Below are 72,089 nucleotides of genomic sequence, written 5' to 3'. Positions count from 1 at the left end.
TACATATGTCACTGTGACTCCCTCCCAACCCTCCAGCCCCACTCTCATAAGAATTAAAACAAAACATGCCTAGAGCCCCCAAAATATAAAGGGCTACAATAGATATTCAATATTTTCTTTATAAACAAACAAACAAAGAAAAAACAAGTTTATTTAGTGCATGGAAGAAGAGCAATGGGCATTACTGTAACTGCCTGCCAGGCATCTATTCATAATAAAATTAATAGATGTTCTTTACACTTACATGGAACAACATTAATAATTGTCATTTTTCTCACCATATCTCCTTATTGCCATAAATGCTGGAATCCATTCCTCAAAATTTCCAGCCTACAGAAACAAACAAAAAACCCAAACAACAAAAACAGCCTTTCTTATAACATCAGTAATTTTTTTTTTTGAGACAGAGTTTCTCTGTGTTGTTTTGGTGCATGTCCTGGATCTCACTCTGTATACCAGGTTGGCCTTGAACTCATAGAGATCCGCCTGGCTCTGCTTCCCAAGTGCTGGGACTAAAGGCGTGCACTACCAACCGCCTGGCACATCAATAATATGTTACTTATAACACCTTAGTGTTTTCCTGGTGTCATCAAAATGGGCTCTGATATTCTCAATATAATTAAATTAAACCATGAATGTAGGGGCTGGAGAGATGGTGTAGTAGTTAAAAGTACTTGCTGTTCTTTCAGAGGGCCCAACTTTGGTTTCCAGCACACATATCAAGTAGTTTACAACTGCCTGTAACTCTAGCTCCAGGGTGTCCAATGTCCTTTTTGGGCCTCAGTGAGCACCCCCTCATACACAGTTGGCATTGCATGAACACAAATACACAAACATACACAGATATTGGTGAAATTATTAAGGCCACTCTATGTAGTTAAAAGGGAGGTTTATTTTGTGGGGTAACTTACAAATGAAGGGATAGGTTGCAGGGTCTGGGAAAGGTATGGCACAGTCCAGCAGTGTTCTCTGGAGAACTCTGCTCAGTCTACCTCCAGCGTCCAGGGTCCAGGAACCAAGAACAGCCTCTCTTCTCCATCCTGGGTCTTCCGCTTCCTCCCTCAGCCCCACCTTGTGGGCATGACCATTACTGAAGCCTCAATGGATTGAAGAAAAAGAAATACAAACCCAACATTTATAATACTAAGGACCAAAAACAAACCCCATAGAAATCACAAATTTAAACAGTACTGTGATGCAGGGAAGAAAGATGAGCCAGCCTCCTCCAATCCTTCCTGGTCCTACCAGTTCTATTAGAACATGCCTATGCATTCATGAGAAGAAAGGCAGGGCAGAAAGGTGCCAAGAATAAAACTCTAGATAAAGAAACCACGGAAAATGCATTGTGGTTAAATTTAAATAGTCCCAGCCATTAAAAAAAAATAGGCCAATCGTATTCAAAGAAGCACAGCAGTAAGCAACCGGATAAATGTTTTCCATTCTCTGGGGAAGCTCTCACAGTTTTGCAAAAGTACTCAACAGGATTAAAAGATTGGAGAAAAGTCAGTTTAAAGGATCAGTATGCTGTGACAACATTAATATTTTCAAAACTCCCTACATGACTTTATAGAAGCTATACTACATAGTTCAATGGTTTCACCCCTCCGAGCAAGTTGACCCATTTCTTCTTTTAGCCTATTTGTGACATTCTTTGTATTATTGGTATAGTCAACAAATAACATTTTATTTGTTGTAGAGAACAAAGTGAGAAATTTTACATCTCCTAAATGTTTGCATGTGAATGTAGTTGATTTTTAAAAATGGACCAATTTGGTGTCCTCTTGTGCCTCCTTGTTTTGAGTTTCCATGTGTTATCAACAGACAGTAAGTACCTTATTAGGGTTTACTAAATCTTTTCCACATCCCAAGAGTCATCTTACAGTCAGTTGTTTTCATTAAAAGGGCACACACGATCTTTTCAGCAAACTTCCACTTCTTAAGATCTGGTCATTTTCCATTTAACTCAACTTTCTCCCTCATTTGATTGTAGATTATATAACTGCTGCCAAATTAGACACAGTTTAAAAAAAATACCGCCACTGCTCCTCAGGATGTTGAATTAGTATTTCAGTTTAACATCCACTAGAAATGTCAATAGCTATTCATTCAAGTGACGAAATTAAATTTATTTTTTCTCCTGACCATGGCATGGGAAGAATAGCTGATTTCACCACTCATTGGCCTGACCTTATATTGATTTTCTAGTTCCATGATAAAGATTCCCAAATCACAGAATATCCATTGAGTTTCTACAATGCAGAAAGCAGAACTCTGCCAGGTTCTGAGCATGGGATCAATTAGAGATGGTGCTGGATGCCCACCCAGCAATCAGCCCACATGTTCCTTCATACACACATGCTTCCTCCTAGTGAACAGCCTCTGCAAGCTAACCGAGACAGAAATATCCAGTGAACCCTTTGCCAGACTCACTTGCACTTAGAACATGGGTATGTGTTCCAGCTATTTTACCAAATAAAGGGAAATCAGCTGAGACTGGGGTGAGAAGTGGAGAAACTGAGGAAATAGTGAAACAGTTCTTCTGTTTGGTAGAGAGAATTTTGAGAAAGCTGCTCCTCTTTTGGGTGTGTGTGTAGAACTGTATAAAAATACTATGCTGACTTCATAATTTGACTTTTCTTAACAGCTGGGTAAAATTCCATTGTGTATCCATGCCACATGCAGGGAAGAGGATGGGAGAGTGTGAGGGAAAGAAGGGAACTGGGGAAGATGTGTGGAGAGAAACAACAAAAACAAAATTTGTTGGAAAATTTCATGACATCATGATGAAACCCAGTTCTTTGTAAACTAATAATAAATAAATAATAATTGAAAAATAGCCACATCAAGAGATTTGGCAGTCATCAAAAAGGAAAAGGCTTCAGAAGAAACACCAACAATGGGTAGCTAGAAAGAGCATGATTCTCAATGACATTTTGAGCCAGTAGAATCTCATTTGAGTTTGGAATGTCCCTGCCTTAGTGGAAATACAGTTGCACCTACAGAGTTCGCCTTTGCTTAAGAAGTTTGCACCTCTGCTGTGGAAGGCATCCCATGGGATGGAACTTGCTAGTCATCCCTTTCCTTTGCAGTGCAGTTGAGATGCCAATGCCTCACTGTGTCTCTTTCCTAGACCTTTTAATGTATTCCACATCAATCCCATCCCATCAGAACTCAAGCAGAACCAGCTATTCTTTTCTTTCAAGTTTCCATGGCCCTGTGACTTATAAATGTCCTGTGATCTTCAAAAAGCAAAACCAACCAAATCCTTGGGTTTTCAGACTTCTATCTTGTATCCCTAAAATTCAATGGAAGATCATCTACTTGATATGACTGCTTGTGCCACATGTTGGTAGCTAATGGATTTGTGTGTCTTTTGTAAGGATAGGTGAGTGAAGGGCCTGGTTCTTATATAGAAAGATAATGATAGTAGTTGAAGCAGGGAAGATTTTTACTTCATATTTCACTGAAGTCATCAAATGTTACTCCTTTTTTCAACATCTTAAAGTATGTAACTGGATGAAATATGTTTTTTTTTTTTCTTTATTAAGTTCTTCTACAACCTGCAGACAGTTTAGTGACCTATTACAGCTCTACACTAACTGTCCGTTAAAGAATTGGTAAGCCTTGTACTTAAGTGTTAAAGCTCAGTACCATCATTGACATCTATAATAGGCTATCCCAATGAAATGGGTAAGTGTGCTAAAGACTAGGGAAATTATGTAGCTATCAGAATTTATACAATAGGAACAAAGCCGGTTGCATCACTCTGGCCTGCCGTCTCCTAATCTATTGTTCTTTTTACTTTACTGAAAGCAATCTGTGTATTGCAATCTAGTCAATATAAAGGATCCCTGAAAGTAAACCAGTAGACTCTTAATGACATATTGCTATACTTACAGAGCAGAACATTGCTTAACCCCCATTGGTAGAGAGTGAGAAACTGTGAAGCAGGCATCTCTAAATGGGATGTCTTTATGAAAAACCTCCCCTCAAGACTCAGGGATCCACGTGGAAGATGATGTAGAAAAATATAAGGGCCCAGAAGTGATGGATGACCCCAAGGAAACAGCTTCTTCCACACACTGTAGGACTGATACATATAAGAACTTATAGAGACTATGACAGTATACACAAGACCTGCACAAGTTCAAACTAGACAAAAATCTCATCACTGAAAAGGTGAATGTACACAGAACTCTACCCTAAACCAGGAAACTATTTGCAATTGATTCTTGCTGGGAAAAAGAAATCAGTTTTCTCCAATGGAGTGTCATTGGGTATATCAACCACACCACAAGGTGGACCCAGGAGTAATTGACAATGCAAAATGGACTCCATATTTCTTTCATGTGTATTTTCTGTTTTGTTTTGGTATTTTTCCTCATATTGATTTCCCTTTTTATTATTTTTAGTTTGTTTTTATTTTTTCTATTTTCTTCCTGAGAGACATGAAGTTAGATGGGTAGAGAGGTGGGGAGCATCTGGTAGGAATTGAGGGAGGCAAAATAATTTCATAATTTGATCATAATATGATCAAAATATATTGTATGAAAAAATTAAATAAATATTAAATATAATTAAATATAAATATTATAATTGTATGAGTATATACAGTTACCAGTGTCCTTCTTTGATAAGAGAGACAAAGTTTTAGATTATGATAGTCAGGATTGCCTAGGGTGTGTGCCATGCAGCCTATGGCCAAGATACCTAGATTTATTATCTTTATTTATCTGATGTCAGCTTTGTTATCCCCTTAGAGAGTTCCTCCCTGACTTTTAAATTCAAATTTGGAAAGCACTCCAGTTCCATTTATTTTTCTCCACATCACTTTCAATATTTTCACTCCTCTCAACTCCCCACAGAAAATTACACATTTGTTGGCTGGAAATGTACTCCAGGGGTAGAACATTGACCCTTTGATTCCAATACCACAAAACAAAATTACATGTTTGCTTTGTGTGTTTCCCTGTTTGCTTGCATCTCTTCCCAAAGGGCAAAGCCATGCCTATTCTGTTCCTCTAAATCCAGCCCTTCACAATACTTTTTACACACAGTAGGCATATAATATCTATTCAGCCACCAGTTAGTTACACAATATGTCAAATGACAGTAGATGGAAAGGTGAAAAAAATCAAGCAAAAATAATGCCCTTTGGGGGCATTCATGAATGAGTTATATATAGTAGTAAGTCATCAGAAAAAACAGACATATTGACCAGGAACCAACCCTTTATTCATGTGGCACATTATGATTTTAGTGGCAGATACAGCCTAACCCCAGCTATGGTAATCTTTATTCTGTGGATTTGAAAATTTTTTTGAGGCTTTGTTTGCTAATTTGAAAACCAATAATATTTACCAAAGTCACTGAATTTAAGAGAAATTCTGTATATAGATTTTTTAATTATTTCCATGATTTTATTACATAACTTCAGAACTAAACTTCATTTAAATTCTTTAAAAATTAAGAAAATAATTAAAACATAAATATAATATTTCTTCCTTTCTTTTCTTTCCTTTCCTTTCCTTCTTTATCTTCCTTCAATCCCTTCCATGTTTTCCCTCCTCTGTCTCAAACAGATGACTTACTTCTCTTTGATTATTGTTATAGACACATACTCTATATGTATATATGTGTGTGTAAGCACACACATATAACCTGTTAAGTCTCCTTAATGTTGTTGTGTGTATATGATTTTAGGGCTGACTACTTGATAGTGAATACAAATTAGTGGGCACACACCTATGAAAAACTAATTTTTACTCTCTTACTTGTCATTAGTAGCCTATAGTTCTTTGTCTAGAGGAAGGGTTTCATGCCAGCATGTGTTTTCAGGTCTTGCTTAGGCAGCCATATTGATGAAGTACCATGGACATATATTCCCTGCTATCTCTAAGAGATCTCACAAGAGGATTTGAGGTCCTCTCACTTTTACATTCTTTCAGCCCCTTATTCTGAAATGTTCCCAGAGACTTAGGTGTGAGAATTGTGTTGTAGATGTATCCATAGGGCTGGGCACACCACAATCAGTTGTCCTCTGCATTTTGACCAGTTGTTTTCTGTAATGGTTTCTGTCTGCTTCAAAGAAATACTTCTTTGATAAAGGGTGAGAGGTACAATTATTGATGTGTATAAGGATAAGTTTTAGAATACAGTCAAGAATTATGTTCATCTAGTAAAGTGGTTTTAGTGGATTCTTCTCTAAGATTTATGACCTCAGTACCAGGAGTACTTGGCTAGGTTTCTGGTACCAACCATGTTTTCCCTTCTACTGAATAGACCTTAAATCCAGTTAAATAGATGCTGGCTACCACCAACATATGAATGACACTGTGGAACCTTTAGGAACAGCTTGCCATGCTATTCATTGTTGTGGTTCATAAGCATCACATGGGTGAGAATATCAACTGCTTACTCTCCCTTGGCAGCTTTTGGGGGCACCTTATGACACCATGAAAACTGACCTCAGGGGAGAGGCTTTCAGGTCAAATCTAGTCTAGCTTTCCAAGTGCTGTGACTGAAGTATGTGCTGTCTTCCACCATAGTGACATAATTTAACCCCAGGGAAGTAACCTAGGGCAACAGCAATGACTTATATTATTTTGGGAATCTCTTAATCTACCTTGACCAACAACTTGAAGTTTCTTGTGCCTAGTTTGGTGGTTCAGACTTTAACCCTAGCACTTCAGAAGCAGAGACAGGTAGATCTCTATTAGTTGCATATTACCTTGGCCTACATAGTGAGTTCCAGGCCAGTCAAGGCTATATAGTGAGACCCTGCCTTAAACAACAACAACAGCAGCAACAATAGCAACAGCAACAACAACAAAGCCCTCTTCGTGTCAGGTTGGGATGTCCTCCCCACTACATGCACCCCATAGCACTCTTCTCTTTTGTGTTTCTCTTTTATATCTCCTACTTACGTTTGTAAGGAATCTTTCTCCCACTAAATAAAGCGTATGAACCTTGGCTTATTCATAGCCAATGCCTGGCAGCTAGGAAGTCCCTATAATATTTGTTGATTGAGCAAAAGAATCAATTTGAGTAAGCTAGTCACAGAACACAACTGGTAACCATTGCAGTCCAACTCACAACCAGAGGACATGACAGTGTTTTCCAGAGGCCAAAGGGTAAGAGAGTAAAGTTTTTCAATTGGTGTTCATTTATATGTGTCAAGTAAGTTCTAGTGTATGGCGACAAAGCATAGTCCTTATAATTAATTAGCAGCACTATAATTTGGAGTAAGTTCAAGATCTGTTAAGTAGCGAGTTTTTCCCCACTATAAAAACAATCTCAGAGGAGTTCTTGAGAGGTGTTGGGTATGTCTATTCCCTTGACTGTACAAACTTCTCAAATGGCATACAACAAGGATTTTCAATTTTTGTGTATTAATCATGCCTCAACAAAGATGCTTTATCAATCTAAATTGTTGGATTTGTTCCTAGTAAATTGAACATTTTCACTACTGCCTTTGAAATGCGTGGAGGTATCCATCCATTCACTCAACTGAAGCCTCACTTGAGACCTAAATGGCAATAGATTTAAAGGAGACCGGTGTTGTTTTCTGGAATTCACAGGAAAATCCTATGGAATACATAGACACAGACTCATCTTGGGCTTTCCCTAGCTTTACCACAGGGAGTGCCCCTTCCCAGGGGGATTTGCATCTGCTATCTGTCTCAGCAATCCACAATCTATTGCTAACCTTACAAGGTTCTAAAGAGACTGAGATGATTCTTCACACTCTTGTGAGAGTGCCAGAATTCACATCCTCTACCCTACTCCAGTGTCTAGTTCTTAGGTAATGCAAAACAACATGGGGATGACTAGTTTGCGAGCCTTATTTAGACGAACATGGCTTGTAGAGCATGAGCTCAGCCTTCAGCCCACTAATGACATGCCAATTTGCTCAGTGCTCCTCTAAAAATGACTTAGCTATTTTTCTATCTTAGGAACTGAGTAGGACATTAAAAAAAATCCCAAACTCAAATTCTTGTTGAAATCTTGATGTCTCTCTAAGCAAAAATAACTTTTTTTTTTCTGGATTCAAAGATCAAAAACACTATTAGAAAAAGAATAACAACTTTTCAAGGAGGATTCAAATTCAGCCAACCAAGTGCCAAAATCAACACCACTTGGATGCAGATGTGGTGCTGCACCCCTCCCCGCCAAGTAGAGCTCCAGCAGAAGACAACCCTTTTCTTCTATCCTGAGTGTGAAGAGTAGAAGATGGGAAGAAAAAGAAACAGGTCAAGAAGTCAACAAAGTGCAGCGTGTCTCACAGCCAAGTCACTCTTTCCTAGCCTTCAGTGCTGTTGACCAATTTCTCTTGAATCAACAAGACATTTGTAGTCTTTCACCCATAGGCTCCAAGCACATTAAGCTTTTAAGCACAGACAAAACTACTCTTTAGCCTACAAATTTCCAAGAGCTTACTTACAAATGATAGAAAATGGTTTTAATGAAGTTTTGTGAAAATAATTGTTAAATTTAACAGGCCACAGAAGTTTTGAAAAAAATCTAGAGTTAACACTGTCTTTAATTTGGGTCCATCTTTTTCTAACTGTGTCATCTTGGACTAGTCATTCATCCTCTGTGTATTTATTTGGTCTTTATTTTTATCCCCATTTTGTCCTTATTATATAACACATTGATATAGTATGATATAGTATTTGCCAGATTGGGACCTGTCAACTTCTTATTTTATTGAGAAGGTCAGGTGCTTAGGTAATCATATGATATTTATCAATCTATAGGAGCTGTGGAAATGTTATCTTTTACCTTGCAATTTAGATGACAAACTGATACCATGCATGTAAAGATATGATTATAAAATAATACTTTATAAATAGTATATCACTTCATTTTATCTTTGTGTGATTATGAATGTGTGTGTGTGTGTGTGTGTGTGTGTGTGTGTGTTTGCAGGTACACATGTGCCACAGCATGCCTAGAAGTTATGGACCACTCCAGTGTTAATATTCACCTTCCACCTTGTTTGAGAGTCTTTTGTTTGCATCTATAGATACCAGGCTAGGATGTCTGCAAGTGTCTGCTGATTCTCCCATCTTGTTTTAGGAATGCAGGGATTAGGTACATGCCTGATGCCATGCCCAGCTTCTACCCGATTCTGGGGATCTTACCTCACTTCTTGATATTTGCATGGCAAATATTTTACGCACTGAGTCATTTCTCTAGCTGGGAGATCATTTCTCCCATTCAAGTGCTAACTAGGTCTGACCCTCCTTAGCTCCCTAGATCAGAAGAGACCCAGCATCTTCAGAGTGTATGGCTACAGACTAGAAACAGAAGCCCAGTGTAATTGCAAACAAGTAGTTTTGCAGAATGGAAGAAATCTTGTCCACAGTTGACCCATTTTGTCTGGTGTCATCCATCCCAGGCCTTCCTCTTGAAGGCCACAACCTCTTATCTTTATATTCTAAGAGGGTATGACATAAGTGGGTAAAATGAGGTGCATTTCTGCTTCTTTAAATATCACACGGCCTTGATACCAGGAAAAACCAATATGTGACTTGACTTTCAGGCTCCTGGAATGAATTGTGTTCTATGAATCTAGTTTTCTCTGTTAAGCAAGTGGGAATTGTAGGATGGCTAATCTTTACAGTCATACAATTTTCCTGGGCAACGACCTTGTCAGTTGTGTTGACATGGCACCAAGTACAACCACTCTCTAATAACTCAGCAGTACATTTTATTGAAGACAGGGGACCTAAGGTTTTTCAGACATTATTTTAAGTGCTTCGTGTATTATTATTATTATTATTATTATTATTATTATTATTATTATTATTTGCAGAGAAGTTACAAAAGGTGAGCACTGAAATTATCTTCTCCATTTTCAAGATAGAAAAATGGAAGAACAAAGAAATAGGATGGAGCTATTGAACGAGTGAGCCAGGATGCAAGAATAAGCAGTCTAGCTTCATAGCCTGGACTCATGAGCCCTACCTCCTATGCTTCTTGGTCTACCAAGTCCCCAGATAGCTGGATTTCATAGGCAGCTGAACTGCCGGGTCTCTGCCCCATGGTGTCCAAGCCTTTTCTTATACCTATTGGTTTAAGAACAAAGTGTAAAAGGTCACACACATTTAAAAAAAAAAAATCCCCTTCCACACTTCCCCGGGGGCTTGCTGTTGGAACTTCTGCTTTTCTGTTCTTTCATCTCCCCTACAGTTAACAGCCGCTAGTGCAAGTGCCAAGCTTCCTACAAACACAAACCCAGGCGGTAAGTACCAAGCTGTTAGGACTCCAAGAAGCTCCTGAATCAGTCACTGTTTGCTGCTTCCTCTAACAAGTATCTCTTTGAGATTCTCGAGTGACTCAGTCACACATCCCACACCTGCCAGGCAGAATCAACTGCCCCAATCTCTGAGCTGCCAGGAAGTACACAATTCCAAAGGGTAAAAACCAGCTACCGACCGGGCTGGAGTAACGATGTACTTGGGAGCAGAAAACAAGCCTCATTTGTATAACGTGGAAAATTCGGTAGCCTGGAGAGGAACCCTGGAAAGATAAATATTGAAGTAGGAGAAAGGATGACGCAACAAGGTCGCTGTTAACAGGTACTTTAAAAGTGAATAGCTGGGGGCTGGAGAGGTGGCTCAGTGGTTAAGAGTGCTTCCTGGTCTTCCAGAAGACTCAGGTTCGGTTCCCAAGAATCCTGTCAGGGCCCTCACAACTGTATGTATAACTCCAGTGCCAAGATATCTGAAACCCTTAGTCTCCTCCAGAAACAGTGTCTTCCAAGCACAACAGGGCTGCTGTTCACATACGAACTCCCGGGACTACGAAATACCTGAACAGGTTCAAACCAGATAAATACCAGCCCTGAAAAGCAAAAGCAGACACAAAGACATGCCCCTAACCACGAAGCTGTTTGTCATTGATAGCCACGGGAAAGGGAACATCAGTTTTCTTCAGTGGAATGTCATTGGGTACATCAGCCACACTCCACAGCAGACTTAATACCTAGGAGTAGCTGATCAACACAAAACAATCTCCAATGGTTTTTTGAGTATTTTGTTTTGTTATTTTTTGTCTTATTGATTTTGTTTGTTTTTCTTTTCTTTCTTTCTTTTTTCTTTGGAGACAGAGAAAGAGAGAACATAATGTTAGGTGGCTAAGGAGGTAGGGGAGACCTGGGGGAAGTTGGGGGAGAGGAAAGAAAATGATAAGAAATATTTTGTGTAATTTTTTAAAAAATCAAAAGTACATTATATAGGTTTATAAATTCCTTAAGTAGTTAAAAAATAAAGAAAATTATAAGTCCCCAAACCCTCTAAACAGCAAAAATTCTCATCTCATTCCAAATCAGTTTCCCCTCTGAATCGCAGGCTGTGAGCCTTTTGAAATTGAATGAGAAGTTGTTATGAGCCAACATACTTTTTTTTTTTTTCTGGGCAGGAGACCTCTCATTTTCAGACTTTATCTTGCTAAGAACTTTTTTGCCACAAACTTACTGAAGTTGAAACACATACTTCATCCTTTGTGAACCCTGTGTGCAAAATGCTCCCAAGTGGCTGAGAAGTTCAAGTATTCCTTTGTCTTTTTGGAACCCATTCCTTTTTGGAAGAGAAGAATGCCACGCCCAGATAACACCTACCAGACACCAGGAGGTGACCTTGACTCTTCTCAGTTCCCCTCTTTCTCACATTCCTGGTCCTCAAGCGGTGCCATGTGGTGCCCAGAGTAAAATGAACCGAACGTCACAGGAGATTTCACTGGGTCTGAGAAGCAGTGGTGATGACAGAGATTGGTGTGCTGTTCATTTGTGCATTGCTCACAGTCGTCCAAGCCAACCCCTATCTTCCTCTCTTTCCCAGACCCTAGCCTGGGCTATTTTCTGCTCACAAATCGCTTCCTGCTCACTTCTCCGTTGTTGCCCCCCATTCCCTCTTCCCCCACCCTCTTCCTGTCTTTGCTACGTAGCCCATGTTGATCTGGAAATTGGAATTGTTCTGCCAGAGCCTCCAGAGTGCTGGAATTACGGGCTTGTTCCACCATGCCCCGCTTGGTTTTTACAGCCATCATACCTTTTAAAACTCTGGATTACAAGTGCTCTGACCTTGTGTGCACTCTAGTCAGGTTGAACTACTCTCTGCAAGGATGGCATTTGATTTATTTGTGATGGCTACTCCTCGGGGAAGAAACTACACATCTAAAAGCCAGTCAGTCAGTCTGGCAACACCAGATGTTTTGTTTCTTAATGATACTAAGTGGGCTCTTGCTGCAGAAATTATGGTTATTAAATTATACATTTTTAAAAGTGGAAATACTGTCTGCAAGAGACCAATGTTAATGTTAAAAGTCAAAGAGGGTTAAAAACCAGTCAGAGGCAGCCTCCTGACAGCAATGATAAGGTATGAGCATCTGAACCAGGCAAATCTTAGTCCCTAGTGTTTAAGTGTCTCAAGCTCTATCAACCAAGCTGGCCAGGCAGCCTACTCCTTAGTATTTATTGCATTAAGTTAAATGAATGTTTTCTCCTGTGTGGGTAATAGCAGCCAAAAAGGTGGTAAACACTGGCTCAAAGCACTTTCATATCTCCTAAGCCTGTGTCCAAATACAGAATGCACTCCCCTCCTTTATTTTTTAAAATCACTACTTGAGGCTTGATTTTCAGTTGTCCAGAATTCCAGAATTCCATTCTGATTCTAGAAATACTGGTTTGTTGAGTGGAGGCACCAGAGTTGCCTTCTTCTGCTGGATCATGTTACATTTGAATCATTTCATCTGTTTTGCATAACTTTCCAGTAGAGGAAAGCTCTAACTACATCAAAGTTATTAACTCACATGGGGTCACAATTTAGGAACTGATTGCTAATAAGTATATGTGAATGTGCACATCTCTCTAATAAGAGAAGCTAATCTTTAGTTACTTCTAACTCTTAGGTGCTCTGAAGATATCCCAAATACTTTGAAGTTCTGCATAATGAAATTAATTGAATTTCAGCTTAAAAAAAAAAATCTTTCCATCTAGTAAAGGCGGTAGAGATAATGAGACACATAGACTCTGAAATTACACTGTGCAGCCCCAAATCTAGCTGCGAAGTTACCTAACTGCTCTAGACACACTCTTATCATCACAGAAAAGCAAACAGCAGTATCCATGTCAGTGTGCTATGTATGAAATACTTGTGCAGCATTTACAGACTGTGAACATTCAAGATGTTATTATTGTTAGGAAAAACAATAAATACAATGTATATAGAAAATATATAGATACTTTAAAAAGGTCCCTGATCTTCACATCTACAAATGGCAGAAATGTTTCATTTTGTATATCTTCCTATTATTTTGCTTTGTTTCTTCTTACTTGGTTTGTTTGTTGTGTTGGGAGCAGAATTCAAAGCCACATGAATGCTAAGCAAATGCTTTACTGTTGAGCTGTATCGCCAACCTGTCTTAGTGTTTTTGTTGTTTTAAATTGAAAAGTAAAAATTGTATGCATTTATATTATAACATGTAATGTCTTAATACATATTTGCACTGTATAATAGCCAAATCAAACTAAGCTTGTCTAGTTCTTCAAACATCTATTAGTTCTTGGGGATGAAAACATTCCAAGTACTTTGTGATAAGACTGAAATAGTCTGTGTATCAGCTGCTCACTTTTATATTTAGTTTTTAAAGGCCCTTCTGTCCATTTTGAGTGTTAATTAAAAGTAGGATCAGGATGTTAACTTTCACTGACAGCCAGAGAAACTTTAGAGCGCTTTAGGACTCATAAACTGTTACACGATGATTTGGTACTGCTAGAATCCTGATGCAGTATGCACAGATTTATTTAATGACTAGGATATCCATTTTCAAAAACAAAAACTCAGAGGCTGGAGACACTGAGAGACTCATAGTGATGTCACCGAAGACATTTGGGTTATAAATGATGGTGCTGGAATTCATTTTTCCAACTCTCAGGACCTGAGGGTTTAAGGAGGTCAGTCCTGGTGTTAGCTACCCAGTGGTCCTTCTGCTTCATGTTTTACATTTCTATCACGGGAAGTAATCTTTGTGCCTGTGCATCGAACTAGTTCACTCATGATTAGGATGCATCAATAGCTTGCCATTGTCTGTGGAAGAAGAGGTCAAAGTTTGAATTGAGAGTCAGGCATTGAATATCTAGTAGATAACAAGTAAACATTTTCTGAATAAATTAGCAGTATTTTTATGCTTAGATAGACTTTATCTTCTGTTTTGTTCATAGCGTCTTTTCATTGAACATTAGATGCCTTTGTTCTCTTCTTGTACTAGTTTCTCTTCTCGCTCTTGTGACAAAAAACTTGATACAAAGCAATTTAAGAAAGGAAAGATTCATTGTGGCTCATAGTTTGAAGACACAGTTGGTCATGGGCAGGAAGTCAGGACAGCAGGAATGAGCAAGCTGTTCATCAAATGCAAAGAGAAGCAAAGAGAGATCAATGCTCAGGTCAATTTCTCCTTTGTATCCAGTCAGAGATCCCAGTCCATAGGATGCTGTACTCACTTGCAAGGTAGGTGTCCCTCCTCAGGCAATCCTTTCTGGAAATATCTTCACAGAGGCATACAGAGGTATGATTCCATGGTAATTCTGAATCTAGTCAGAATGACAAGGAAGATTATCCACTTTAACTCAATATTTACATAAAATAATTCCTTTAGGTTCAAGTTTTTATAGACAATAAGTCATTCAGCCTTGTTGATTAATTTCTCTAAGAACTGTCTCATCCAAGCCTCTGCTGCACAAGGTTAGATTTAGTTAAGGAAGGTTCTTTCCCAGATAGAAGCAGCCAGTTGTCCATTTACAAAGTAGTTCTAAGGATTCCCATCTATCTTGTCTCCACTAGGTAAGCATAGACAAATTTCACAGACAGTAAGAATTGTTAAATTAATATGAACAATGACCTGATCTCCACAAGGATTTGGGGCTGGAACCCTGGATAAACAAACATGTTTCTTTAACAAGCTGTTCTTACAAATATTTGTTTGTTCAGAAGCCTTTGGGTGAATGTTTATTTGAAAAACACACCACTGTTTAATCAAGGAACCAATTCTTGGGACTGTGTAGCTACTACAATGGATATGTGGATTTCAAGAAACTCTAGTTGAAGTAATTGCAGTGATTAGCAGTAAAGGTCACACATTTTGTCAGCAAGAAATCATACCTCTTTAGCCGATTGGAACACAGCCCTGCTTTATGGGCTGCTGACATTTTTGGTCCTGATTCCATAATGTGCATCTGCAGAGTCACCATAAATTTGGCAATGATTTGTAGCTTGACAGCACTTCCTCTTATGTGTCTATGCTAGGCTGGATGGTCCTCAGAGTCTGGCAAGGTGAGAAACAGAAAAGTATGACCCACAGAAACTACAATGGTCCTGTCTACTCATCTAGGCTGAATGTTGTACCCTTTTTCCAAATTCTTACTTTGAATCTAACCACCCCCAATGGAATGATATTAGAAAGAGGGGTACTGGCCAAGGTGAGGATGACAAATCATGAAGATGGAATTCACATAGGTAGGATTTGGGTCCTGATAAAAGAGAAACAAAGAGCAAGCTCTCTAACTCTCTTCTGCTATGCAAGGCTACAAAGGACAAGGCAGTAGTATGAAGCCCAGGACCCTCACCAGCCTCCAGTCTGGATAACATATTCTTCAGACTTGCAGCCTCCAGAATGATGAAAAACACATTTCCATTGCTTATGAACCACTCACTTTGTGCTATGTTGTTCTGGACACCTGAGTTAAGTGAGATACACTTCCAAGCTTTAAACCCTGTGAAGCTCCTTGTGGCTCTTTAGAGAAAGACTAAACTCAATTAAACTTGCTGCCCTGGGCCACTCACCTCTTTAGCCTTCCATCCCTTTTAATGTCTTGCTCTCCACGCATCAGCCATACTTGCATTTCAGTTCCTTGAAGTCACAGTTCACATCCTCCTACCTAGAGGCTACTGCCCTGTTATCCCCACCATGCAGTTCTCCAAGACCTTCGCTGCCTTCTCACCACTTGATAGCAGGCTCAGTTTTCAGAGCTCAACTTTAAAGTCACCCAAGGTCAAAGGTCCCCTTTGCAATGTATTTCTTTCCACTTGGCACATAGCCTTGACTATATCTTTCTGGGATTAACTGGATTAAATTTAATATCCATAAAAAGCATTATTTTGATGTACAAGTCACACAAACTTTGAACCACCCCAAGGTAGTAGCTACTTATCTATAACCCAATACTTAAAAGCAGAGCCTAGATCAACTAGAGACCAACTCCATCAAAAAGGACCTCAGTTGAAGTTTTCTTTCCATATAATACTTTGTATATAAATGAATAACAAAACTAAAAAAAACCCATAAAGTTCACATCCAGTTCTTAACCTACTATACAATACCTTTAAAGTCGGAAAATTAAAGTTTAAAATATTGTTAGTGAAGACACTAGCAAACATGAATGAAATGATCAGATCAATAACCTGTCAGCACTATGATTTTCTTTCTGTCCCCATTTCAGAATGAAGGGTTTTCTTCATAACAGGGAAATGACAAGGAATATATTCTCACTCTTCAAGTGAATGCCCTTTTATACACATACATTCAAAATGATTATTCTTGATTTTCAGTGCAGGAGGCTTAAGCAAGCACACAATAACAATTGATCAGTCCCTCAAAGTTCTTGTCACCTCAAAGTATGACTTTTCTCTCAGATCACTGAAATCAATCATTGCCTGGGTTTCAGCTATTCTGATTATGGTGATGGTTATAAATGACCTTTTGTATCAGGTGCTGAGCTGCTGTGTTGAAAAGATGAATTGCTTCCCTATGGAAACACCCAGTATTCAGGCACCATTTTTCTAAGTGTTAGAAGTGACTGGTTTGGAGGGACAATGTTACTGGGGATAATCAGCAACATGGGCAGTGAAAATGTTTTCATATAGGACTTGATTTAAAGATCTCAGGAGAGAGAATTCACAATATGTACAAAGAGATCTTGCTTAGAATGCTAGCATCATGCATACCTGGTGCCTAGAAACAGAGGCTAAATTCACAGGACTCTGATTACTATACCAATGGCCTCTGCCAGTTAGGGACCTCTCTGTCACAGGAAGATGAATGTAGTCTTCCAGGTTACTGTTCAAATATGTCCCCCTGGGATTAGTGCATACCTCCAGGTCCATTCCAATTAATTCTTGAGATGAACTGCAGTTTCAAGTGTTCAGTACCTGCTATCCACAGTGGAAGATCACTTGGGAATATCCCAGGGGGTCGGTCAGATTGGTCTAGGAACATAACAAATGAAATGACCAATAACTCACAGTCTCTGTCCATTTCCTGCTGGCAAGTGATTAATGAAGAGCCCACAGTCAACGTCTGAGATACATAGTCAATACCTGGTCTATTTTGTGATTCAAGATAAATGATGCTCCAATTTGTATCAAGTGACAAATGATAACCAAATTAGCATCACCATTTCAGCTAATTACCTTATTCCCATAGCCACCACTATCATGCCTTTTTCACTAAACAGTTACAGGAAGCCAGAGGCTGATTTCTAAACTTTAGGGAATACTACAGGAAAGTATGGGATTCTTACCCTCAGGAGTATAAATTCACCTTGCACTCCTCTAAGTTCCCCAAGGACTTCAAAAATAGTAATTAATAACACTTAAAACTTAATGCAAATCAGCAGTAATGACACAGGCCTGTCATGATGTAGAGGAAATAGGATCCAGAGTTAAAGGCTAACTATGCCTATGTAAGAAGTGCAAGACAATTTGGACTACAGGAAACTGTCTAAAATTACATAAGTAAAAAAAACACACACACATGTGCAAGCAGACACATAAAACTTAATGAAAACTGTGTGATACGCTTCTGAGTGGTTTTTTTTTTTTTTTTTTTTTTTTGTGCTTTATCCATTCCCTATAATCCCTAAGTAGTACCAGTTTGCAGACTGATTGTTGCTCTATACAGATAAAGAAATTCAAATGACTTAGGTTATTTGTCTGAGGTTGCTGAAGTAGGAAGATGTGGAACTAAGGCTTAAAGCTAGGGATCTGGACTACAGGATTCATATCTGTTTTTCCATAGACCAATCACAACTGGAGTTGAAGCCAGGCATGGTGGTGAAGACCACAGGCCTAGCACTCGGTAGGTTGAGGTGTGGGATAAGGGATGGTTATGACTTCCACGCCAGCTGGGCCACACTATCTAGATGATGATGATGATGATGATGATGATGATGATCATGATGATCATGATGATGATCATGATCATGATCCAGAACTCATAGGCTGGGGAGATAGCTCAGTCAGTAAAGTGCTGGCAATACAAGCCTGAGGACATGAGTTTCATCTCACAGAACCCAAATTAAAATACAGATGTGGTGGTGTATGTCCAGGATTCTAGCACTTCTTTGATAGAGACTCTTATGATATCCTAAACTCACATTTGGCTACATTTGATGTTGGTTAGCCTGAGGGATTCTTTTGTCTCCACAACCCAAATACTGGGAAAATAGCCTTTGATCCCAGGCCTCAGCAAATAGAAGCAGAGGCAGAACTCTGTGAATTCAAGGCCAGCCTGGTATACAGAGTGAGTTCCAGGATAGGCAGGGCTACATAGAGATAACATGTCTCAAAAAAAAAAAAAAATCTCTAGTTTTCCTTCACACACACTCCCACACCCCACAAACCTCGACTTTTGCAAATACTTCCTATGGACACTAATGTACTTTGTACTCATTCTTTTATTTAACAATCACAACTAAGTGAAAGTGGGCATGTATTTAATGTGACTTAAAATGTTTCTATTTGCTGTCTTCCTCTACAATACCAGGGTTTTTTGTTGTTGTTGTTGTTGTTGATGATGATGATGATGATGATAATGTTGTTGTGAAAGTAGAAACAGGCTTAGAAAGACATGAATCTTTTATCGACATTTCAAAATGTAATTCTTTTTTGGACAGTAAGGGGGGAATAAGGGGGTTTACTTCAATTTATAATTTCAGGTTATAATACATCATTGTGGAAAAATCAGGGCAGGCACTTCAAACTAGTCACATCATATCCATAGTCAAGAACTGAGAGAAAAGAATGCATGCATACACACTTGCTTGCTTGTAACTCATCTTTATTACTTCACTTTTATACAGTTCAGGACACACCAACTAGGGAATGGTTCTGCCCACAGTGGACTGACTCTTCCCACATCCATTTATCAAGAAGTTGCCCTACAGTCAGGTGGACAAGCCAATTCAATGTAGCTAATCAGTCCCTCATTGAGACTCTTTTTCCAAGTGATTGTAGGTTATGTCACTCCTACATATTGACATCATGTTACATTTTGAGAAACATGCTTTCAGCTAATATCCCAGACTACTATCTCCTAATCAGAAATAATAGTCCTGACATTAACACGGCGCTTGAAACTTAACATTTGGATTTACTTGGATCTTACTGTAAGTTTTAAGTGTTGGTATCTCCCGTTTCAGAAGCAGAAACTAAAGCACAAGTGGCTGATGTAGAATCATGCAACTTTTGCCTTCCTGCATGGTGTGTTTGTTCATGGAGTGAACTCCTTCACGTAAGAAACTAGCAACGTGTATGCTTCTGCCAAGAATTATTTGTTTGGTCTATGGATCTGCTTTTAGCTCATGGTAGGGTAAGAGCCATCCTGCTGTGAAGAGGTGGACGCCCTGATTCTTGTTGACAGAAGAATTTGCCCTAAATGGGAGACATCTTGCTAACCCTGCCCCTGATAAGGAAGCCAGTTCTTCAGGGACTTTGTCCATTGTGCTGTAACCAGCGTGATGTACCCACCTACAGTTGACTTGTGAGCTGCCTATGTCACCTTGGAATGAGAATTCAATTTGGAAACAATGACTTCCAACTTCCAAACAGGCAGTGGGAGGACTGGTGGGCGGGACAGGAACCTTGTATGCAAATCTTTAGAAGTGCCAACAGCAGAGGGCAGTGAAGAGGCGACTTAATCTTTGAGGAGGCACTTAGAGAAGCCCAGTGGTTAGGACTCTCAGGCGCCAACGACACTTTGGGAAGGGGGGTACTGAGAAGAGTTGTTGTAAGACTTTTCTACTTCAAGGACTAAGAATTTATTCTTCCGGTTCTCCCTAGCACTTGATAACTTCGGGCAAATATGAGTTATTATTATTTTTTTAAATGCCTCCTTCCACGGGTCCAGGACAGTGTGCACAAACTCTCCCAACAGTGCTGAAGACAATGCCATGCCTTTAAAAGAGGGGTCGTTGGGGGGGAAGGGGGGCGCCTCCAGAATCTCTGGGAAAGGGTTCAAACAATAGGACAAACGATAACTCCAGACTTCTCCCAGAAAGGGAATGTTATCTGCGACATTCGGCAGACGTCTTTTGTAGTTGAAACCTTGGGTGGAGGAGCCAGTGCCCGCAGGCTGCCCAGAGGCTCCCGGAGGCTCCCCTGCGTGTGCCCAGCCTCTCACAGCAGGTCCCAGCAGCCCGGAGGCTGCCGGCGGCGGGAAGCCTAGGACGCGGCGGGACAGCTGCAGCCTGATTCACAGCTCAGTGGTGGCTTTTCCCTTCTTTTCTTCTTTCTTTCCCCGCTACAGAAGTCCGTCACCCCCTCCCTTTGCCCCACGCCTCCACGCAGGATCCTCCCACTCCGGCGCCTAAAGCGTTAACCCTGGAGCGTCCGGCACCCTACCACTCGCGCCCCAGGGTTCCTAAAAAGGAAAGGTACAAGGTTGGTCCACATGAGAGACTTGACAGATCAAAGGCAGGGCATACTTCCTGTTACCCAGACCTTATATAAAACGTCATGATCGCCTCGGCTGCAGAGGCGCACCTAGCACTGACCCAGCGGCTGCAGCCTGAGGTTTCCCCGAGGACCACAATGAACAAGTGGCTGTGCTGCTCACTCCTGGTGGTAAGTCGTGGGCAGAAAGCTGCTGGCCACCCGGGTTCGGGAACTCCTCCGGCTGTTGGGGGACCAGACCGGGCTCTCTCCAAACCCCCATTTTCTAGCTATACAAGGCTGCTCTGGAGGATGAGTGGCTTTTCCATGAAAAGTTCCTGCTGAGTTTATGTGGAGGAGAGAGAGAGACAGCGAGGAGACTAAGACGTTTTGTTTGGTTTTACCCATTTTATTTAACTGCTTTATTTACTTAATTGTATTTTGTATAGTGCACCGCGCCTTTTCTTGACCTGACTTTGTTTTTAATGACTGCAGGTGAAGTGGATAGTATGTTAGAAAGACAGGGCAGACTCTTTGAAACTTGTGTAGAACAGTTTGCATGAGGGTGGGGGGGTATATAGTCTAGTGCATCACTAGGCTGACTTACATAGGCATTTTGGGCATTAGAGGAAATATTCTCTCATTTAATTGTGCAATTTAATATTTTAATAAAGTTTTATTATTCTAGTTCTCAATGTCAATATAGTATGAAAAATATTAATAGGCTGATGATAATTGTGTTCTAGAACATATTTAAATAGCCAGATCAAGTTCAACCCTAAATTGGGATCCAACCTGTTTTGAAATGCTGTTTGGAAAATAAAGGAATCTCTTTAATATAGTATATGACCTTCCTTCCTCCTTTTCTTCTTTAAAAAACCTTTCAACTTAGGCTTTTGGAAAATTGTTGTTAAAGTTTATGTAGAAGTTTTTCTGTGCCAAAAATCTTTTCCCTTTACATCAGTAGAGTGTGAGATGCAGGCAGTTACAAGTCAGACAGAGAAGTCTGTCTTTAAGGACTGTTTGTGTCTGGGATGCACTGGAGACAATCTTTGAATTTCAACCCCTAACTCACCACACAGTGTGAATGGAATGCTATATTATCTTTCCCTTAGCTCCAGGGACACAGAAACATGCATATGTAATAGCAAAGTCACTCAGGAAAAGGTGGGCAGGGCACTACACATGAGTATGTTAACTACATGTGTACATATGCAGACATGTAATGCATATAGCCACTAGTTTGGATACATGGAGAATTTTGAAAAATTTATTTACTTTAAGGTATATATATAGTTTGCTTGTATGCATGTCTGCGCACCATTTGTGTGCCTGGGGTTGATTGAGGCCAGAAGAGGGCACCAAGAACTGGAGTTCCAGACATTTGTGACCTGCCACATGGGTGCTGGGAATAGAACCCAGGTCTTCTGGAGGAGCAGCCAGTTCTCTTACCTGCTGAGCCATCTCTTCAGTTACACTTTTGGGGAACAGTGAGATGGGTCAGTAGGTAAAGGCACTGACAACCTAAAAACACAAGTTCAATCCTTGGATCCCTGTGTGGGAGGAGAGAACTGGCTCCTGAAAGATGTCCTCTGATTTCCTCTCACACTCCCTGGCAAGTGTGCACCTGCACTAACACACAGAATAAGTAAACGGAAGTATCAAAAGAGGAAAGAACACCTGAGAACTTGCACAACTGGTAGTGCCTACATACATTTGTCAAACTGAGCACTCGTGAGTTGGCAGAAAGATCCACAAATACATTGTCAGTACCCCCCAATGGTCCTAGTATCCCTCCCTTTTACTGCTATGTTCATACCCATTCTAACCAACACCAGAAATTGGTTTTGCTTGTACTTACACTTTATATATGGAGTTTATGGATTTTTCACTTTGGCCCCCTTCAAAGTTCTGCTCAGAGATTCATCACTGTTCCAATAATCCTTCCCAAATGGTAAAAAGGTAATTATTTTATAGGTGGTCTATATAAGGATATATGGGCACAGATGATACTAATTTTAGATAATACAACATTATCAGAAGAGAAAACCTTGAATAAATAAATATATAAATGAATAGGAAGGGTCTTGCTCTTTCTTTAATTTCTGAGATTGATTGTATTTTGTGAATGGTGGGAAATGGACATATTGTACTTGCATGCAAAGAGGCTAAATTCCCTTAGTAAAAAGAAATGCCTGGCTGTAGGAACCAGAAGCACTATAGATATTTAGTTCTTTGTGTGAAGCATCCCACTAGATACTGGGAACCAAGTGAGTAGCCAGGTAGACATCATTCCTCCCTTCTGGACCTAACAGCCTATTGGAAGAGGCAGATGTGGGTTGTGTTTTGCATATGTAATAACAGTTATAAAACAGGAAGCCCCAGATGATTGGGGAATTAAAAAAACAAAAACAAAAACCAAAAAAAAAAAAAAAAAAAATAGCCTCCCAGGAGCTCAGGAGGGAAGCTGCAGCATGGTGGTTCTCCACTAGACCAGTTCAAATGCCCACACACCACTTGCCTGAGGAACAACAGTGACTGTGTTTCTTCCCTCTGGAGTTCCTCTTTTCTACAGCCTGGGATAAGCATCCATTAAGACAACCACTCTGAAGTCTCTGCTTGTCCTTAGCACCACCTGTGTGATAACAGATAGCTAAAGGGTGCTCTAGAACCATCTATGTACAAGACATATACTCTGATGACACACAGAGGAAGAAGTGACAGCCTCTTAATCTCACCTTGAGGGATTAATGGGGTAGACAAGACATCCGAGCAAGGGCTGGAAAACCATGTAACAAAGTATATCCCACATTCTTCCATGAGAGCAGAAGGTAGGCTGGTAGTCAGGATAGGTCCATGGTCAAGGGCATTCCTAGAATGCTCATGAGCACAGACAAGCAGTGAGCTGTTTTGCAAGGAGAGATTATTCATCATACCAAGTCACTTCCTTCTTGGTTGCAATCTGTTACTAGGAGAGCAGAGAACATCAACAAGCTTGGCTTAGGTCTAGGCTTTAGCTGTGGTTAGAACTTCCCATCATCCATCATGCAATGTCAGAACCCACCCTGAACTTCTCAAAGCCAAGCTCTGAATTCATCCTTTCATGACAGAAGGGAGTGGAAAGGAAGAAGAGAGGCAGCTGCTCTTTGCTCAGGAAAACTGCCTGATGTTTCTGTTCTTCCCTTAGGGTAACGCGCTTGGAGTTTCTGACTTCTGGTTTGTATTTTGTCTTTCCTCCCCTTTCCTGGGTGGCTAAGTTCATAAGCTTGCCTAGCTTTTTTTTTTTTTTTTTTTTTGAGAATGTGGATGGTCCGAAGGTTTCTAGAAGCATCTGATAAACCCAACTCCACACAGGCAGCCCTGCCCAGTATCCTGTCCTGTGTCCATAGCAACCTTTCTGGCCTCAGTCACCTAGCAATCTTCAGCACAGTTCCTAATTTCAATCTAGGTTTAACTTTTACTTATGTTAAAAACCACAGTTGCTGAATACCACTGGTGGAAGAAGAAGGCAGTCTGCGCCAAAGGTTTTGTTCAGAAAGTTCTAGAAGCTAGGTCATGTTTTCCAAAAGGACACTAAGCTCACAGTCTGCATTCTTGCTTTCCTGTTCACTAACTTGCCTTCTGGGTTTTACTCTCTACAGCTCCCAGCCCACATGCTTCCTCTGCATAAAGGCTTTCTGTGAAAAACACTATTTTCCTTAGCATGGCATTGGCCAAGAGAATTTCCTTCAGCCTTAATTTGTACTTTGCAGGCAGGGGGTGGGGGAGGTGGTGTTGGGCAGTGTGTGTGTGGGTGGGGAAGCAGTGCTTAAAGGTACATACAAATAAAACGAAACAAAAATTTATGTCTTTCAAGGCCTGGATGAACAGTCTTTGGGTGCCCCTTATGTTGTTCTTGTGGAGCAAAGATGCCAAAACTATCAGTGTTTTACTGAAAATTATTTATGTTTTACTCCCTAGGGAAGAGTTCTCAATTATATTCGACTTTCTCTTCCCTGCACTTTTATAATAAATCCTTTGAAACAACCTCCACGTCTCTTGAGATGAAATCTGGTATACATATATTTTTGCCTACACATATAAAATCAACATCCTGGCATAACTATATTGCAAAATAACAATAAACGGAAAGTGATTTATAATAAAACAGGCTTCAGTAGAAGGCATAATGAAGTCATGATTTGTTGGCATTTTTATGTGGTATTGTTACCACAGAGACACAGCTAGGAATGAAGTGGAGGCAGGGCAGATATGTCTCAGTGGTAACCCTAAAGCTTAATCGGCTTGGCTTTGGTGCTCTGGATTTCTAAAATGGTGAGCCAAACTTGCTAGACATTTTCATTTCATTTCATTTCTTACCAAAGTATGTGTTACTGAATTCCTGGAAAATCCACCATGGACAACAAAGATTAAAAAAAGTACTTCCTGCCGGGCGGTGGTGGCGCACGCCTTTAATCCCAGCACTCGGGAAGCAGAGGCAGGTGGATCTCTGTGAGTTCGAGGCCAGCCTGGACTACCAAGTGAGTTCCAGGAAAAGGCACAAAGCTACACAGAGAAAACCCGTCTTGAAAAACCAAAAAAAAAAAAAAAAAAAGTACTTCCTGTATAAATAATATGGAATTCTGGCATAGTTCTGGATGATGGCCATCATTTTATTTCCGTGGCTGTGATAAAATGGCTTAATAAAAAGCAACACAGGAAAAAAGGCTCATTTGGCTTACAATCCCGGGGGTTGCAGTCTATCATAGCAGGGAATTCAGCTAATCATATCCACAGTCAGGAGTAGAGAGAAATGGATGCATGCATACTGGCTTGCTTGCTCATGCTCAGCTCTGTTTCCAGACTTACATATAGTTCAGGAATCCCTGCCTGGGGGTGGTGACTTCCACATTCAGAATGAGTCTTCTCACTCCAGTTAGACCAAACAAGGATATTCCTCACAGGCATGCCCACAATCCATAGTCCAGTCAGACCTTGGCGGTCCTCTATTGAGAAACCTTTCCCAGGTGATTCTACATGGTGTCAAGTGGACAATTAAAGCTAAATGTCACAGTGATGTGATATATATATATATATATATATATATATATATATATATATATATATATCTGATTTTTATGTAGTTTGTTATTCATTAGCTGCCAACAGGACATTTGAAGACTTATAGGGTATATAATTGTTCTTGATTCTTCTGGATACCTAATGTCAACTGTCAGGGCATCCTTAGAAACACTCCCATCAATTTCCAGCCCTCCTCCAAGGAAAGAATGCTAAATAAAACATGGGCTCACTGCAAGCGCAGATTTTCATCTTCCTCATTTGTACCCACAAGGTTTCCACCATCATGATGCACATGTTCGCTGAATCAAATGGACTATGGTGAAATTTTCTAGAGCACTGGGTAATCTATCAGAAATCTGCATGGATGTTCCAAGAGAGTTTACCTACCTAATATGTGATTGTGGTTTGACCTTCTATGGTTGGCTTAACTATCTTTCAAAGTATTAATCTAACCCTCTACTTATCTGGCCAATATTTTAAATATCACTGTGTACATTTCTAGTATGGAAACTCAGAGCCTTCCTTAAAACTCTTTTTAGGAAAGCAACAAAATTCACTGGATTTATGTATTATCCATTGGAGTTTCAGTGGGAGCAGAGCTGGATAGCTTTCTGAGCTCCCCATACTGCTGGAGGGCTGCTGTCTACTGACCAGAGAACACAGGGCTCATGGTGTTAAATGGAACTATTAGATAGTAGTTTTTTCCCTGATACATTTAAAATGTTTTTTTAAAAGATTCAAAAACAGTTCCTGAGGATTAGATTAAAGAAATCTCAGCCCTTGGAAGGAGCCTAGACTTGAGGTAAAAATAATATTAACAACCTAGGTCGTTACCCCAGAGAACCATAGAGAAAACTGATTTCATATGGCAAGACAAGAGGGTAAGTCACCATTCAGACTCATTTCTAATAAGGAGAGTCTTGCAAACAAGAGTAGCAGTAGCAACCATGTTTAGAAAAGAAAACAAAAATCAAAATAAAATTTAGCAACCCACAATAGCCGGAACTAGTGAATCGGAAATCCTAGCAACAGCTGTAAACTATCTGTGCAAGAAGAAAGAATGAGGTTCGGCCAACTTGAAATAGATACAAGGACGGTATTTTTATGTGACATATAATTAGTTTTTGGAACTCATTACCACAGAATATTTTGGAATAACTAGCACAGTACGTCTAAAAAAGGAATACGTTTAGACAGTTGTAAGGGATAAGAATAGTGTTACAACACATTAGGTAAGAAACTGTGTGGTAACCCCCCCAACACTCATGTGACTTATGTAAGTGATGTATGCTCTACAGGCACAGTAGAATAGTTTGCCCTACTATAAGGTGACACAATATCCTAAGGGCTTGTGTGGATACATTTTTCATGTGATTTCTCACAAGTATCTGAGCCCACAGACAGTACATTGATAGAGAATGTACAAGGAGGGTGAGATCTCAGTGAGGAAAGTGCTCACCATGAAAGCACAAGGACCAGAGTTCGAATCCCCAGAACCTAGTGACAAGTGGGTGTGGTGCCCATGTGTAATTTCTGTGCTCACAAGGTGAGATGGGAGCCTCAGAACAAGTTGGCTAGCCAGATAAGCCAAGACACCACGCTGTGAACTAAGCTGTGGGACTCTGTATCAATGGATAACAAGGAAAGCTACCAAAGAAACATCCAACTTCAACCTCAGGCCTCTGTATACATGTATACATACATGCATATGCACATGCACATATGTCTATATACATACAAGTACATATACATACATGTGCATACTATACATACATACACATGAAAAAGAAGAAAGAAAACATACATATAAAAGAGAGAATGCAGCCAGTTTCTAAACTAAAGCTAGTTAAATGTCCATCTGCTCTCCTAAACACATCTGTGTTGGAGAACATGTAAGATCTACTGTCTGAACACATTTCAAAAGCACAGCGCAGCAATTGTTATTTGCTGCATTGTAGATTGTTGTCACCTGACTGAAACAAGGTCCCTGGAATAGAACCCTACCATGTTCGGCCCCTGATAATTAACATTCTCCTCACAGTGAGAGTGAACCATCTTTGAAAATAAAAAGACTAGCCACCAGGCCTTTGCTTCACCTCATCCTGTGCCTTGGCAACACTCTCTGCAAGTGTTTCTTAGTTAAGAACCATAAATAAAGCAGAGGAATCGGTGAGAGGACTAAGTCAGACATGAAACAAGGCAGCTTCACTGAGCATGCTCACTGCCTTTGGTCATTAACTTCCTGTTGGAGTTTTTGATAAAAAATAAAAAAATCTTAGTTGCTTGCCATGCTTCTTGTTAGGTAGCTGCTCTTTTGTTCTGTGTCCTTGTTCATTCTCTGCTTCCTGTTTTCCTCTTACGCTTGTTCTTGCTTGTGGCTTTGTTTTGTCTGTATTCTTTTCTGGGTCTCTGTCTTCTTCTTCATCATCTCCCAACCCTGACTTTGCCCTTGTCCTCTCCTGATTTCAGTCTTGCTCTTCCCACCATCTTGGGTCTTGGGCTTCTACTCAGTTTTGTTATTTTCTGGTTCAAATGTGTTTTTTTATTATTATTATTTTATTGTTCAAAACCTAGGTAGTTTATCCTTAGAAAATGTTAGTATCAAGAGCCTGTTCCTTATGTTATCTCCTCCCCATCAATTTGCATCAATACTGCCCCAAACAGCAGTGTAATCTGGGAGCTCAGATGCAGTGGTGTGATAGTACTTGCAACAGTAAGTTGGGCGGGACACAGAGGCCCTGATTTCTTACTTCCACCCTTACCTTTAAGGTTTAGCCAGGGACCCCATTTATGCCTCTGTGGAATAGTGGTGCTGAGCCAGGTGATACATGCAATGTTTGCTATAATTCCCAAGTTTTGTCATCTGAGATTTGGTTTTAAAGAATTGATTATATATTGTTGTCTATCCCAAATAACAAAAACCAAGTAGACTTGTCTATCTATGAAACATTACAGGAATTTTTTGCAATAATCTCTTTTGTTGTGATGGTTAAAAGTTTCTTTTGCTCCATGGGTCATACATAAGAAATCAAGAAATTCTGCTGAAGTCAAGGAAATCATCTGAGAAGCAGCTTTTGAAATGCTATCTAACTTTAGAAAGCATAACATATACTGGAGGGTCATAAATTATTCTTGAAACCAAAACCATTCACATTTTCTCATTCTTGTCATCAGCTGGTATACATAGAAAATGGCAATGTGGGTTTTTTTTTTTTTTTTTTCATTCTCCATTTAGTTAAAAGCCAAGTTCAAGACATTCCCCCAGGACTTACTGAAGAGGTGTAATTATGGTCACAAGCAATCTCCTTAGAGTCATTGAGTAAAATTTTCTTTGAATCTATATTCACAAAGAAGTACTTGACAACTGCACACTGCTCTTTGGAATAAATGTCAAACCTTCAGGCATTCTAAGCATGGTAATAGGCAGCCCGGCAAGACCATTAAATCTACACTTAAATAATACACCAGCTTACAGACAGCAGATCTCTATCCCCACACTCTGCTTCTTGTATCTTCTTTGAATGTCCAGTAAAAAGGAGGAAATAAAAAAATAACTGGTCAGTAAAGATGTGAGTGATGTTTACTGTGTGATGGTATAGTCATTAGTGTTCTTTTTTCCCCCAAGGATTCTCAGTTCTTCTCCCTTCCAAAATTTGATAGAGAGTTCCAATCTAATGAGGATGGAATGGGAGGGGAATTTGGGCACTTCAGGTGGAGGACTGATGAATTAAAATGACCTCTTCACTTCCAAGCCAAGCATCTTATTGCTAATGTTGCACACTAAATTTTCTGCAGTTTTTGGTTATTTGATTTTTCTTCTCATACTTCCACACATATAAACAATTTCCAAATATTACTTACTAAATGAGAATCTTTGCTTGAAGGTTGAAAGACCAACTGGGCATGATAGCACAAGTGAAAACTGTCCTTTTGGTGTTGATTACAGTCCTTGAGATTTTTCAAGTTGCTTATTTGCACAGAATAAAACCCAACTGGTCCTGACTGACTCAGCAGTTAACACCACACTAAGTGTGATGCCTGAGACAGAGTCATGGTGAAGGCATCACCAACCAAACCTATAGTTACAAGGATTCACACATAAGGCGATCTTTATTTGGCTGATAATTTGAAAAATTCTAGGCAACAAACATTATAGAAAGCCTTAGCTGGGCTGCAAAGTAAAGCAGTCATCTGATGGTTAGCAGTTGACTAAATTAAATACTGGACTCTGTGGACATCATCAGGAAGATCCATGTTTTCTTTCATTATTTCCAGCTGACATTTCCTCTGTAGAAGTTTATTCATCTGCAATGTCAACCCACTTAAATGTCTGCAAAGGGTGCAAATATAAATTACAAAGACATTGTACTGTTTACAACAACTATCACATCTACATGTCACATGTAACATTTCACATTTTTTTTATATAAAAAGCCTGGGGTTCAGAGATTCAGATTAGAAACTTGGAGCTCAGAGAAGTTGGGTAGTTTTCACTAATTTCAATTTTCCCTAAGTTTACCCAGATGTGATTTTTTTTTTTTTTACAGTTTCTGTAGTTTCTGTTACGGAACATGTACCCTCTAGCCACTGAGTCCAGGGAAAAATACTAGCAAATCAGAAAAAGGCCTTTGTGTACCTTCAAGCCAGAACATTAAGCTGATATGAAGGTTGAACAGAATAGGACCCACCAAATCCTTAGAAAAAGTGATTTACTGTTTACTTTTTTTCCTTCCTGGACCCATTTAGCCTTTTAGCTCAAGGGGGACAGTCTTTTATTTTGCAGTGATCTTTACACTGGATGTGAATCTAAGCTGAAATTTTCTAAGTAACAGTATAAGGCAAGAAGCTTATGGCTTATCAGAGAGTGAAAGCATGGTGGAGAAGAAAGATCAAGGATGTAAAGGATGGGAAAGAAAGGAGGGTCAATGTAAGGAGATGCACTACTGAGGATCTACTGCTTGGCATAAACTGTAATTAAATTTCCAGTCTTACAGGTCTTTCCACCAGAGTGTCATGTCAGCGACTTAAGGAGAATTTCTGCATCAACTTGAGTGAATGCCTCAATGGGTGGTTGAGAGAGGATTAGTTTAATAGATGAGTACATAGACAAGCCACAGATTATATTTTGCATAGTATTACAGTTACTTTCATGTCTGTCTCTTTCATATGACTGGGAAACTTATTCCTAAGGCTTTAGCAAGAATATTCAGTTGTTAAAGGGTTAGTTTCAAGCAGGTTTGTGTTTGAACTCTGGAAGGTATGGAATTTTTCTCATTTCTAACTAGTTACCCAACTCTCTAAGACTCGGTTCTTCATCTTTAAAATAGGGATAATCATATCCCCTTGTAGGTGGCTGTGGGGAATGAAGGGCAGTAGCATGTGAAGAAAGGGCTTAGGCTACAGCCTGTTATATATTAATAATATAAAATGAAATGCTGTTCCACTTCATACCATACAGGATGTATAGTGTGATTCTTTAGACATGATTGGTAGACAGCAAATCGCTGCGTAGTTAACACAGATGTTGTCTGACTCCCCTTCCTTCTAACTTCTATTGGATGTTGTTGCTAACGTGACTTTTCTCGCATCTCTCCTAACAGTGTCCTGTGACCTTACGTTAATTAAACAACAATAGGTTTCATTAGTCAGCAAAAGGATCTACAGAGTGTTGTGAGCAGTATGTTACCTTCCCAGGAAAGGACTATAAAAATAAAAAGAACATGTCATCTTAAATTTGTGTTCAGAAGTATCAGCATACCAAAACACACCACCAATTTGCAGTCTCTGATGCGAGGGACTGTAACCAGAGAGCCATTAAGGTCTAACGCTGCTTACTGATTATCAAGGTAGGCTGAGTATTGAGAAGCAGGGAAAAGTGCAGCCAGTACTATGGATAGTGTGTCTCCAATAAGGTGAGTATCATATAAGACTAAGAAAAGAAATATTAGGATCTAGGAACCCAAATATGTGAGATTTCTATTCATCATTTATGTTAACCTGCAACCCCTGCTCTTTTTTCCTGAATGTTAACTTTTTATTTTGTTTTTTTTTTTCTTTTATAAGTTGGTTAAGCAGTCAAATGTTAACCACCCATAACACTTTTTCATCAGAGCAAAAGTCCAATAAGCAAATCTGTTTTGTCCGTTCTGACTGGGTCTACGCACAAACAAAATCCTGCTAATTAATGTAAATGCCTTCAGGAAACTAACAGAAACTTCTGAAATGAAGAAAAAAATAACATTGAAAGTTAAATTTTACCTGGAGACTGTTCTTCAGCCTCAAGGGATGCAAGCTCACATAAAATTTGGCCCAGTGATTCATCTAATAAATCACAGTTGCTTGTGTTTCCTTTCCCCCATTTGTCTGGGAAAGCAGTTGGCAGTAGAGCACAGATGTAGAGATGAACAGATTCAATTCATTTGTTTTTACTTCCTTACCTGGAGACATAACCCTAAGCCAAATCACTGGGTAGTGTGGAAATTACTAAGCAGGCTACCGCTCAGGAGGGGACCTGGCAGAGCAGATAAGCCTCTCCAATGAACTGCCTTTGTTCACAGAGGCTAAGCACAAATGAAACAGTGCTTGCAAAACTCCATGCAAACGAAAGATGCATTAAGGGAAAAAAAAAAAAAACCAAAAAACAAAAAACTAAAAAACCAAAAAAAACAACCCTAAGCAAAGCTTTCATCCCTGTCATTTTACAGACAAGAAAATGCAGGTTCTATTCATGTCTTTGCCAATGTATCCTTTACACGTTACCTACGCTGTGTAATCTCCAGTTATTTGAATTTTACATAGAAGGCACTCAACCTATCTACTGCATTGAGGACATACCTAGACACATTGAAGACTTGCTGTACAAACTCATACCAAGCATTCAAAAAATATGGAGACAAACTCTTTTCTGTCTGAGTCTGTTGGGAAAAAGACATTGACCAGCCCTGAGTCCCTTAGCAGAACCAAGAAAGTAACCATTGGGAAGATACTGAAACTAATTTTATTATATGATATATGTATGTATGTGTACATATATATATGATTATGTACATATCTGTTTAGAAACAGTCCATGAACTCCAAACTGGTCTTAAATGTTATTTAGAGCCAAGTACAATCTTGAACTTCTGATATTCCTGCCTCTGCCTACCAACTGCTTGGATTACAAGAAATACCACAACACCTAGATATACATAACACCTTCCTATGAATAGAGCACAGGGATTTGCTCATGCATGCCAGACACTCTACCAAGTGATCTACAATCTCAACATGAAACTAATTTTACTAACAAGTCAAAGGAACATTTTGGAGACCACTAAGAACAGGATAGACAATTAATTTCTGGGCACATGTTAGGTATGCAACTCCCTATTGACCAAGAAATACAAAATATCTCCAGAAATGAATCTGCCTATACAATCATCAAACATGGCTATGCCACATGGTTATCTGAGTCTTATGTTTTTTATATTGTATGAGAAAAGAATGTATTTTTAATAAAAGGAAAAAGGGAATAAACATAAAAAATACATTTTGAGGGGAGACTACCCCAAAATTGTTCTAAGGTTCATTTACCTAATTATGTAAGTCATGGCGTGAAGATGCAAAGTGATTTTGATGAATTGGCTTGTAATTCCTGCCACATAACTGAGAGTTTGTGCAAGATTGGAGATGGAGTTGAGGGTCCTAGCCTATGGGCAGAAGTGAATAAAAACTGATACTGATCATTAAAATAAAAAAGTTTCTATATTCCTACTGATTTGAAAATAATTATTTGGGAAGCATAAAAATCAGAATCATTCTCATTTTAGGAATTGGTGGCCCAGGGTCACCAAGGTAGTGATAGAAATAAGTTTGCAATCTGGTCAACATCATCAAAATGCAACTTCTCCACCTCTCTAGCAGAAAGTGTATGTTAGTACACATTGAGTTGCCAGACTATATTCTTTTCATAGCTTCATTCATGACAAATTTTGTATGCTTCTCAAAACTGTCCACAATATCCATACATTTTTACTTTCTCTTTTTCATCTCATCTCACAAGTATTTGCAAATACTAAAAGTTAGTGTGTATTTTTTTCCATCTTCTGCTTGTATACAGTACCCTTGGATAATTCATTTCCTCGGCTCCTAGAGACATTTGTGTGCACAGAACCTTCAAAGCTGGCTCCTTCATTGCATTTCTGCCCTGAATTCTCATCTCAGTATGTATTTCCAGCTGTTTGCTTGGCATCACACAGTCTCTCTCTCACACCCCCCCCACATTCCTACCTAGAGTACTTCTCTTTATTCATGCATACTCACACTTCTGTTTTCAGCTATTAATGGAGACCTCACCTCGGGAGGTTCAAAATTCAGCTGCTTCTTTGATTACCTGCTCTTCCCACCCAAATCAGCCAACATTCATCTATCCTTCTCTCCCTTATCACCAACTGTTTCTTATAATCTCTGATCTGATTGTCTGTTCAGTTCTTTCCTTCATCTCCTGTTCCTTTTTGTACCTCCATTTTTTAAAAATCAATGAGTAGCTTATTCATATCTTGCATCACGCTGAATTTATATTGAATCCATCATCTAGCTGCATTTACAGAGAACAGTGATTGTTTTAATCAATGTTTAGTGAATGAGCTAATTAATTAAGGAATGGAGGGAAAATGGGGGACTACAAAAGACTAAAATGACAAAAAATTAATAAATGGAATTTAATGTAAAAAGTTTATTTTTTAATATGTTTTGTAATTTATACAACAGGCAATATTCATGAAACTCTCAACTATATGTAACCTGGATGTTTCCTTTAACCACTGAGATGAACTTGAGAATGGCATGGTTTACAAACAGACCAGATGTTTAGCTAACTCTGGACAGTCCTCAAATAGTTCTCTGTGGCAAAGAGCATGACGGGGGATTACAAAAGGAACTCCCAAACCAACTGACTATTTTCAGGCTCTGCGTGGGATGCTCTTAATGAATCTTCCATAAATGGAAACCCACTGGGTCATTCATGGTTCTGCAGACCAGAGAGCAAGCCCAGTAGTACGGGGCTGTCTGTATTGCATAATACAAAAATAAACCTGCCAGAGGAAGTGTATTCTTTTGTCCTTTAGGAAGTCATAAAGTCAAATAAACCGATAGAAGACTCTAGTCAAATCACTTGTCATTTAAGAGGGGGTTGAAGGCATAGGTGAACCCGAACTTGAAAAGTGGGTATTGCTATGAAAAGGCTCCATGCCAAGATGTTGCTAAATAGAGGCGAGCAAACAGTCTGAAGCGAGTGGGACAAGGAGACTTGCTTCTTAGTTCATTACTCACCAAATTGTCAAACCCAAGAACACAGCAATGGCAAAGCTAGAGAAGACACTAGAGAGCCGGTTAAATCGGCTCACCATCTTTGCTCAGTTCCATCCTCTCTAAACATTTGGTAGGTAAGAAAGGATGGAAAGGCTTGGAATAGAAGATTCTTTAATGGAGTAACATTAAACATGGAAGTGGGTAACAAGCCTTTAGAGATAGAACTTTTACCATGCTTTCAAGGAAAATAGTATGGAAGCTTCCAAAGGAAATCCCAGACCAGTAAGAAATGCTAGACTGTAGGACTTAGAGATTACTTTCGAGTACAGGTGATTGGACCAGACAATAATTGCAGAATGGAAAAAGGACAAAAGAGAAAATACAAAGAAATACAAAGAAATAGGAAAGTTGTGTTTCATTTCATTTACAAATCAAACATAAAACAAAGAAAGGATGTTCCCATCTATAAAAAGCATTTTCAGGCTCTGTAGACATGAGTATGTGTGTCTCAGCCTCTGCAGATGTTCAGGGAGATGGCATTACACAGGAATTTATTTGTAAACCCTTATTAGGTTTTAAATTTTATCAGTAGGCAAAGGAGCAACAACTAATGTTAGGACCATGTATCTTTCATTGCTCCAGGAAATGCAAAAGGAAGTAAGAAAAGACTATTCATTTTGCTCATCCTCTGTACAGCTACTGAGTCCAGAAATTCCATGTGGGAATTGGGGCTAACCAAAGATTGAGACCTAACTATCTGATTTTGACCACACAGAGTTCTGTCCTTTTACTAAAGTGGATTTTTTTTTTCCAAGTAAAGCACAGCGATCCAATTGAACTTGCTGAAAAACAAGTCCACCATTCTTCAAAGCCTTCTGGGTTTTAGTTCCACACAGTAGTCTTGAGGAAATTGTCCCTACTAATTACTCCCTAACTCTTAAATCCATACCTTGTCTATTCTTTTTTCTCAATTACTCCCACCATAACTTCCCTATATCTTAAATAAATGATTATTTTTCACAGTATCAGTTCAGGGAAACAACACTGCGTCTACTTCCTAGAAATATACCAATTGTCTTAGTGTTCTTGGTGATAAGAGTCAGAAAGGCTCAGAGTCTATACTACTTTGAATTTTGACTATTAAAAATGATTTAAGAATATATGCATATGCTTTGATAGCTGAAACCCCTTATCCCAGAATTCTAAGCCCCAAATTCTACAAAATCTGAAAGTTCTTGAGCACTTACATGACAGTTGAGAAGGTTTGGCTTTTGGAGCATTTCTGATTTTGTATTTCCAGGTTAGAAGTACTAAGTTGTTGGTGTTTGTGTAGCTCTGTAGGGTAAAACATATGAGCGCTTACTATTTTCTTTCCCCATCCCATCTTCATCACATTGGAGTAATGGAGTAATCATCATCACAGTGTTGATGAATGAATGGGCATCTTGACCTCTGTGGAAATGGGCACAGAACAAGGATGAGAAGCATGGCTGTATGTAGCACTCCAGATAAACAGCTTCTCTGGACCTCTGAGCCAGACCTCCTGAAGGCAGACAGAACCCTCAAATGTGGCTTTCCAGGAAACTTAAAATGAACAGCAATAGAAAAAAAAAAAAAAAAAAAAGAGTGTGTCTCATTGCTTTCATATGGGTTTTCCTGTTGTGTTAGGAAAACCTCATGCCATAGCACTGGCGATTGGAGAAATAGTTGAACTAGATCCTTAAAACATGTCTCATAGCATATTCAATTGAACAATTAGCTAGGCAGTCATTTCTTCTTCACTTCCTTCAAGCCAATAAATTGCCTCAGGGAAATGAAAGAACGTGCTTTCTCCTGAACCCCTCAAGTTATGGGGTACACTGGTGAACCAGCTGGCCTCACTTTGCCCTCCTCCACTCTCAGCTTCTTGATTGGAGTGTCTCACATCAAGCACTCTAAAAACTTCTCTCCTAAAAAAAAAAAAAAATCCATCATCTTGGAGGAGGTATTTGGTTTTGTCCTTTCATTTTTTTCAGCTCATATGGTCTAAGATATTTGCTGTGTTCCACTGGGAAGTGAATGGAGTCACTTAGATTAAAATACTGAATGCTTATGAAAGGGGCTAGTCTTTACCTTGACCACTACTGATTTAATAGAGAATGCTGTTTCTCTAGCTGGGCATGCTTTTCCCAGGTGTGTGTGTATGTGGTGGTGAGTGGGGGACATTTCCTGAGCTCTACAAGCAACAGAGTTTGGGGAAAAATTGTGTTTGTTTTGCCATTTTCTCCCAAACTGTAAACAGTCAGTGTTGATCCCTGTACCAAAAACAAACTTTAAAAACCAAGCAAGCCACTCTCCATACACAGATGACACTTCTTCTTCTGAGAGCATGTTTCCAGTAATTAGCATGGAGTTGTTCTTCAATGTTCTCTGAAGACCTTTGGGGATGCAGAACAAGAGTCAGAATTCATGTGCAGGTGGTCCTCCAAAAAGCATCCTTGCCATGATGGATGGTAACTTCTAAAACCATGCTGCTTCCTGATGTTTCCCCCAGTTAACCCTGGCGGAGGCAGTCCTTTCCTCTTCTACATGTGTTTTACCTATGCAAGACAAGGTTGTCAGCCTGCGGGCTTCCTGGAGAAAGTTTCAATCTTAAAATTCTTCCTAGTGAATTGCAAGCTTAAAGAGACTGTACTCATGTGTGACTCTACAGGATATTCCTAGTTCCTGACACCTAGTAGACATTTCCCATGGATCTGTTGCATTAACAAATCAATGAATGAATGAATGATTCATGTTATGAATGGCCACTGATAATCATGTACTTTCCCACATCATCAACTCTTTACTCCATTGCTTTACATCATTAAGTTGTAATTAAGGAAACTAAAGGAACCATTATCTAGTTGTGAGTCCAGGCACTGTGACCACATTAGCAATCATACTCTCCCCATCTGCCACTCCATGTTTCCCATCTTCTTATCTTACCCTCCCATTTATATTTAAAATGATGCTTAGTTTCTAATATTCCATTTAATTTTACTGTATGTATTTTCTTCTCTAACTGGACTGTAAACTTCATGACACAGAATTTCTGAACTATTTAACTTAGACCTGTATCTGGAATACTTAGACCAAGAGTCTGGCTCACAGTAAAGGTTCGGTAACTAGTTGTCAAGTCAGTAAGAAAACAATTCTTAGTTCATTCTTTCCATACATGAGAATCAACACATGACTTTGGTTCACTTATATTGCTAATTCCCAAAACCAACTCCCCACCAATAGAACCATACTGCTTCCAGGCATGAGTATTGGAAGTCTTCATTTGTAACAAGGAGTCTAGGTGACCATCGTGTAGCCAAAGTGAGAGTGACCAGTTCATCCACTCACTAACCCAGAGATGATACTGAGATCTGGGATGACGAAGTCTCAAATGGTTATTCCCTGGTACCCAAGTGTCATTAGTTCTATTCTGAGCTTTTTTGTTTTTTTTAAATTGTAATTGTCTATGAAGTGTGCATCACTTTGTTTCTGTCCATCTTCTTGACTATTGGCAGAAACCATGGGAAGCAAAGCTGTGGCTTTGTAACCTTCTTTGTGTTAGCTCCCCTTGGAATGACATTAAGGTTAGGTAGTGAGTGATTTTTGACTCAAATATTGCCTTTGCACAGAACTACCACCACATTTCCACTCTATTTAACCATTGGGTCTCTTCTAGCTCCTAGACATCATTGAATGGACCACCCAGGAATCCTTTCCTCCAAAGTACCATCATTATGACGCAGAAGGTCGTCGTCAGATCCTGTGTGACAAATGTTCTCCCGGTACCTACCTAAAACAGCACTGTACAGCGAGAAGGAAGACGCTGTGTGTCCCTTGCCCTGACCACTCTTACACAGACAGCTGGCACACCAGTGATGAGTGTGTGTACTGTAGCCCAGTGTGCAAGGAGCTGCAGTCCGTGAAGCAGGAGTGCAACCGCACCCACAACCGCGTGTGTGAATGTGAGGAAGGGCGCTACCTGGAGCTAGAATTCTGCTTGAAGCACAGGAGCTGTCCGCCAGGCTTCGGAGTGGTGCAGGCTGGTATGTATCTGTTATAATGTGCAGCAAAACCAATTAGGACCGTGCAAAGCCAGACAGTAGCTAGTTAAGGGTTTGCTTGTCCTGATAAAAGATAACAGTACCTGTTAACTGTGTGCTGTATATCTGGATTGTTTCCAAAGGACTTTTCTCAAAGGAATACTTTGCCACTACAGTGTAATTTAGTGAGGAATCTTGAATGTAGCAAATTGCTCCCTAATGAGATGCATGATAGATGGCTGCGTTTTAAATGCCTGCCGCCTGAGTTGCTCCATGAGTAGCTGATATACACCACCACGTCTGGACGTGGACAGCTTCACATTGCAGGGCTTTTTGACAAACATCAGAAATGTTAATCGATACCAAGAGAGTAATTATGCTGATATTAATGAGACTCTGGAGTACTAACAATGAGCAGTTATAATTAATTATGTAAAAATGGGAATGGCTAGGGGAAATAAAATTCATTATTAAAAATGAAGCTGGTTCTCCTTTGGGCACGGGAGTTGAATGTTAGGGAGGATAAAGACAGTAGCAAGCCTTCTAACCAGCTTATTCTTTATCTTAGACAAAACAGATTGTCAAGCCAACGGGAAGTCCTTGCGTATAAACAAGTACTTTCTCTTCTTGCATTCCCAGAGGCATGGGCTGGGGCTAGTGAGAAACTTTGAAAACTGAAACCCATTTTGGTTTCTAGCAAGTGCTTGAAGCTGCCCTGTAGACTACAACTGTTTGTGGCTTAGAAGAGCATTCACTTAGCAGGAAGGAAGCGTAATCCCTGTATATTCTGATTACTCACTTTAGAGCAGGATCCCTCAACACAGCACTCCTGACTTAAGCTGGATCATTTTCCCTGCAGGAGGCTTTCCTGTGCCTCTCTAAACCCTGTGAGGTCTTGTCAGCAGCCTTGGTGTCTAGCAACTAGCTACCAGCTGCAGGCCTCCCTCCATTGTGAGAGCCAATTTGCTCCTGGTTGAGAGGTCATAGTACAGGTTTGCCTAGTACATGTTTCATTACTTGTAACAAGTTTAAGTTTAGATGACAAATATTTTAGGTTTGAAGGCGTGCACAGAAAGCGTCAAGTCAGGTGTAGCAGCAAAGGCCTGGGGATTCTCTAAAGATTCACTACAGATGATGACAAGGTTGAGGCCAACAAGGGTGTAGCCTAGGCTATGGCATGAGACCATGCTTCAAGCAAGGCAACAAACAAACAAAACCCCAAACAAAAACTTGAGTCTATTTAGTCTCTTCTGTAGCAAATCTTTAAAAGAATGAACACTGCAGGAGAGCCCATAGCAACACCGCTAGATGGAGCATTTGAAGGAGAAAGAACTACTTCCTACTTCTTATTGGGTAATACTTTGGCACTCAATACTGTACCAACCAATAGGGAGAAAAACTCAAGCAAGTCTACTTCCTCCAGTTCTGTGAGCTATGTCAATCAGAGGCAGAAATTAACCAGGGATGGTGCAGCTAGTTGAAAATTGTGGAAATACCAGAAATAATAAGGTGATTGTCCTCACAAGCATGAAAATACTTCTATGGAGTGAACTAAGAGATAGCCAGAAGACTTAGAACAAAGGCACATGGTAGAGTTTATTCGACTTTTCCTCTCCAAAAACCTGCAAGGTGGTTCTGCATGGAAAATAAGAGGTTTCCAGGCCATAGGGAAGGAAGGATCGTGTGATGATGTTATTCTACAAAATATTTGCTAATTCTTTTTGTTGCTGTTTTGAAGCCAAGATTGTTTCACCTTCTTCTCTTCATATCCACCTGCTGGCCAGCCCTCTACTTCCGGATGTTACTTAGGGCTGTTACTTATTGCAGTTCATCGTATCATTGTAGTGTTTCACATTTTGCCTGCCAGAATAGATGTTTGTTGTTTCTACTGATACCAACGAGGCAAAATCATTGCTCAGATTGCTACATCTTTTTCAGGCACAAAAGTGTTTCAAAAGAAGTCTTCCTCAGAGAGGTTATTAGATGAAGCCTCCACACAAATATAAATTTTATATCTGTCATTCCTGAATCTTCTTGTTAAAGAATTGGCAAGGCAAGTTTATCTAAGAAACTATTTTATACAGATGACCTACTTGTTAGCTGACATCAGAAAACTCAAGCCACAAACACAGAGCTGAAGAATGACAAATTCCCTTTCTGTGTCGATAATGTGGCAGTTGGCAAATGGATTCTTATGTCCACACACTCAAGTCATTTATTCTCAGTAAGCTGGCAGAGACTGGGCGCCTAAATATTTCTACTTACAACACTGTAGAACTTAGTGTGGAGTGGGGTTCCACTTAACCGGAGGAATGTAGTAAGAGAGTATACTAAAACCAAACCAAAACCAATTCCTCTTTGTTTGGTGAGGGTGGTTCTTAAGACAATGTCATGACAGTGTTGAAAATAGCATTAATGGGAGACATGGGGTCTGTGGTTTCTCCTCCTCCTTGTCTCTGCTAGCCCTTTGTTGTTTTTACAGGTCAATGAATCATCAATCTTTTCATAAAGGAGAGAGGAGATGAGACTAGAACCAATCCGTTTTACTGATTTCTTTCCAGGATGGGTAAAAGACACAATGAAATGGGAGGTGGAACTTCTTAATAAATGAAATTTAATAACTTTCTGTAGCTTTCATTCATCTCCTTTGTGTTTGTTATCTTGCATGAGTCAGAGTTGGACTGTGCAATCTACATTTGAATACTGAAGTCTAAATCTGTTCAGCCAACTTACACTAGATGGAGATATTTTCATATGCAAATACACCATAATGTGTGTTGTATTCATGCATAATATAGCCCAGGGTCTGAATATGTTTATTTTTGGTGGCAACTCTATTGAAAGTTGGGTTTTCGTAACCAATGAGGTCTTCAAAGTTATTAAATGCCTTAAAAACATGAAGTAGATTACCCTTGTAGTTACCCCTCCTAAAGATTTAGCCACTCTCTTTACTCAACACTGTAAACAAAGGCTGTATTATCGTCTGTTTATTATGTAGTTCAACGTTGGGCTTACATTTGTGAGTCAGCAGTCAACTTTACCACCACCTTCAAGAGTTTGCTGTAATGTGTTCTCAAGGTTAGCAAGTTTCACAATTAAGAGCTCGGAGAGAAAGAACTTCTGTAAGAAATGATTGGAATTTAACGAAGCAACATTCAATGGGTGCTGATTTCAAAGAGTGAAAGTAAAGCAGACACAGAGCAGTTATCTTGACGACTTTTCCAGGAATAATTGTGCAAAGAATGTGGTTGACAAATCTTACTGGCACTTCATCAGAGACAGGACTGATGAGTACCCCACTCCCCCTCTCTTTCCATCTCCCATTTCAGGAGCATTTTGTAGGAAACAGCACTAAAAACCTTGCATGGGTATTACAAGAAGGGGAAAGAGCCGGAGGGGCTGATTGTTGATGTTTTGTTATTTCTGTCTAATGAAGTGAAAAATGGAAATTCTGAAACTTTCCTGCAGTATGTAGTAAAAGCTCAGTGAATATTCAGTTCAGAACTGTGCCTAGACTTTATCTACAGCAAAAACGTTGGGGAAGAAGGCGCTAAATTGCAGGGTATTTTCCACAGGAACCCCGGAGCGAAACACAGTTTGCAAAAGATGTCCAGATGGGTTCTTCTCAAATGAGACGTCATCGAAAGCTCCCTGTAGGAAACACACGAACTGCAGCGCCCTTGGCCTCTTGCTAATTCAAAGAGGAAATGGATCCCATGACAATGTATGTTCTGGAAACAGAGAAGCAACACAAAAATGCGGAATAGGTAATTATACCCCAAACCACACTGCCTTCTTACCATCTCAGCATATCCTCCTACTCTGAGAGGAACACAACTCACATTTTGCCTTTCTGGACTTGTAACCTGCCTAATAGTTTCTGTAAGCTCATACTCAAAAAAAAAAAAAAAAAAAAAAAAAAAAGTTCTAAAACAATCTGGACCTCCTCCCTGATCATAGGGGCAGCTCAAGCCCCCTACTCTCCCTTACTGCTTCCACACTTTCACACTAAAATCAAGCAGAGCCCATTGGTGGTAGCAAGCTGACTGCTTGTGCCCAAATTAGCGGACTTCAAATTATAAAATTAACTTATGCATTTTTATCATTTCTAAGAAAGGCTGTATTAGCTAAGGTATAAACTGGCAGCTAATAGGCAAAATGACATAAACTGATGAGAAATTAGAAATGAAAACTGGCTTCATTATCAATTGTATCCATAGCTTCATTGCATGGAAGCTTCAGGATACTTTGCTTGTATTTAATTCTTCGCCGGTAGTCCCCACATACAGATCAAACCACTCCCTGTGGGTGATGGGATTGATGTGTTCTCTCTTGAGGCCTTCTGCTACCACACTGATCTCAATAAGTCATGGTGGGACTTACATGCCAGTACTATGTGTTTTCTGGTATCAGGGCAAACAATGACACAAACAGCATGACTTTCTCAACATGTCTCTCTCTACTACACAGAAACATAAAGTACAGGAATGGACACAGGCATTGTTTATAGTTCCCAAGACTTCCACTGTTTTCCACTGTGTTACTACATAGATATCTTGGTTAATGCATCCTTTATCTTTTCTTATCTGACAAATAAAATGAGTGAAAGCGGTAATGGAAAGAGTTAATTCTAGCCTTAGCATTGTTTTTATTTCAGCTTACATTTTATGTTTGCAACTAACTGAGTATTTAGTATATGCCAAGTCCTTTACTTTATAAACTTTCATATTTATGAAAAAGACTGTGAAATTTGCTTAGGATAAATGTAGATGGTTAATGGCTTAACACTCAGCTAAATGTCCCCTGCCTCATTTCTACTGCTAAGCAACATGTTTGCTAAATATACATAAAACAATACCCTATCATGATTGCACATAAAATAATAACACTATTTTGATTATTGTTTAAGTTCCTTCTAGACAGTGATTTTGTGTTTTGGTTTTTCTTTGACATTGACCTTGTGGTACCCAGTAGTCACTAAGTAAATGTTTAGCAAAATATTAATGTTTATATTGAGTTGTAGAATTTTTGCCTATTATTTGTACATATCCATATTAAACTCTCATTAAACATTTATTAATTTACCCCTTCCCCAAAAATGACAAAGGAAGACAAAAGAACATTAGACAACATGTAAGTCCAGCTATTCTTTACTGCTAAGAGCAACCAAAAGAAAGCTGTTTATTCAAACTTCCCATTTTAGCATTTCTCACAGAAAACTCAGTCGCCACACTCCTTTTGTGGTTGGATTTACTTTGTTTTTCCTTTTGTTGGAAAGACTGCAGGAAATGGACGTGTTCGGTGAATCTCTTTATTTTCCACTTTTCTACAGATGTCACCCTGTGCGAAGAGGCATTCTTCAGATTTGCTGTTCCTACCAAGTTTACACCGAATTGGCTCAGTGTTCTGGTAGACAATTTGCCTGGGACAAAAGTGAACGCAGAGAGTGTAGAGAGGATAAAGCGGAGACATAGCTCGCAAGAACAAACTTTCCAGCTACTGAAGATATGGAAGCATCAGAACAAAGACCAAGAGATGGTGAAGAAGATCATCCAAGGTACCATCTCCTGAAATGAGTCAACCAACAATCAGAGACACCTATTTGTCATAAAATATGAATGGGACTAGTTGTCCAAGTAGTGGGGTGGGTGCTCCCTCCTGGAATCATCACGGAACCAACAATTTCTTACCAAGTGATAGTGTAGACAGGATTCCTGTCACAGCTAAGGAAGGCTCTGTTCTCACTTCTGCACTGATTGAAAGAAGAGGTGTGAACTCTTACATGCAGGACTAAACTGGGGGTGGGCTGGGACTCTGCCCCCAGATTCCTTAGCTATTTTCTCAGCCTTCGGCCATGTCTGCCTAGAAGAAAGTCCTTGGTTTCATGGCTCTTGCTTCACATTTTTTTCACGCTCTGCTGTCGTTGGTAATTCTCTTCAGAGGGGCAAGAAATGTCTTGCAGATGACCTCTCATAAATCCTAACTATATATGCATCCAAATTACCATTTTAGGAACACCTGTGGTGAGGATTAGTAAGGTCCATTCAGCATTTGAGCTTCTCAGAAGAAAGGGCTAGCTAAAAGCAATGTGCTAGAGCTTCCTAAAGTATCTCTATTAGAAGTAGTGTGGAGGGTAGACAGCGAGGCATGGAGGGAAGGAGAAAAGAGACCCAAAGAGGAGAGAATGAGCTGGAGTCCACATGAACTATATACTTGATGACATACAGTGGAAAGAGTTCAACTTCAGTTACCAGTTTGGAAGACATGCCACAGAGATGAAGAAAGGTTTTCCTAATGCAGACAGCATGGAGCAAAAATTACCCTGCTCCACCCTAGTGTCTTACCGAGTCTCCTTACACTCCCTGTAAAGCTCCAGACATGGGAGGTCAGGGCAGTAGATTTTAGAATGACTTCCCCTTTGACAGGCCAGTGCTTTCACTTATGCAGAGTTATCTTTTCTTGTGTTTCTGGCAAAACAAAATTATTCTTTGAACCTATAATTAGCCCTGAAGCAAAAATAAAAAGAAATGGAAAGTCAGGGACTGTCAGTATGTGAAGGGACCCAATTCCCTGCTTTATAAATGAGAACACTGCAGCCCGGAAAGATGAACGAAGTTGCCTTAAGGCTCACAGATAGTAAATGACTCATGTCGTTAATAGAGACATTAGTTACTCCTTCTTATGTTTATGCCCAAGCTCATTGCCGAAATGCCCTCCAGGCTATGTGTTTGCTGTTCTTGGACTCCTGTTCCTGGCTTTCCATGTCTGCCACACTCTGGTGCTTCTCCAGCACGATGTATATTTATTAAAGGCTAGTTAAAATGTCTCTTGCCAAATAGGGCCAAGGTTAGATACCGACCCATGAAATTTCCATTAGAATATAAAGAACCTGAATACTTCATTTTTGTTTTCTTTTCCTTCTTCTCTGAAATGCTGTGATTTTAAAGTTGCAATTCTTGCTTTGAAAACTGAAGGTGATGAGTCTGTAATTTTCCATTGTTCACTGTCAAAACCACAAGCTTCTCACACAACTGTTGTTGGGTGATTCAAAGAGATTGTAGTTTATCCTATTATAACATAAAACAAAATCATCTTAGCAATCAGAAAGAACTAGCATTGCTTTAGTCACCTAAGAGAGAGCAGGAAAGGGTTATCCTTAAAGTGAAGTTTCAAATTGTGTGAGAGCCTCTGTCTGAGGCCTTAGATGACTAGAATGACATGAGCATCTCTTTGGTTCGTACAGATATTGACCTCTGTGAAAGCAGTGTTCAGCGGCATATCGGCCATGCAAACCTCACAGCAGAGCAGCTTCATGTCTTGATGGAGAGCTTGCCTGGGAAGAAGGTTGGCCCAGAGGACATCGAGAGAACGAGGAAGACATGCAAACCGAGTGAGCAGCTCCTGAAGCTGCTCAGCTTGTGGAGGATCAAGAATGGAGACCAAGACACCTTGAAGGGCCTGATGTACGCACTCAAGCACTTGAAACCATACCACTTTCCCAAAACCGTCACCCACAGTCTGAAGAAGACCGTCAGGTTCTTGCATAGCTTCACTATGTACAGGCTGTATCAGAAGCTATTTTTGGAAATGATAGGGAACCGGGTGCAGTCAGTGAAGATAAGCTGTTTATAACTAGAAATGGTCACTGCACGGTTTCTTTGGGATGGGCCAACTCTGATGGAGAAGAAGAATGTTTCTCAGGCACTTGAAAAGGCACAGTGATCCCTTTCTCATCAACGGTGGGAATGAAGACCCCCCCACCACTCCATATTAAGAACACTGAGGACTCTGAGTAGTCAGATTGAGGCAGACTATTTTACAGCTTTGCAAAGCCAAGTGTCAGCACAGAATGGTAGGCATACTGATTGACAGCAGAGGGTAATTTTTTAAAACCCTAAACATAGGTCCCTTCCTTTCCTCATGGCTGAGTAATCAATCAGGAGGCATCTGCTCTCTTACTTTACTTGTCACCAATGTCTTATTCTTCATTCTGAAGCTGTTTGTCTATTACATTCTCTTTATTGTAATGCTTATCAGGTGCACGAGCCTTATCACATTTGCAGGGTCTTAGGCAAGCTTGACTGTTAGCTATTTTTCCCTCTGAAGATTTACTTTGGGTTAGGAGCATGGCTAGACAAGCAGGGGTGGGTTTCAGTAGTTTATTTAGCTGACTGCCACCGAGAACCCACCAATGTTTCTTGTTCATCTGTAGTTGGACCTAAGCTGACTCAAAATACTTTTATTTTGAAAATGATGACCCAATTTTATTCCTTATACCAACAATAACTGGATTTGTTGCAGGACACTAAAAGAAACTATTATGTGGAGAAAGAATTGCTATCTCCCCCCACATTCAACAAATCCCCAATAGTTTATCCAGCTGTCGTATGTGGCCCAGTATCTACTGACTATGTGTTCTCTTATTACTGCTTGCAGTAATTCAACTGGAAATAATAAGAGTAATAAAATCTAGACTCCATTGAATCTCTCTGAATATGGGAATCTCTAACTTAAATAGGTTTGAGATTTCAGTTGTGTTAGAGGCTTTTATTAGAAAGCCGATGTTCTTCTGTAAAAGTTACTAATATATCTGTAAGGCTATTACAGTATTGCTATTTATATTCACTCAAATATAAGATTTGTACATATTATCATCCTAGAGAGAAATGGTGTAAGACAATTTTAGAAAGAAAAAATATTCTGTTTATTGTTATGACAAAAGAGATAAAATATATTTTTAATAGAAACTTTGTAGGGTTTTCTAATAGATACTGCCAGTTTTCCAGTGTGGAATGTTTTTATAATATAATTTTATCTGTGTAAGATGTAATGTCATTTTATAGAAAAATGAATTGTATAGTCACTTGTTTAATGTCAGAAAGTGTATGAACTATAAATTATCTGAATATTAGATGCTCTGAGAAATTGAATGTACCTTATTTAAAAGATTTTATGATCATACTGTATAAATGACATCATTAAAGTTTTCAAATTATTTTTCATTTCTTTTCCTCTTGTTTTTATTTGAACAAGATGTCAACGGGCTTACACAGTCACAACTTTCCTGTGCATCTTTGATCATCACAAGCATCTAGGAGTTGTTTAAAATGTAGATTCCTAGACCACACTGTTAAAAATTTTAGGGATGAACAAGTATGGTCCAGGACAAGCTCCAAAGTGATGATTCCCATGCAAAAAACTGGAGAACTTCTGAAGTAAGGATTGGTGTATACGTGGAACAAGTCACAAGTGACACCACTAACATCAGAAGGTCAAACTAAGTATTTCTGCCTGTAAACAAATTAAAAATGGCACTCCCTAGCTCTTTTTTTTTAAAAAAGAAGACCTTAATTGGAAGGGTGGAATATTGATTGGGTTGCAGGTGGTCCACAAATCCATTCCTTCATATGGTAATCCTGAGAACATGTGAACGCTACCTTTTTTAGAAAAAAAAAATTATTGAAGTAATCAGATTAAGGATTTTGAGATGATAAGATCACCTATATTATCCCATTGACCCATTTCCAGTGATGAGGATCTTTATAGGAAATATACAAAGGGAGGAAAAAGAAAAGGTGGTGTGAAAACAGAAACAGAGGAGGTATGGCCCAAAGTCAAAGAAGCCCGGAGTGGTGCCACACAGACAACTTCTCCCAGAGCCCTGGGTGGGCTAGTGGGCTAACCTCTGTCTTCTCTATCTGTGAGGAAATGCTTCTGCTATTTTCAACCAATCTATCATTGACAATTTGTTACCGCAGCTGAAAGAAATATAGAGGTGGCATCTAAGCTTCAGAAAGGATGGACGTAAACTAATCTGTTTCCATTTGAGTGGAAGTTCCTACTTTCTCCACTCTTACAGGTCTGTCTTTTAATTTAGTGTTGAATTCCCAAAAGAGATCCCAATTGTCTCACTCTAGATTTGATCAAAAGACAAACCCAAATGATGCCCTGCACTTGTTCCTTTCACAAGAATTGACTTTGTGACAAGGGTCCACCTACCCCTCCTCCTTTCTCTCATTTTCTACCACTTAGAATGTAACACTGACACAAATCCCATGTGTTAATGGCTACCTTCATAGAAAAGAAGAACAGAGCTGGATAAGCATACACAGACACATAGAACTGAAGAAATTAAAAAGGGGGGGGGGGCAGTCAGGTGACTTTGAAGTGAGGGATCCCACTGTTTCCATTCTAAGGCAGAATTGTGAAAGTCATATATTGAAGGATCAGGCAAAAGCCCAGCGATTAGATTAACTTGGAGTCCGCACCTCCTCTTTGGGAGCTCTAGTTCATCTACTGAAGATCATACTGCTGGGGAATGAAATGGTCTACACCAGTCAGCTATGCTTTAGTTTGAAAGATAAAGGCATTGAGGCAAATTTACTCAGGTTCTTTTTTAAAATTTTTTTTTCTTTATTATTATGTGTTTTAAATTTTATACATCAGCCATGGGTTCCCCTGTCCTCCCCCTCCTGCCCCACCCCCACCTTCCCCCCAGCCCCTCCCCTCCATTCCCATGTCCTCCAGGATCAAGGCACCCCTGGGGATTCATTTAAACCTGGTGGATTCAGTACAGGCAGATCCTGTCACCTCCTTCCAGGCTGAGCAATGTGTCCCTGTGTAAGCCCAAGGTTCCAAACAGCCAGCTCATGCACTAAGGACAGGTCCTGGTCCCACAGACTGGGTGCCTCCCAAACAGATCAAGCTATTCAATTGTCTCACTTATCCAGAGGGCCTGATCCAGCTGGGGGCTCCACAGCCTTTGGTTCATAATTCATGTGCTTCCATTTGTTTGGCTATTTGTCCCTGTGCTTTCTGCAATCTTGGATTCAACAATTCATGCTCTTGCAGACCCTCCTCTTTCTCGACAGTTGGACACCTGGAGCTCCACCTGGGGCCTGGCTGAGGATCTCTGCATCCACTTCCATCAGTTATTGGATGAGAGTTCCAAGACGACTGTTAGGGTGTTTAGTCATCTGATCACCAGACTGGGTCAGATCAGGCTTTCTCTCTACCATTGCCAGCAGACTACAGAGGATATATCATTGTGGATTTCTGGGGACCTCTCCAGCACTCTGCCTATTCCTGTTCTCAAGCTGGTGTAGCCATCCTAATATCCAGCAAAATAGACTTCAAACTAAAATCAATCAAAAGAGATGATGAAGGACATTACATACTCATCGCAGGAAAGATCCACCAAGATTAAGTCTCAATTCTGAACATTTATGCCCCAAACACAAGGGCACCCACATATGTAAAAGAAACATTAGTAAAGCTTAAATCACATATAAAACCCCACACATTAATAGTGGGAGACTTCAACACCCCACTTTCACCTCTGGACAGATCGGCCAAATTGAAACTTAACAGAGACATAATGGACTTAACTGATGTTATGGCTCAAATGGACTTAATCGATATCTACAGAACATCCCACTGAAACAACAAAGAATATACCTTCTTCTCAGCACCCCATGGAACCTTCTCTAAAATCGACCACATACTTGGCCACAAAGCAAATCTCAACAGATACAAAACAATTGGAATAACCTCCTGTGTTCTATCAGACCACCATGGTTTAAAGTTAGATTTCAACAACAGAAAAAACTACAGAAATCCTACAATCTCATGGAAACTGAATAATGCTCAACTGAATCACCAATGGGTTAAGGAAGAAATAAAGAAAGAAATTAAAGACTTCCTAGAGATCAATGAAAATGAATACACCACATACCCAAACTTATGGGATACTATGAAAGCAGTGCTAAGAGGGAAATTCATAGCACTGAATGCCCACATAAAGAAGCTGGAGAAATCTCACGCTAGTGACTTGACAGCATACCTGAAAGCCCTTGAACAGGAAGACGCAAAGTCTCCCAGGAGGAACAGATGCCAGGAAATTACCAAATTGAGAGCTGAAATCAATAAAATAGAAATAAAGAGAACAATACAAAGGATTAATGAAACAAAGAGTTGGTTCTTTGAGAAGATCAACAAGATAGACAAGCCCTTATCCAAACTAACCAAAAGACAGAGAGAGAGCATACAAATTAACAAAATCAGAAATGAAAAGGGGGACATTACTCAGGTTCTTATTGTTTCTGTCTTCACATCACTTTCTCTTTTTCCTCTTTTCGTGCATTTCTTATAAATATCCTCATCACTAAAAATGGGTCAGTGGGATAATCCAGGAGATCTTATCATCTCAAAATCCTTAATCTGATTATATCAATAAATTATTTTTTTTAATAAGGTAGTATTCACAGGTTCTTATTTACTCAGCTATTCTTTTGCAGTTGGTTTATCCCAAGTTTTGTATTTTCCAAGAGAAAAATTCCCATCATTAATTTCTCTCCCTTATATATTTACAATTCAGAAATAAAATTTCCCTTTCTTCAGACCTATAAATCAGGTAATCTCTCCTTTAATTAAAAATGACATTTAGAGGCTGGGCAGTGGTGGTGTACACCTTTAATCTCAGCACTTGGGAGGCAGAGCCAGGTGGATCTCTGTGAGTTTGAGGCTAGCCTGGTCTACAGAGCGAGATCCAGGACAGGCACCAAAACTACACGGAGAAACCCTGTCTCGAAACAACAACAAAGACATTTAGAAAAGAAATTTTCTGTGGGGCCAGTAAGATTTCTCAGTGGGTAGAAGTGCTTGCCACACAAGTCTGGTGACTGGTTAAATACCTGGAGCCCAAGTATAGATGGGAAGAGAGGACCCACTTTACACAGTTGTCTTCTTAACTCCACATGTGTGCAGTGGCATATGCATCCCGTCCATCCTGCACACACACTATAATAATGAATAACAATTTTAAAATAGTATTTAAAATCCAAGATCTGGGTGTTAGGTGCATCACTATTTCTAGGTCTTTCTCAATGGAGACAGTACGGGGGTTCTTTGGAAGAGCAGGAAGTGCCCTTCACCACTAAGCCATCTCACTACCCTAATTCCATGTATTTACTGCCATCTATAAATCTTTAGCAATGTTCTTGTCTAGATATTTCTCCCATTTTAAATAATATTGTATCTTTTCCAATTGTTGCCTAAGAGTTCTTTATACATTCTTGGTACAAGCCTTTTGGCCTGCATGTGGTTTACAAGTATCATTTCTCAGTCTGTGTCTTAGCTTTAATATTCTTGTTGTGAGTTTACAAAAGAGAAAATTTGAACTGTTGTTTAAAAATCACAAAATGTCTTCTTTTTCCTTGGGATGAGGTCTCACTATATATCCTTGGAACTCACTACACAGGCCATGCTGGCTTTGAAATTGCAGCAGTTTTCTGGCCTCTACTTCAGGAGTGTTGGATTACAGGTTTGGGTCATACCCAGGTCTTGCTTTCTCTTTCTATCTGTCTGTTCTCTCTCTCTCTCTCTCTCTCTCTCTCTCTCTCTCTCTCTCTCTCTCTCTGCCCATGCAATATAAAGTGTGCCCATGTATACTTTATATCCAAATACCCACACTTTCACAGTTTTATACTGCAAATTTATCAACTACTTTAAGTTTTGTAGAATTTTATTTGTTCTAGTATCATGCTTTGTGAAAGCATTTGTCCACTGAGTTACGTTAGCCTGTTTCTAAAAAATTGTAATTGATAATACGTCTATGCTCCTGCTCTGGGTCTCTGCTTTAGTCCGTGGCATTTGTGTTTCTTTTGTTTTGATTTGTTTGTTGATTGGGTGGTTGTCTCTATGTCCCGTCTTACATTATGAGTGTTGAGACAGTAAATGTGTGCCAACAAATCTGGCTTAAAGTGAGTTTGGCTCATAAATCAGCTTTGTGCTCCAAACACTTTCACCAGCTGAGTCATATACTGCTGGCCCATTTTCTTCCTGAGATAAAATTTTTTTTTATAGCCCAGGATGGCCTTGAATTTGTTATATATCCAAGGCTGGTCTTAAACCTCAGATCCCCCTTTTTGTGCCTCCAGATTACCAGAATTGTAGGCATCCACCACCACGTCTAGCTCCATTAATTTGTTGACTCTACCCTTTCACTGATACCATAGTCTATTAATGGTTGTCATGTTTTAGTAAGTCTTGAAATTATTTTTGATGATTATTCTGTTACCTGTGAATGTGTTAGGGTTTGTTTGTGTTTGTTTCCCCTTCTCTTCATATACTTCAAGGTTTTGTTAAAACCTATATTGGCTAGGACATTGAGTAGGAGCATGAATGGTGTGTAGACCTGGCCTTTAGATTTCCTTTCTTCCTTCTTGCTGGAACTTGAATGGAGGACTTCACATTAATCTGTTTAATAACAGGACTTACTTGGTGATTTTTTTTCTTGTTGCTACAGTTACACTCAATGCAGCACAGATTTTGCACCTTGTGCATGGTGTTGCCTGGGTGGTGGTGGGCTGTACTCAAGAGCAATGTCTGTTTAACTGAGATTTTGGTCTTTGCCTGGAGCTCTGTCTCCAAGAGGCTTCCCAGCACGCTCATGTGCTCACTTCTGTCTTGCTTTTGCTGCTACTTACGCAAACCTTCTTGGCATCACTGGGGGAGTGGGAGGTACCTACAGTCTCTGATGTTCTCATTAGGGCTCTGTATTAGGTATGTGTGTGGCCTTCTTAGTTCTTAAAGCTGTGGGCTCAGCACTGAATCCTGCCTCTCTTCCCAGGAAGACTTTTTCCTCTGCCTTGCTCTCGCTCTCTGCCCTCAGCTTTGATGAGTGATTACTGAAATCATAAAGCCTGCAGTTTTTGCCCGTTTCCCTGATGGCTTAACAGTTTTGTTTTTCTAAGTAGGTATTTTATTCTCCACTTAGGGCTACTGTTCCTCCTCTTTCTTCTAAGATGGTATGGCTCTCTGAGCTCTCTGAGGACCTTCTGGGAGCACCCAGAGGAGGTCACAGAAGTAGAATTTGCCAGAGGAAGCCTCCATTTCTTGTAGCCTTCAGAGATTTCTACTAAGACCCATTAACCTACTCTTGCTGACTTTAATTTTTCATCCAGCTGAATTGTTCTTCCTAGCATCTAGTGCTCCAGAAAAGCTGGCATTTAGATGTCTTCTATCCCTAAGATCACTGTCTTCTCTTTGATTTGGGGCCACTTAATTATTTTATAATCTCAGGTCTCCAGTGGATTTTTTTTTTTTAACTCATGAATTTGAACTTGCATACTCTCTAAATCTACCAGTTCTGTGTCTACCACAGTGGAAGCTAAATGTAACAAGTCAGTTTTTTTTTTTTTCATTTAAATGTTGATTTAGAAGAAAGGATTGGAGTTAAAAAGTATCCCCATGAGTCTAGATCTGTTATCTTCTCTTGATAGAATCATATTGTGGACTATAATGTTAATATAAAGGAATAACTTTTGAAGTCTTTATCCCATGTGTCAGCAAAAACATTCTATGAAGTTTATATTAACATAACCTATTCTCTATTCTACCTATGTTAAGCCATATTTACTATCTCATCTTAATTTTTTTGCTATTAAAAAAGGTTCTGAGTGACCAAGTAGGTTATTTAAGAGGATGCACTTTCTACTCAGCTCTAAGAAAAGACACAGTTACAAACCATCACTGACTTTAAACCTACCTAGTCTTCCATCGTTTTGCTCTATGTAGCCAGGCCTCTGCCTCTATCTCTAAAACAGCATCTCACTATATCAAACTTGTTGCACTCAAACTTTAACCAACCTTTCTGCCTCTGCCTCCAAGTGTTGTGGTTATACTTTGTGCCATCACACCTGGAAATATTGTCCATTTATTTAATATGACACTGGGAAATGGTCACTGTCAAACATAACTTATTCATCTGTGAGGATAGAGATGAGTGTGAAGGAAAAGGAAAACCCATAGAACTCAGAAACGTAACTCTCTGCTATGAATACAAAGGTCTCACGCCCTGGAAACATCTCTCTTCTAATATATTCAATTTGTTTGAATCTGTTTCTTGAGTTGAATTTAATCTAAGAGATGAACTTCTATTATTTTCTTCCTGTAACCCAGGGTCTGCTCTGTGTCTAATCAGGATAGTTATGATTGCTGATGTTGACTACCACTAGGCTCTAACTCTTTATGGCTTTCTTGCTTGGCTTTCCACACCCCTGCTGACTAGAAAACTGAAAAACAGATATTTAATCATCATAATCAGCAGCAATAATGTCTGAAACTGAGATAAATTTACCTACCCTGAAAATAGTTTAGTGTCAGAGGAAATGGGATATACCAGACAGCATGTACAAGTGCCTCTGAGTTTCACAAACCCAGCAAAGGCATCAAGTGTCATGTCTGAACCTCAGTGCAGCCCCAAGGAGGTCATGTTGGCTGCTAGGAAACCATAGGCAGAGAGCTATAAGTAGTCATGTGTGAGATATGAGAGATTTGCACAGGACAAGTTCTAAAGCCTAAAGTAAAGGACACGTTGCCTGAACCCATGTGGCTTCTATACAAATTTAATGAGTGGTATAAACTAAGTTTGTAGGAGTTGATTACTAAGACACTGTGTAGCTGGAGTTTTTCTGGTCCTGCCTGGCTCACAGTCAGGACAAATCTCTCTCACCCGCCAGTCCCACAGCTGCTCAGACCCAACCAAGTAAACACACAGAGACTTCTATTGCTTACAAACTGTATGGCCATGGCAGGCTTCTTGTTATCTACTTCTTCTATCTTAAATTTACCCATTTCTATTAGTCTGTACTTTGCCACATGGCTTGTGGCTTACTGGTACCTTACATCTCTCTTGTCATGGCTGCGGCTGGCAGTGTCTCTGCCTCAGCCTTCCACGTCTCAGAATTCTCTTCTCTGCTTGTCCCACCTATACTTCCTGCCTGGCTACTGGCCAATCAGTGTTTTATTTATTAACCAATCAGAGCAACACATTTGACATACAGAACATCCCATAGAAACACTGTATTATAATAGCTAAATCAATTTGTTTTGTTACTCCAGAGAGTTTTTTTTTTCTTCAGTGAACTGCTTTTCCTAGTCTTACTCTCAACTAAACCCTGTGGTTCCAACTGGGTCTGATAACCCTAAAACCTCTGCATCCCTCATTCAAGAGATTTCAAACTTTTCTTAGGATCCAAACATTTGAAATTGCTTACAGTGGACTTGTTGTGTTCATTGAAATTACAAAGGTGTTAATGGAAAACAAGGCTACAAAGGAAACAGATGTAGCAGAGGATCTAGGGAGAAAAGACAGGCATAGATAGACAATGAATCCTGATGAGAATGAAGTTCTGGCTTCCTCAATGTTTAGTTTTGTGAGTCATTAGATCTTCCTTTTCAATCAAGCCACTTTCTGTCATTTCTAAACAAGAACCAAGACAGCTATGCACCAGAGTAAATAGGTGTTTTTGAAAATGAGACAAAGATATTTGGGCTTGAGATGCTTCCTGTCTTGATTTCTGAGATCATATCCCCCATGGAATGTTAATGCTGTAGTAGGAGCCATTATGATCATTTGCTGTAACCATCATGGGAGCCACTGTGATCTTAAGAATCACATCGATTATTTGTGAAATAGCATTTTGGACAGAATATTCTGGCATGGGAAAATAGGATAGATTGGAAGTGATGACATAGAAACTCAGACAAAATGTGGGAGTCCAGAATGGAATGGGGAGATGTGTCAAATGAAAAGGACAGTTCATCTTTCTGGAAGAGTCATCAAGAGTCACAAGGAGGAGCACCATCCCTTGGTATTTGGTTATGACTAATGGAGCGAGACGTCTGTATTTTCCAAGTATTTAATGCAAAATAAATCTTCCATTTCCTGGGCTTTTATGAGTCCTTTTCCCCGGGGAAATCCAACTCATCTTTTGAGACACAAAGGCTTAAGCCATATTTCCACAAAACTGTTACAACTAAAACAAAAATGGCTTCCAATTTGACCTTTCTACTGCAAGGTTCATGTTTCATAGGCTTCTGACAAGTGAAAGTTTAAAAATGGAGTGGTGGTGGGGAATAATGTATAAAATCTGCATCATTACCATAGAGTCACAGATCTTTAAGAGATAACGAGGTCATTTGTCCATCCCTCGACCTTTGGTCCATCCATTCTAATACTGTCCTGCAGAATTATGAGTTTTATCAGAGAGCATAACTGTAATGTCTCCCTCCTTTAAAAATACATGCATACTCTCACCCAGAATCAGGAGAGCCGTCTGGAAGCCTTAAAAGCTCTCATTCTGAAACAGACTAGGCAAAAACGACTCTCTTATTTGTAAAAGCACCCACCCTTTAGGAATTTTTAGAGCAGGTATTAGGGGTAGTGAGGTTGTCCAGATTGCTCTGGCCACAAGCATACACCTTACAAGAATCTCAGTAGCTCCTAAGAATCACTTGGGATGCTTGTTAAAAATTAAGTCCCAGGATTCCTCCAAGCTAATTTTGATTATATCAGAGGGTGAGATTCTGGATTCATATCAGTCAACCTAAGAAAACAGTTTCCTTCTTTTTTTTTTTTAAGGTTTATTATTTATTATATATACAGCATGTATGCCTGCAGGCCAGAAGAGGGCACCAGATCTCATTACAGATGGTTGTGAGCCACCATGTGGTTGCTGGGAAGTGAACTCAGGAACTCTGGAAGAAGCAGTCAGTGCTCTTAACCTCTAAGCCATCTCTCCAGCCCCCAGTTTCCTTCTTTATCTTCAGTCATATTAACATTCTTTTTGAATCCTGGGCATCTGCAAATAAAGATAGAAATAAAGAGTCGTCCCTGTCTGGGTGCATGTATCACAATCTACACTTGAATATCTGACTAGTCATGGTCGCTTACTAACCACTCCTGTTTCTTAACTCTGGACCTATTCACATTTCTGGAAAGCAACATTATACAAAGCTAAGAACCTGGATATCACTTGCTTATCTTCTACTTATTTGCTTTGCTTCTACACTGACCTTGGTACTTACAGTAAATGTCATTTATTGAGCCCTAACAAGGAGCACAGCCCTACATTTAAGACCATTACAGACATCATCTCATTAAATCCCAATGTCCCAATTATCTTACTCTCCTGACCTCCACTACTCATTTATTTTATCATCATCATTTTATTAAATCTTAACAGCTTTAGCAGCACACTGCTGTGACATTCACTGCCATTTGTTCAACTTTCTACTGCTATCCATAGCTTAGACAGGGCACATAATGCACCTGATCTCACACCTCCAAATAGCTTAGGCATTGTGTAACATATCAATGATCACTTTTAATTTTGCCATTAGATTTAAGCCAGGCAAATCAGACACCGCTCCTGAAGTAGGGTAGCAACAGTCAGTAATCAGGAAAGAAAAAGTTACAAATCTGAGAATCAGAAACCCACTATCAATGAGTTCAAGAGTAACAGCTTTAAGGAGAAAACTCTTTGTGGGGTGTTGGGGGAGTTCTGAATCGAATTTTCCCCTCCAAGTAGGAGAGTGTGTCACCTTGAATGGCATAGAGAACCATTTTGTCATATGGTCTTACATCATGAAAAGAGACAGGATTTGTTTACTACTAAGGGGAGATAGTAAAAGAAACAAACGTTGCCAATGCTTCCAAAACAAATAAATTTCTGGAAAACACAAACCATTGAAGATGGTACTGGGAATAAAACAAAATTTAAGACCAGTAGACAGCCACTTTGGGTGTGGCTGCCACTGTATTATTTTCAAAAGAATTTGTAAATAAACTCTATTGACTAAGCCACATTTTAAAAATAGAGAATGTCATAATAAAGTGTCTCAAAAATAAAGTCTAGCAAGGCCTGAGAATACAAAGTAAATAAGTGAAAGGAAAATTACTTGGAATGAGACAGAGCCGTTTTTCTCCTGAATAATTGTATCTTTGAATCACTAGCTTTGGGGATTAGTGTGCCTATCTGCATGACAGAGAGACAAAACCACAGAAGCTCAGTTGGACAGTCTCTGTGAATTTATATATAACTGTGTTTTGTGTAGTAAAAAGTGTTTATAAATTTTCTTCCTTTTCAAGAGACAAATGCATGCAAGGAAGGTGGCTGGCCACCTCATGGGATAAATTTGAGGTCATGATTTTAAAGGACATTCTGCTAGCTGACTTGGTTCCAAGTTGCAACCACGTCTCCATAAAGGGAAGCAAGGCAAGACCGGAGAGGAGGTTGAGGATACAGGGAAGTATTCACAGGTGTGGGTTGCTTCCTGGGCTCCAGACTTGCTTAGTCTCCCTATGAAAGTCAAATAAGCTTATGGAGCCATGATATTAGCTGCCCAGTGCTCAGAAGTGCACCTTAGACACACAGCTTAGAGAGTCTGTAGTAAATATGGCACCAAATCAGGCATAACAAAGGGGTTGCCTCTTTTCATGTACAGCAAAGGTGGTAAATATTTCTGATACAGAAAATCTCCTCACATCAAAACTGTCTTAACTATTGATGTTTGAGGAAACATGTTAATGCATCCTGAAGAGATTTCACTGAGTGCTCAGTGTCTCAGCATCACCCATATTGACTTCTGATAAATCAAAAAAAAAAAAAAATTAGTAAGAATCATTCCAACAGGAAGCAATTTAAGTGCAGTGGAAAGTACCATTCACAGAGCATCTTTCAGGTACCATCCTTTCTGCTCTATGTTCATCTCCACAGCTTTACAAAATGCGTATTGACACCATTGGTGCTTCCATTTTAGGACAATGAGTTAAAGCCCAAAGAATGCAAGTTCTTTGCTAGTTCATAGCAAGTAAGAATTCTGTCTTTCAACACCTAATAATAGCCAGACCTAGTGCACACATCTGGAATTCTAACTACGCTGGGACCTGAGGTAGGAAGACTAGAACCTTAAGTCCAGCTTGGACTACAAAGTGGGAAAATTAATGAGTCCACGTCTCAAAATGAAAAATAAAAAAGAAGCCCAGGATATAGTTTAGTGGTAGAGAATAGCATACTCTATACTCTAGGCTCTAACTCCAGTTCCAAAATCCAAACAAAACAGGCATTTAACAGCCTGGTTTACAAATCAAGTTCCAGGAAAGGTGCAAAGCTACACAGAGAAAACCTGTCTCAAAAAACAAAAAAAAAAAAAAAAACCAAAAAAAAAAAAAGAAAGAAAGAAAAAGAAAAAGAAATAGGTATTTAAAATAGTACTTAATGTCTTTTTGCTCCAGTGTTGAAAGGAAATGAGTTTTGTCCATAGATAAATTCTCTATTATATCAAACTACCCAACCTAAGTACACCTCTCAAAATTGTGCCCATTCCCGATATCCCTAAAATCCCTAATATCTGGTTAGAGGAACCACTAAGCAACTTTTCTTTCATCATGTCATACCCTAAAGCCCAGGATTAGCTTTGATTTTCTTCTTAAGGCTTCCTGTATTTTGTCCTTTTCACTTCCATGGTCACTGCTAAGCAGACTCTAAGTCAGGCTCTAGCCTCAGGAGTCTGAGTTAATCCAATTTCCTGACTATCTTTCTCCAATTTCCAGATTTACCACCTTAATTTTTCATGTACACAACTATGTGATTGAACACTTAAAAACATTCCAGTAATTATCATGAATTTGTTCATCGAACCAGCTAGTATATGAATCCTTTTCCTCTATATGCTAAGGTCTCCCATGACATGACACTTTCTTGCCTTATATTCAAGGAAGCTAGAAAACCCGCTACAATTTCAAATGGTCTTAAGACAAGGCAGTACATAGATAACCCAAAATATAGCTTGGTTTATTCTTACTAATTATAACATATTTGCTTCAAGAATTATAGCCACTTCTCTTGTCCTGATAGGCAAGGACCACATGCCCCTCTCCAGATTATTATATTATGTACATCAACAGAAAATCTATCTTTGTCTAACTGTTCATTTTCTTTCTTATCACACCTCTCTTAAATTATTTCTGGGAAGACACTGCATTAATTTCCTGCTGAAACAAATTATCATGGTTGGTGGCTTAGAAAATGGAAGTCAGTTTTCTTACAGTACTAAAGATCAGAATCTTCATGTGGGCCTCTGTGGGTTATGATAAAGATACTGGCAAAGTTGTGTTCATCAGAGATGCTTTGAGGGAGCAGGTAGTTCCTACCTTTCTTTCTGATCACCAGAGTCACTTTTGTACCTTCAAAGCCTAAACCATTAACCCAGGTCCTCCTCATGCTTCCATGTCTCCAGTTCTCCTATTCACACCTGCTTTTTCCGGGGGTAAGGATCCATGTCACTATCCTTGGGGTGATAATCTAACAGCCTCACTCCATCTGTAATGCTGTTTTGCTTTTGCCCCAATCAGGCAACATATCTAGAGTCCCAGAAACTAGGATGCTGTCATATTGAATTTGAACTGAGTATTGTTCTTTTACTGCAGGTCAAATTCTTGTAAGTTACCACACATTACTTAATAATTAACCAGCCTTTCACTGATGATGCTTTTCTCCATGACTTTCACCTGAATTGTCTTGAGTCTTCTTATTTAGTCATTTCACATCTATCTTAATTATAAAGTACAGTCATCTGAAGTAGTTTATAAATGTCTGAATCGTATTCTTAAGATATAGATTCAAGTGATCTGAAATATATAACTTGAACAAAGGATATTTTTCAAAGACTTCTCTCAACGATTATTATGCAGCCAAGACTGCAAGAATCATATATCTCAATATATATTGCTCTAAAGTATTTTTATAAGATAATCTGTCACTTTAAGAGTAGGTGCATCACAATGATTAAAAGAGAGAGTCTGCTTTCTCAACTACCCCATTTTCACATCTGAGGACTAGCTAGATCTTACACTGGGGTAAGCAATCACTTGATACTTCTGTTTGCTCATTGGCTAAGTCAATGAACATGAGAGTGTTTAGCACGACATATGGCTTAGAGTAGGTTTCAACAAGCATGAGCTCTAAAAGTGTTTTGTGGCCATTCATCCTGTCTTCAAAGGCACCTAGACATAACCAACTCTTTTATTTCTGTGGTTCTCAGAACACACTTGTTATTTGATGAATAGAACACAAGCAAAGTGTAGCCAAGCCACAAAATTGCAGCCCTTTGAGCCAGATATCATATTTACTTTATTTTTAGGGTAGTTTTCTTCTTTTCTTCCCAAATATATTCAGCATGAATACATAATAGAATCATTTGATGCTTTAGAAAAATCAGGTGTAGGATCCACCTGCCACAAAGATAAAGACTCAGTTGGCACACAGATATGTCTTTAGGCTCTTCAGGTAATTACAATACACAGGAAGGCAAAAGTTCAGATCAGGACCAAACAGGGACAACTGTTCATATTTTGAACACTTCTAATGAAGCTAATGACTTGTGTTTGAGGAAGCTGGTGTATATGATTTTATAGGTGGAGAGAAAGAGAAGTGAAGGGAATGTAAGGAAAGGAAAGGATGCCAGAGGAGAAACCAGAGACAGAGAAAAGGGCAGAAAGATGGTGAGGCATGGCGACATGCTACATCTTGACTGCACTTGGCATTCACTTCACTATGCATCTCTATCCTAACCAGGTCTTTCAGGAGGATGGTGATTATTAAGTAGAATCACATTAGAGAAATGTAATTATTTACTTTTCTCAGAGTATATACTCAAAATATATTCCACACGATCAGAAACCGATAGCTACAAATATTTGTTCTTTGACAGCTCAGGAAGGTGACTCCAGAAAAGACTCCGGGTTATTCCTTAAACATTATTGTTGCTCATTCTGGGTAGCCATGGGTACCAAGGGGCACCACAAGAAACATGGGTCAGAACAGTCAATTACTGGGGGAAGTTGCACCACACTATCCTTCCATCTAGTGTTGGAAAGAGGCACTTAGTAGCCTAAAGGTTACTTTTAGACTATTTAAACCAGCATTAACAGAATTTGGTTAATGATCCCAGCATAAGAATATCTCTCTCTACTGCACAGGGATTACAAAAGTCACCATAACTTGCATTTGTGCTTTTTTCTAACTTACAAAGTATTTTTCATTAAAATTCTTGCCTGATGTGTATGTGTGTGTGTGTGTGTGTGTGTGTGTGTGTGTGTGTGTGTGTGTGTTTGATACTCCAGCAGTACTTAAACTGAATCCAGGCTATCACACATGCCAGGCAAGTAATCCACAATCCACTATTTCTGCATTTCAAGCCCTATTTTTTTTCTGAGGAAAGAAAATGGAACATGTGTAAAATTTATAGGTCACATATTTTCCCAAATATGTGACATGAAAAAATTAAGTTCAAACACGAAGCTGAACCCTAAGTGGGGATGGGAGCATAACATAGAAAAAGAAATATGAGGGAGATAACTAACACTAAAGGCTTTTTGAAAAAGCCATACTGAAATATATATATTTCATATCACATATAAACTATAAAAACACATAAAATACACATTAATTAAAAAAGAGGTTTAATGGAGTTACCCTATAATGGGGGAACAATACTCCAAATAAACACCCCATGCCAGCAAATAAAAATACTAGTACTAGGAATATGCTATTTCTTTTTGAGTTACTGGCCAATGGGAATCTATAGAACCCTAAGCATTATAGTCTATTGCCAATACATCTGGCTACTTTCTATAATTTAAAGACAAGACTCTGTTGCTGAAGACTCTGCATTCTTAAATCAAAATATGGAAACATCAAGCTGGTACTCATTTGTAAGCTTCATCTCTCCTGGATAGCATTCTGCTGGAAGTTACTCTGCATGCTCCTGGAGGAGAAAAATAAGCCTCAATTTCACCTCTCTGTGAACCATGTAAGCTCCAACAATGACTGGCTTGACAACATAGGCCAATTGGAGCAATAGTGGGATCAATGCTATGACACTAACATACCACTTTCTGAGTGGATCGTAAGTCTGCTTCATGAGATGGAAACCATTTTTGACATTGTTAATGAGGCCAAGAACCTGTGACTGAGCAGGTCATGGACCCTAGGGGAGAACCCCACAGCATTATTCTGCTAAATGAACATAGTATTAAACTGATTCCTAATGACTTATTGTTATACCAATACTTCAGAGCATCCCTAACCCCCAAACCTTATCCGAGAAGCTTGTCCTTGCAGTAGTTGTTATTTAATTCAGAGACCCTTAACTTCATAAAAGACTATGGAGTGGTCAGCTTTCAATGGGATATTTATACCATGCTCCTCCTCTAAGGCTTGGAGATCTTTGAGGAAGAGGGGAAAGAAAGACTGGAAAATCCAGACGTGGTGGATAACTTCAAGAAAACAGTGTATTCCAGGAACAAAAGGGAAGATATACAAACTCACAGCAGTTTTGTGAAAGCATGCATAAGATCTATGCAAGCTCCATCCAGAGGGGGACGGGGTGAATACATAATCAAACTACTGGTTGAAGAACTATTCATATTCAATAGTTGCTGGAAAAATGAGAGTCAGGTTGCTATTTGGTGTTTGTTCTGTTTCATTTTTTGTTTTAATGATGTGACTCCTGGTAGAGTGACCAAACACAAGAACAGAATCCAATCCCAAGACTAGCTAGGCAACACAAACTGGATGCAACAAGGAAAAGTAATCTCCAAGTCAAATTCCACTTATGGAATTTGTCACCAGTCAAATGTCACCATGTTCAAAGTCAGGTACTTTATAATTACTAGTGATAATTGAAATATCTAACTATCAAAACAATTCAAGATTCTTGACATACATTAATCATCTAATCCTAATAACTCACCTACCACACAGCTCATGATTACAAGACATTCTGTGTTCATGGTCAAGGAAACCGAGGCCAGAGTCACTACCACCAGCTGGTGGATGGCAAAGCCATGATTCAGATTTAACATTCTCTGACTCCAAAGCCCATGCTTTTTCTACTGCTCTCTTCCATTTCCTCCAAGCCCATAATTGAGAAAAATAATATGCTTTTCACAAATGAAAGTTCCCCTGCACTAAAGCTATGAGATGACTTTCAGCAAATGGCTTCCAAATAGGAGGCAAAATCCTTTTTCAGGAAACCACATTTGGCATGAAGGGCACTACAGTTCAGACAGCTTTGATGGCACAACTCAAGGTCTCTTGGATGTTGTCTGTGATTCCGAAATAGCTCTGAGTCTTCCTGCCCCGACAGCTCTTTGGTCCTGCCTTAGCTAAGCTCAGTATATCCACAGGATTTGCAAATGGGTGAGGTGACGTTGCTCCTGGGGCTGGAAACAAGGAACATTATCATCTTCTCCATCCCAGTGACTGTTTTGACTTCCCTCACTCTCTTCAGAGCCTTTCTCGGCTCTGCAGGACTTTGGGTTTGTTTTGCTTTCAGCTTTGGAGAGAAATCTTAACACTCTGAAACTTTCTATAAAACTACTTGCTGGCACTCACAGCATCTCAGAGGGCTGCTAAAAAGAATGGCCTCTGAGAGGTGATACTTGGTTTTGAGTGTAATCTGGGTCTTCCTAACAACCCATTTTGTGGTAGTTTTTCCTGAATGCCTCCGTTCCCACATACATATTTTATTCTTCTTTGTTAGCTAACAATACTGGGCATAGCACATCCAAACCACCTTGCTTGTACAACTAAGGAGCTCCATGGCTGTGATTTCCCTAACTCCTTCTTGTCGCCTTGTTTTGTCTTTCATGAGATGTCACCCTGTAGTTTCTGCCAAAAGGAAGGAAGACAAAGTGTCAAAAAAGAACATTGACATGAAGATGCAAAGAACTATGTTAAAACTTATATCCCCCATTCTTTATCTGACAGTGTTTATAGATCAATCATGTAACTCTCCTAACTGCCCCATTTTATATACAAAATGGCAATCCCTCTAAAACTTGCCTTGTTTATTTGGTTTACCTATATTAGTATCAGAGTAGCTGAATGCACATTTCATAAGATGTAAAACAGCAATATATATTCATTAATTTACTGGACACTTCTATGATTAGATACTGTTTTAGACATTGAACTTTAGGATTAATAACATAAACTATCCTTACTCATATAGCTCTCACATCTTAACAGGAGGGGAAGATCACAATATTACAATATTACAACAGAGTAATGGCCAAAGTGCCATGTAAAGCCTTAAGAAGGGATAGTGGCTAGGATCTGGGGATACAAGGTATCACTCAGGTTATAGGGAAATATCCACAGAGCAAATTCAGATTAGAGGGAGATACAAAGGTTCATGGGCATTACCAAAGGAAATAACAAAGGGAAGTCTGTCTCAAAACAAAGGAATAACACATACACAAAAGCTTTTTAAACTAATTGGAATTATTTTATTTTATTTTATTTTTTAATATATTTATTTATTAATTTTTTTTCATTTTACATGTTAATCCCAGTTCCCCCTCCCTTCCCTTCTCCCACCTCCTCACCTCCCTCCCACTCTATCCCCATCCACTCCTCAGAGTGGGTAAGGCCTCCCATGGTAGTCAACAAAGTCTGGCATACCAAGTTGAAGGAGAGCCTAGCCCCTGCCCATTATATCAAAGCTGAGCTTTGTCTAATTAATGCCAGAGACCAAGTTAGCATCAAATAGGAAGTGAAATAGGAAATACGTCTGTAGTGGTTTGAATGAGAAAAGCTCTCATAGGTGCACATGTTTGAATACTTAGTCGCCAACTAGCTAAGCTTTTTGAAAGAATTCGGGAGTGAGGCCTTGTTGGAGGAAGTGTGGCCTTGTTGAAGGAGGTGTGTCACTGGAGATGATCTTTGAGATTTCAACAGCCACTAGACCACTATGCCTGTCTCCATGATGATAATGGAATAAACCTCTGAAACTGTAAAGAAGTCCTCAATTAAATGTGTTCTTTTATAAGAGCTGCCTTAGTCATGTGTTTCTTCACAGCCATAGAACAGTTCTCATGCAGTTTGACTTGAGAGGTCATGGGATAATGAACAGAATGAATACATTAGCTAATATTACTGTACCAATTGATTTGGTGGGCAATTGAAGACTGGCTATTACAGTTCAGCTGTAATGTCCTCTGCACAAAGGAAACCACGACTTCTTGGGAGATGTGAAGCCAATGGCTGGCCTTTTGACCCTGGCAGTAGACCAACAGAAAGTTTATTCACAGCAGCAGAGAACCTGGTATCAGCATTCCTGAGAAAGAGCTGGTACCATAGAAGGAAACAAGCCCCAAATGGCAGTCTTATCTTTGAGTCTAGACTCAGAGAAGTCTATATAAGTTCAAGGGCACTTGACTTGTGAGGAAGAAGTCTCCTGACAGAGTCCTTAGAGAGGTTAAAAGCCCTTTAAAAGGGACCCCAGAGACACATTTGAAGCAATTATATCTTAAAGTATCCATGCTAAGCAGCAGTTGTACTTCTGAATTCAATTCCTTCTTATTATCCCAGAGCTGCCTGCCATGTCATGTTTCACTCAGCTGTGCTGCAGTGAAATTCAAGGGGAGTTTGCTCATGGCTACACAGAAAAGCAGTATAGTCGTTAGCATTCATGGGACATTTTCTATGTGCCACAAACTTAAATGAATTGCTTTATTTTCTCACCAGCTTTGCAGTTATAGAACACTACTGATTCTCAGTTTACAGGTAAGATGGAAAGGGTGGATAGCCACACCATGTAGGAGTGGATGTGTAGAGAATGGCACAGTTGTTGGGGAGCTTTATAAGGATGGAGCAGCCATGTGGTTCCATGGGTGAGTGATGGAGAAGTCTGAGCTGCAACCCACACCAGCACCCTGGATGAAGACAAACATCTGTGAGATCTGTGGCAGAGATCATCAGGAAGCCTCACAATGAAGACCAAACACTGTCCAAAGTAAATGAATAGTATTAATCCACAAACGTGAGCCCAAACAACGTGGCTATCTGTTTCCCCAAGCTGGTGTTTCCCAAGGAATATTTAAACTGTCATTATATGACAAGGGTATGAAAGGGAACACAGAAAAGAGGAAAAATACAAAGACTTTAAAAATGGTCGCATAATCAAATTTCAAACATGAATATTCCTGAAAAAAAGACTATTCAAAATAGGCCAAAACAAATCACACACTGACATCATGCTGTGTTTGGAGCCTTTGACTTGATCTGGTATTCTATTAGCTACTGTGCTGTTACTAATGGATTTTCTAGTGGTGCTCAATACATGGAAGTTCAAGGAAAAATGGGAAATAGTTTCAGAAATTCCCTTAAAGGCAAATAATACGTCTATCCAAGGGGCATTAAAAATGTGCTTTTGCATTCAAAACCATTCTCAAAGGAGCTATATGTACTCAGCCAAGGAGACGTGTCTCCCAGTGAAGCTTGTCCACTTCTAAAATCTCTCAAGACAGCTTCACAGTTCATAAACAACCCCCGGATTGGAACTTTTCTGAAGTAGGCAGAAAAGTTTAAGGATTCCTGCCCCCCCTCCCCAAAAAGGAAATCCAAGTTGGCAGCAGGAGCCCTAGCAGCCAGAACCTCCTTAAATTCCAGAATCTCAGGCTCTGCCTAAGATCTGACAGACTAGAATGTCCACTATCATGTGCATGTTAAAATTAAGAAGCATAGTTTAGGATTGTTTAGCCACAACATAGGCAACAGCATCCATATGACATGGCATAAATATCTTTAAGACAATTTATGTTGGGATCATGAGGTATTAAGGGACAAGACCAGATGGAAATCTGAAGAAGTGATCAGGGCTCTACTTTTATGAAAGGGTTAACTATTTGATCCATTAATAAGCTAATTTGTTCTCTGGATAGAGGATCTCTAATAAAAGTCCATTCAGTAAGGCATCTCATGCTTCCTGTCTCTTGCTGTGTGATCTCTGTACCACCTTAGGGATATTGCCAGCAAGACCTTCATCACATGCAGCCCATCACCCTTGGACACTAACTGTGAATCAAAGTAACTCTCTTTTAATTGTACCTCAGTCATTCTGTGGTCTTATTAGTAACAGAGAACAGACTATGGGTATTATATTAATTTAGATATGGGTCTACCTCTCTCAATTAATTAATGAATTCATTATCTATTGACTTCTTAGCATGGTTCCCTGCTTTGCCAAGCTAGTTGGTATAAATTAACAGACAAAATGAACAAAAGAATCAAAACATGATCCCCTGTAGAGAATTGTATTTCTTTTTAAAATTATCTATTATTATCATTATTATTTATTGTATGTATGCGTGTTTTGCCCATGTATATCTATGCATCATGTGTAATCCCAGTGCCCATGGTGTCCAGAAGAGGGTGTCATATCCCCTGGAACTGGAGCAGAGTTACAAGGAGTTGTAAACTGCTGTATGAGTGCTGGGAATTGAACCCAAGACCTTTGGAAGAGCAACTAGTACTCTTAACTATTGAGTCATCTCACCAGCCCTACATGCTTATAATTATATTGAAGAAAGTAAACAAACATGGACTCAGAATGACAAAGATAACCAGGAACTATCCATACTAGAAAACCATTATCCATAGTACATAAAACTATTAGGGTTTGCTCATGACTACTTCTCTCCCTAAATTCAGTGCTGAAATTACCTGACCCCACTCCCGACCTATATATTCAGAATTCCTCCTTATTTCTATACCTTGCACTTATAGAGCAACCCAACCTTTAACTGCCTTCCTTTTGTCCCCCACATTTGTCTCCCAGAAACCTATTTCATTCTTTACATTGACCTCAGCATCTTGCTTTTTAGGAAGCTTTTCTTGGGCTTATATTTCAAGAAAATTGTTGTCTGATTCCTTAAATGTTCCTCATGAAAATTCTTTTTGGGAATACCACTTAGGTATCCACCAAATATTTGATTAAATATGATAAAACTGGTAGATGAAAGAGATGTAAGTTCATGCCATCACTTCCCTTTGACACTCTGTGAGCCTCACCCAATCTGTGAGAGCCTTATTCTTCCTCATTTAAACCTGTTGGCTGACATCCAAGGTAGCCAGAGGTTCTGTTCTATACCTGGATTGTCCTTCCTTACTCTCTTCTCTTGGGAGACACTGGGAGTTCTTAGAGTCTCATCTCAAACACAATGGCTGATGACAGCGGTTCTCAATCTTCCTGATGCTGCCACCCTCTAGTACAGTTCCTCATGGTTCTGACTCCCAAGTATAAAATTATTTTTATTTTTTTATTTATTTATAATTCATTAAAATAATTTATTTTATTTCTACTTTATAACTTTAATTTTGCTACTGTTATGAATTGTAATGTAAATATCTGATGTGCAGGAATTCTTGATATGGGACCCCTGTGAAAGGAATTTTGGACCCCCCAAAGGGGTTAGGACCAACAGGTCGAGGACCACTAGCCTGTAAGAAGTTTCTTACGTTCTCCAAAATGAGTGAATTTGTGCCAAGAGCAAGTTATTTCTTCTCTTCTTTGTTTTCCAACACACTATTTTACTCATCTCTACCTAAGATACCTGGATGTATATTTTTGCTTGGCTGTCTCTGTCTCCTGAAGAGACAGAGCAGTGTCATAAGCCATCAGGAAGTTTTGCCATATATTATTCATGTTATGTATTTTCAGTATTCTACAAATGTCTACACTTAGTTGCAATATATATATTGTTCTGTTCCAGTCCTCCACAACCTCTGGCTCTTACACTCTTTCCACCCATTTTCCCATGATAATCCCCAAATCTTGTAAAGTATGTGATATGGGTGTCTCATCTGTGGCTGAGCCCTCAACAGGTATCTATTCTATGCATTTTATCCAGTTGAAAGTCTTTGCATTGACAAAAAATGCACTTCAAAGAGAAACTTCTTTTATGAGGTCTGAGAACTGTTCTAGTCCAATGGTAGAGATACACACATTTAGAGGGCAGTTTAATATTATGTCTATTTAGTAGAATAATAAATAGTACATTCACCTCTGGAGCCTGTGAGTTCTCCAATCATGTGTTCTTGACCAGATTTGAAGTGCCAGGTATTTGTTCCCTCTGTAAAGTGGGCTTTTAAACCTAGCAGAAAGCAGTTGCTTAGTTAGTAACATCTGTGCCATTACAGCACCTGTGAGCACAGGTCACATGCCTGCTTTAGACAATGAACATTCTAGCATTTTGTGGGAAGGGGTTCATGGTCTCCAACCCATGACTGAGAGGCTGTTGATGGTTGTCTTCTGCAGGAGGGAGACTCAGTTTTCTTTGGAGTGTGGATTCTACTAAACCAAATTTCAATGGATGGCTTGAAACCCAGAAATATATGGAGAGGAGAAATTCAAGTTGGTGGATTACTAAATTTAAAAATAGAACATGAAGTTGAGGGAGTAGAGAGGTAGGGGTGGATCTTGGAGGAGTTAAGGGGAAGAGTTGGGATATGATGAAATACATTGAGTGAAATTCTAGAAAGCATTAATAAAATGCTTTTATAAAAAGAAACTCTTCATTTAAGCTTGTCCTGAACTTGCCTGACCTATTCCTTTCCTAAATAAAATCTGGCAGCTCTTTGACATATTTATCTTGTTTGAACCACTCATGTTTTGACTAGATGGATACAACTTATTTCTTGAAGCATCCTAGCACTGAGCTCAATGATAGATAGCCATTTCTGTTTATCAGAGACTAAAAGAGAGTGGTGGGTATCATAGCTGAGGTAAAGGGAAAGACATCTTGTGCAGTCAAGTTTGCCCTCATCCCAAATCTGTATTTCCTCCACACCATGCCCACATCTCCATGTTATCCTTTACCTTTCCTGGAGAAACATAAGGAGACTATAATTAGACTCAGTAGAGTCCTCAAAATCAGCGCTATGCTCTCAGTTCTGTGACTTCAGACACTTGCTGATGCCTAGCTCACCCAATTTAGACCCATTGTCTGTATGAATAAATGAGTGACTGAGAAGATTCTGGTAGATGGAAATAAGGAAAACCACATTCTACAATAGTGGAGTTACTAAGAAGGTGTCCATAGATCTTAACAAAAAGAGGTTGGTATGTGAACAGGTAGAGATAAGGAAAGCATTTGGAGAATGCTGGGTGCCTTTGATGTCAGTGCTGCTGGGATTTCTAACAGTGGGCCTGTGTACTGTGCAGAAGTAAGTTCTAGTGGTCGCTGGTCAAGGTAATACATTCTTACTTCTTCTTTTTTCCCTAATATATTCCATCCTGACCACAGTTTCCCCTGCCTCTACTCCTCCCAGGCC

The 72,089-nt window shown here is 39.5% G+C and overlaps 1 protein-coding gene across 1 annotated transcript; it reads left to right on the top strand.

The window, feature by feature from the left end:
- The first annotated feature begins 20,448 nt into the window (after window positions 1-20,448).
- Tnfrsf11b (TNF receptor superfamily member 11b) lies at window positions 20,449-48,089 on the top strand. Its single transcript, XM_036208225.1, has 5 exons — window positions 20,449-20,903; window positions 38,760-39,126; window positions 42,699-42,890; window positions 44,456-44,680; window positions 46,367-48,089. Exons 1-5 carry the CDS (start codon window positions 20,796-20,798, stop codon window positions 46,753-46,755), a joined length of 1,281 nt encoding a protein of 426 aa, XP_036064118.1. The 5' UTR covers window positions 20,449-20,795; the 3' UTR covers window positions 46,756-48,089.
- The last annotated feature ends 24,000 nt before the right edge of the window (window positions 48,090-72,089 follow it).

This window comes from Onychomys torridus, chromosome 16 (assembly GCF_903995425.1).
Source record: "Onychomys torridus chromosome 16, mOncTor1.1, whole genome shotgun sequence".
Taxonomy (NCBI): domain Eukaryota; kingdom Metazoa; phylum Chordata; class Mammalia; order Rodentia; family Cricetidae; genus Onychomys; species Onychomys torridus.
Note: the sequence above shows the minus strand (reverse complement) of the source record. Positions and strands in the feature narration are given on the sequence as shown.

Bases quoted from the DNA above. Each gene is read 5' to 3' on its own strand.
- Tnfrsf11b (XM_036208225.1), top strand. From the start codon at position 20,796: ATGATCGCCTCGGCTGCAGAGGCGCACCTAGCACTGACCCAGCGGCTG. The intron at 39,127-42,698 runs GTATGTATCTGT...TATTTTCCACAG, and splicing joins CTTCGGAGTGGTGCAGGCTG to GAACCCCGGAGCGAAACACA. The intron at 44,681-46,366 runs GTACCATCTCCT...TGGTTCGTACAG, and splicing joins GGTGAAGAAGATCATCCAAG to ATATTGACCTCTGTGAAAGC.